Source organism: Musca autumnalis, unplaced genomic scaffold (assembly GCF_047663935.1).
Source record: "Musca autumnalis isolate F117 unplaced genomic scaffold, ASM4766393v1 scaffold_4, whole genome shotgun sequence".
Lineage (NCBI taxonomy): Eukaryota > Metazoa > Arthropoda > Insecta > Diptera > Muscidae > Musca > Musca autumnalis.
Genome location: NW_027411977.1, coordinates 153024533 through 153096621, shown reverse-complemented (window position 1 = coordinate 153096621; position 72089 = coordinate 153024533). Strand labels below are relative to the sequence as shown.

Sequence of the window (72089 nt, the reverse complement as noted above, 5' to 3'; positions counted from 1 at the left end):
GATGGGCACTCTTTGGCGAAATCCCTTACAGCAACGGAAAACAATAATTTAGTACATACCGTAAAATTCGGAAAACTGTGATTTATGGTATGGGGTTGTAAAAACAATGACAAGGAGGTTAATTAAGATGTTTTAAAAAGTGATTAACCAACAGCGTCAAGAAATTTGGGCCTGTTGACCCTGCAAATTCAAACAAATTGCAATATAAGTACTACCAAGTCAACGACCCTAGGCATAAATCTTATTTATGTAGGACTTGGTCGTTATACAACTGCACCAAAGTCATTGACACCCCAGTGCAAAGTCTAGATATTAAAACCATCGACAATTCATGAGTACACCTGAAGAAAAACGTCGGGAATAGGTCGCCCACTAACAGGAAGGACTAAATAAAATGCATTAAAGAAGAATGGAAAAAATAACATTTCGAAACTTATTTATTAAATACAGAGATGTTTACAAGCTCTTACTGATGCGTAAGGTGGGCATACGAAATATTAAAACCACCTTTTCGAAAAATTCCGTGAAAGACTGAAAAGGTATGAATTTTGCAATTCTTTAGTAGACAGTGCAAGCAATTTGTTGTTCTCCGTTTTGTTAATTTTAAGAAAATTTTTAGTTAAATTTAGCTACTTTGCACAATGGTCCCAAATCTAAATTTTCTGGCCAAAACTATTTCAACGTCCATTTTGTATTGAAATTAATTATTATTTATAATAAATGTGTACAAACAACAATTCTTACGTTTTATAGACCAAAACGACCAAAAACTGCCAAAATTTGTTGAACAGGGTGGTCCCGTTGTGTGGGGTCTAAACGAAAACATTGACCTATGTTAATAATTTTTGGTACGAAGGATTCATATCTTCCAAGAGGTCAAAATACCAAATTTCAGCCGAATCGGTCATAAAATGTCGCTAAAATCAACAAAATATCTAAAACCGGACGGTACTTTTATGTGGGGGCTATGACAAAAACTTGACCTATTTTTAAAAAAAATTATACGTACTTGTTTTCTACACTCTGAAACCCCTAAATAAGAATTTTAAGGAAAATCGGTTGATAGATGTGGGAATTACCGTTCTATTTCGATTGGATACTACGTACAATCACAACAGGTATTTACAAAAAATTCTTCCATCTTAAAATAGAAAAATCTACTTTATTTTAACTGTGGCAAATTTGAGCACGATTTGACTTCTGAATTTATTAGTACAGACCCCTTGCTATCTTTCAAATTCGATTTGGAAGTGGACATATTTGGACATTTTTTTTAAGTTTAAGTATATTTAAAAAATATTTGTAAAAAATAATTTTTAATATATATAAAAACATTGATTTTATTACGCTAATTTTACAAATTTCATCGTTCTTTTTGTAAATATTATGAAAGTACTCATTAACAGCTTCCCGATTCATAATAACTTTGGTCTCACTTCTGTATATTTATGCAGCGACGCAATACAACAAAAATTGTATATTTTACAGCACAAAGTATGTTTTATTTTTTCATAAAAAAGTGTCAACTTTGGTACTGCGCCAATCAACGAATACTAACGTTATTTACAAAAACTAATTACTTTCAGATGACTTTATATTTTTTATTATTCTGTGCAAAAAAAAATTAAAATTTCTAAACTTCAAAAATAGGGTTTTGGCCAAAAATTTCCTGATTGAAACCTATGTGCTTTGTTAAGAATTAAACTGTTCACAAAAATATTAATAATGATATTAATTTATACCAATAAAATTAAGTTTTATTTAAAATTTTGTAATAATTTTGGCTTTGCAACAGCGTTCGAAAACTTACACTAAGGTACCGTACAATAACGTTTTGTAGCGTACCTAGCATGAAAAGTTACACTACGATAAGGTACCGTACATGTACACAAACTTTTAAAAAAATTTTAGAGTTTGTGTACATGTACCCAACGAAAATCGTAGCGTACATGTTTGGTACGCAACCACCATTGTAAAGTAACAACCACGTACCCAACCGAAATGGTTGGGTACGTACGTTATAAATGTTGCGTGTACATTAAAAAACCACGTAGCGTACATCATTATGTACCCTAAAAAATAAATAGAGGTTGCGTACACCTGGGTGATGTTTATTAAGAGGTTGCGTACACCTGAGTGATGTTTATAAAGAAATATTAAATATGAATGGCATGAGGAAAATGCAACCATAAAAATAAGAGTGAATATCGTATAAATAAAATACAAAAGTAACTATATTTATATTTAACCAGTAAATATGAAAACATTTATTTATTTCATAAAAAATTAACGACTATAAAAAATATTAACATACTAAAGAAAATAGAATTTAACAGGAGAAAGCTCAACTTTAATAATTGAAATTCCCATTAACTTTTACCATTAATATATGTTCAAGATTTGTTGCTGACATGCGGTTACGCTTACTTGGGTTGACGGTATTGCCTGTACAATATTAGTAATCTCACTGATGATGGTTTTCTGAGAGTTCCAAAACGCTATTATATTTTCATTTAGTGGCAATCTTGATTGCCGCTCATAATTGGCAAAATCAGCTTCTAAATTGTGTAAATTAGATCAACTCGGAATTTCTGTGGTAGGATCTATAATTTGCAGATAATCGGAAAAAGATTTGGCTGCATCTGGTCTACTCGGTGATGGAGCTTCCTCTAATATTGGGTGACTTGTATTGTGTTCTGAAACATAAAAGATGAATGATATAAATAAATAGGCATTGCAAACTTACCTTCTGTTGTGTTCATGCGTTTATATAACGATAGTATGTAGTTCTTCGCCCTTTGTTTTTGTTCGCAGGTTAAGCATACTTTGATTCGTGGATCCAAGAACACAGTTGCGTTAAACAGTTCATTTTCTAAAAGTTTATCCTTTCTTATCTTCAAGGACTCTTTGAGAAGGGTTTTCATGTTGCTATCCGGTAAAGCGTCAATTTGAAATGTTATATCCATAACAATAATGTATAGTTCACTATAGCACAACTGTTCGCTTTGTAACTTAATGGTAGCATTGTAAATAGGTTTAAATAGTCCCAAGAATTCAGTTGCGAAAGACCATTCTTCAGATTCAAGAAATAAATCAGGATAATCCTTGCTTAGTGTATTTATAATTTCCTTCATTTCCAGGCATCTTTCAATCATTTTATATGTTGAATTCCAACGTGTTGCACAATCAATGATAGGTTTTTTGTAGAGTTCACTTCTTAGAAAATTTAAAATCGTTCGACATTGTCTTTTACTGCCGACTGTTTCAGAACATCGTTTACACACAGTTGGAGAGTGTGAGCACCACAACGAATGCTAGTAATTGTGTTCGATGAGATGTTAAAATCAATTGTGTCAATTGTGTCAATAGCTATTCGGCAATCGATATCATCTTCATCTTCTTCGAAATCCACGGCATCATTATTTATCGACAATTGCATTTCACAGTTCAGGATTCGTACAGTTTTGAGCATATTTGATCCGTTGTCGGTTGTAATAGTTAAAATATTACGTATATCAACATCATATTCCTTTAGAACATCCAGTATAACTGTTTTTAAATATTCAGAAGTGTGACTTGATCTAAGCTCCTTTATAGCCAACGTTTTAACAACGATCTTACCATGTTTAATGTACTGAACATTAATACCCAGCATACTTAAGTCCTTGTTGCGACATCCATCTTAAGGGAAAATAATATCCCTTTAAGATCGTTTGAGATTTCCGTTTAAATATTTTTTGAGAAAGCGATAATTCGTTCCATTACGTTATGTTCATTTACAGTTATCCCGAGTACACTTAAAACAGGTTCTATAAGAACTTTGAAGGCTTTATCTTCGGCCATATGTAAAGGACGTCCATTTTTTGTAAAAAGTTCCACCAATGCTGTTTCAATGTTTTTTGGATTCACACTTTTTTTAATAATATTTTGATGACTCTTTTTTCTTTTACGTTTTCCCGTTTTTGATCAATATAGTTCGCATACAAATCGGGATGCACAATTTTCAAATGTCGCTCAGGTACTTTATGGTGTTGGTGTGCGAGGAATAATATTTCCGCCTAGTTCTGACTTTCTAACTTATCAAAACCAACAACTCAGATAATTCTACCTGTAAACAAACTATAAAAATATAGCAGACCCAAAGACCGGATGTTGCCTTCACAGCTAGGTACCAGTCCTTGGGTACCTCAACGGCAATTCATAATTTGGAAAAACACAAAAAAAACAAAAAGTAATTCTTATTGTGTTGGTGTAGCATTTCTTTTTGTAAGATGATGTTGATACTGAAAACAACTTACTTGAAACTGTTCTTCGATGCTTTCTTGACTTTGCTAAAATATTGAAAATGAACCACCTGTTTTCACAATACAAATGATACGATTTTTAATAATAAAAAAACACCTCCATAACCTACAGCCCTATAGCAACCCTTTTGTAAATTGTCTAGATTTTAGATATTCGATGACAGCGTTTTGTTTAGGCATTACTAACTTCTTGCATATGTATTTATGACATTTAAATAATGATATTTATAGTCCTAATTAGTTGAAGATACATATTCATTTATATTTACTTGTATTTCATTTGTATATATTCCACAAAAATTAAACTTAATATTTTTAATACCTTATTAACCAAACAAATGTAAGTGTACCCTAGCAACACTTTCTTTTTAAAGGTACATTATGATGTACTCTACGTGGTTTTTTAATGTACGCGCTCATGTACGCAACCTTTTCGGTTGGGTACGTGGTTGTTACATTACGATGGAGGTTGCGTACCAAACATGTGTGTTTGACGAACTTTTCGAATCTCGTTGGGTACACTTACATAAACACTAAAATGGATTTTTAATGTTTGTGTACGCGTACATAAACTTTATAATTTTTTTTAGTGTTTGTGTACATGTACGGTACCTTATGATAAGGTACTGTTTGTTTCCGAACACTGCTTTGCAATAATTAATTTGACTAACTGTAATGACATTCGGAAAAAGTTGCATATCTCTTAAACCTGCGCGAACCTGCAGCTATTTTTTGGTTTGCCTGAAGAAAAATATTCTACCTCTCAGAATACGTGCGTTTTATTATGCCAGCTTTCGACAGGACTTTTTAAAACCTCCAAAGATTATAAAAAAATACTTTTGAACACTTTTAAAATAGCGCATTTTTGGGGAACGAGTAGCAAAAAACAACTAAATTAGATATTACAATTTTGCTGCCGCCGAAAACATCAAAATTTGTCAAAAATTACAAAAGCGACAAAAATTTAACTAATCTGGATTCTTAAGGAAAATAAATATTATAATTGCCCTTTTGTTTTATACGAGTATTAAGTGTATTTCTAGGGGTAAATCGCAAAACTGAGTATTTATGTATTTGTCGTGGGATACTTAGCAATGGAATTCCACAAGAATATCATAAGTTCTCTATACTTTAATTTTCGAGTGCCCATATTTCGCACTGTGCAATTTCATGGGCTGTCATAATTTGTTTTCATATTAGGCCATGTATATTGTTGCAAAAAGATTAATATACGTTATTTCATCAAATATCCGCGAATAAATTTAGCTTTCAATTATGGAATAAATTAAAAAGAAGTTTTTTGTTAAATCTTTCTTAAATATAATCATTCCCATCTAATGTTCAATATTTACATACATACATACAAAATCTCAAAATAATAACGTTTTTATTCATTTTTTGAAGGTTGTACGAATGACACAAAGCGATGTAGTAGTGTACATACATAGTTATTACTAACGTATACGTAACGCACAAACTTTGTCGCGTATACTTAAGAGCTTTCAGTAATTGGCGAAAAAGCTTCCATAGCTTTTTGTTGTCATCATTTTCATAGTGTCGGTGGTGGTAGTTTCATAAAGCTATATGCACACACATGTATGTGTGATTGTGTGCATTCTATTATTCACGTGCAGTTGGCCACTTTGTCCACGAAACAGGAAGATAAGACAAAGCAAAGAATAATTCGCCGATTTATTGATTTAACAACGACACCTTCATAACAGGATTTTTTCTTCTGTGCGAATAGTTCGTATTGTTCTAAAACGACGTTAAGTAATATCCGCAAAAGGAAGATAAAATGTTGCTGCCACAGCAAACTCAGCCAGGATGTTTGGAACGTTTGGTGAACATACTCAAGTCTCCGATACGGCCGAAACATATTCGTCTTTCCGCTGTGCTCATCTGTATTAATCAATTTGTAAGTGTTTAGATCCTTGAGATTTACTTGTATGCGGATTTTTGTAAGTTGACCCTCAATTTCAGTTCATTGCCATTATACTGCTGTTCATTGTCATTCTGGCCTACATCCACATTGAGGAAGCCAATTCGAGGGCTATTGCAGACATGGAAGATCAACGGGACAATGCATACTATAGCTTGTCTGATTTAATATTGAATCGTCTACGTTTCCATTTGGCCAGCGATGTCACAATGACGTCACGCGTTTTAGCCTCCATTCTCGTCTGCTGTTCCTCAGTGTATTTGTTAAGTGCAATCGGCCTTTTGATAGGTATCTATAAGAGTCGTGAGGAATTTGTATTGTTGTGGTTGGTGTTGCAATCCTTCTTCTTTGTGGCAGGATGTGTGTTTACGTTTTGGGTAGCAGGCTCAGATTTTGTCGAACACACCATTGGTAAACCCTGTTTCTGTAAGACAACATCACATCCTTGGAATGTCCTGAAAAAGCAATTAATACTCTTCCCTCTTTAAATTTACAGTTTTAATGGCCGCTGCGGTACTCCTTAGTGATGCCTCCATGTGGTATATAATCTATAATTATTATCACAGTATACGCCTAATGAATAAATTACGAGAGATAGCAACTGTGGCCATCCCATGTCCTCCACCGGGATCGGTAAGTGATTTTCCGTGACAACAGCCACCAAAAGTTGGTCTAACTAGAATATTTCCATTTACAGGTTCCGTTCCACTTCCGTCGTGAAAACATGTATTTAGGAAGTAATGGGTACAAGCACATACTCTCCGACGCCCCCGATGGCAACTATTGATTTGTGCAGGTGTGCCATAAAAACCCCCAAGCTGTAAAATACGACATGACTAAGATTAATTTCAATTAACATATAGGGCACAATGTTTGTTAATTTGAGAGGGTTGCCAACCTTATGAGACCTGATTTGACAATATTGAATGAACAATGCGCAATGAGTGTGTGTTTGTATGTATGTGTATAATAGATGTTGTCAAACGCCTTACAACTGAGGCAATTTCTCACAAATAGCAAATAGTATCCGGAAAATTGAAATATGGTGTGATATTTGAATTAAGTCAATATCTTTAGTTAGTTATAGTTGATACACACATACATATGTATGTAAACAAATATATACTACTATATTTAGACACAGTATCTTAAACTCCAAAACAGTTGTCTCACATAAGAAAACACTCACACGCACTATAACAATTGAAACTAGAAACGAAAATCCTTTGAACCTTCCATCCTTGCAATGATGATGATGATAATCCAGTTGATCTGTAGCCACAGCAATTGATAATACAACAATTATTTACATTAATATGCGAATGTATCGAAACAAATATCAAAATAATATACTTACTTACATATATCTAAATATACTATTAAAAATCTATATTCTAATGAAATATTGATTAAATACAAATGGATATTTGAAGTAAATCGAAATATTAGATCTAAACTGTCCGCATTTTACTTTTTTTACAATTTTAGAGAGGATCTATGCGAAACAATCCAGTTTGAACAGTGTTTTACATATCCTTTCCGAATCTCTGACAAATTTCCAATTTAAAGTTCACAATCGACTTTATTTACTAAGCACACAGATTAATTCTAGTAGAACATAGCTTTCCTTAACTTCTTTACTAATCGATGATTACAAGTCGCGATAGAATACATACTAACTGGCCGTTTCCCAATCCCCTGATGTGGATGTTTCTAGAGCATCTGGCAACATTTCGAAACACACAGGCCCACAACTCGCCTAATGGCTATATTACACCATATGTTTTTTCACATGTATTACATCAGCTGGTCTGTATATTAGTATACCCAAAGTGACAACATACATGTAAAAAAGCATATGGTGTAATATAACCATAAGCGAGCAACAATAACACGCACATATACTGGCGACCAACATAAGATAATCGAAAGGCAGCAGTACATCGTTATTAGACATCGGATTTTGCATATTTTTTATTAATAAAGATACGAAAATTCTGATTGGACCAAAATCCGTTTCGAAGAAAACTGAATGCAATGACAGGCTCACTTTTTATTTTTTTGTATATTTGCATAGTGAAGTAAACAAAAAATGTGCAAAATATGCAAGTATTTTTTTGACGAAAATCCAGAGTTCGAAAATAAACAGTACACTAACATAGTGTACCGCTCCGAGAACAGTATCACTAAAATATTTTTAGCGTTAGAGTTCCGGATCACAAACACAAAATAATATTTTAGTGATACTGTTCCGGAGCATAACGATAAACGTAGTGTTCCACATTTTGGTACACTAAAAACGTTGGGTACCGCAGTCGGAACACTAAAAATCGTAGTGCTCCGCAGTCGGAACACTAAAAATCGTAGTGCTCCGCAGTCGGAACACTAAAAATCGTAGTGTTCCGCAGTCGGAGCACTAAAAAATCGTTGTGTACCACATGTCGGAACACTAAAAAATAACGTAATGATAATGTACCACACACGAGTTTATTATGATTTGCGAGGAAAATTAAATATTTATAATTTTTGAAATAAGTACAAATTAACACATAAAAACTCAGATACACCTCTTAAATCCATGTATGTATTCGTATTAATTAATAACGTTGGGAACTTAAGTAGAAAATATGAAAAACATTGATTCGGTTGTTGTACAATGGCGCACTACAAATTGTAGTGTTCTGACTGTGGATACATGAGTTTATTATGATTTGTGAGGAAAATTAAATATTTTATAATTTTTTTAATAGATACAAAAATAAAAAATAAAATTTAATAGAACACGTGAAAAACGCCTGATTTGATTTTTGGATAATGGATCAATAAAAATCGTAGTGTTCGGTTGCGGAGTACTAAAAATCGTAGTGTTCAGACTGCCGGATCACTAAAAATCGTAGTGTTCCGGCAGTCGGAACACTAACATTTTTAGTGATCCATATAAACGATTTTTAGTGCTCCGGAACGACGATCTTTCTGCTTCATTCCACAAAAACTAAATATTGTTTTTTCATAATTTTGACCATATTTCGCAATGTGTTTAACTAATTTAAACATACATGGATCTAACAGTTTATCTTAATTTTTATTTGATCAAATTTAACCAAATATTTAATTTTCCTAAGAAAACTTTATTATTTTTTAGTGTTCCAACACGTGGTGCATTATGATTTTTAGTGATCCGGCAATCGGAACACTAAAATTTTAGTCCTCCGCAGTCGGAGCACTAAAAATTTTAGTGCTCCGCAGTCGGAACTCTACGATTTTTAGTGCTCCGGCATGCGGTACACTACGATTATCGTTGTGTTCCGGTACAGTATCACTAAAATATTTTTTAGTGTTTGTGTTCCGGAGCGGTACACTATCGTAGTGTACCTATCCACCTTGGTACGGTACGATACCATAGTGTTTATTTTCGAACACTGCGAAAATCTTCCAATTAAATTTGGAAAATCATCAAAAAGTGTTCTAAATTAAGCTCAAAGTATCCAAATATGTTGATAGTTTCTGCTCAGCCAAAATTGTCTGGCAGAAAAACAAATGATCTAGACATTAAAACTAAGAACAAATTGAATTTTACATAAAATCTTTCATATTTTACTAAAAACATATAACCATATTTTAATACCCCACACCACATTGTGATAAGGGTATTATGTCTTAGTGAATGAGTTTGCAAAAGGAAACGAAATAGACCCATAGTTCCTTTTGATGATCTGCATAGATTCACTTTCTGAGTTACTTTAGGTTTGTCCGTTTGGCCATATATTTTTGTATTTTGACCGAGTAGAAACTATCACCATATTTGGACTCGTTGATTTTGACATTTCTGATTGAGTTTTTTAACTTTTTAAATTTTACATTTGTATAGGAAGTTGCTTTCCTATACAAATGTAAAAATTAAAAAAAGTTCAAAAACTCAATCAGAAATGTCAAAATGTTGTAAGAGAAGGATGATTTAAGTCTTCCTAGTCCAGATTTATTGGTGTGGCGAAATATCTGGAGAGTCTCAATAACTTAATAATCTGCGAAAAACTAAGATTTTAAACATTTAATTGATTTTCGTCAAAAAAAGCTTTCGCAATTTCGTGAATAAAAAGCGCATGCACTTTGTGACAGTTATAAGAGTTATACAGTTTTTGCACGCTAAACTGCAGACGATGCTACATCTTATTTATCAAAATATAATTTTACTGGTTTCCCTATTTCCAAGGTATCTATATCCGCGGTTTTAGTGGATAGTTTCGATCGCGGAAGGGCTCATTAGATCCGTCGTGTAAAAAAACTAACTTCATGCGGGGTTCAAAGGAAATTTAATGACACTTGTAAATTTTAAACGCAATAATGGGCTTCAAATAGTCAGCATAAATTTTTGGTGGATGCAGTTGATATATCGGAAAGTCATACACTACTAGTATCATATTGCCCATGGGGTATTCTTTTTTGGGCATAGGTCTATTATTTGTAAGGTTAAGCCAGAAATCGGAAGGGAACATAAAAAAACTTGTTGGCTTCAAAGCATTTTTTCTAGATTGATGCCAGCACAGCTTCCACAAAAATTAATTGTAATGGTCGACATTATGGGATCCCTACTAAAACACTTCATTTTAAATAATTTCAGTCATACTATATAGAATATGTTAACAGTTCGCGATTTCTAAATGGGTGAAACTCGGATACATCGAGTGTAAAACATTTTTGATGTTTACCATATACTTTATAAGGTCTCCAACGAATATTTCGATGTGTTACAAACAAGGCTTCGGAGTCGAGCCATTTTTTGGCAGACTCCGACTCTGACTCCAGCCCAATTTTTTTCTCGACTCCGACTCCAACTCCGGAGTCGACTCCGAAAATAGATAAAATAAAATTCACAAATTACAGTTATTTCAGTTTGAACATTCAAGATACATTACATTGGGAGGATACCAAAACATAGTTGTTCGTTTTTTTTTCGTTGACAATACAGAATACAAAGTAACAAGCACTTCAGTATACTTCACACTTCAGAACATGTAGTAAACCCCTTCAAAGCAACTGCAATCGGACGGTATCGTTACAAGGTTTCTCTACCTAAACACCAACATACGAGTATATTTACAATTTTCCGAATTTGACGTATGTACCCAATGAGACTCGAAATATCAAATTATCATAATTACTGTCCGGTAACATTCTTTGTAATTTTTGAGTTATGGAAAATTAACGATATTTTAACACCGCATCGTGATAGAAGACCAAAATAGCCTATTTCCTCTTAACATACACTTTCGTGGTTAATGTTACTTGAAGTTCACATTTTTAGGGTTTTTTTATGTTTTCACGATTTTGCTTGAAACGGTAAGTCCTATCGAAATAGGGCTAAAGAAAATATTTATTCTGCAAAAATTCACTAGCGGATTGACCTTCACAATTTCGTAAGTTTTACCATTTTTGAGATATAGAAATTTAGGTCACATTTTTAGGTTTTTATTATTAGGTTTTCACCATTTTGCTTGGGAGCAGCAAGTCTTATCGAAATGGGACTGGAGAAAATCATATAGCTGTGGAAATTCTCTACAATACTGACTTTTGCAATAATTTCCTAGGTTCTACTATTTTTGAGATATATAAGTTTAAGTTGGTAAATTGTAGTCATGACATAGTTTTATAAAGAGGCGATACAGTCAGTGAAGAGAAAATTTTCACTGCTACAACATTTTCTTTACATAATTTCCATAGGACTTGCGGTTTTCAAGCAAAATCGTGAAAATTAAAAAAACCCCTATAAGCGTGAAGTTTGAACGCGATTTATTTAAAAGCCCTCCGGCTATTGCAGTTTCAGAATCCGCGAAAACTTCTCAAGTGTAAGCTCCTTCCATTTAAATTTGGTTAAGGGGCACCGTGGTAAGTCTTTCGTATGATTTCCCTTAAAGTACTACAAGGTCTTTCACAGAAGTCCAACAGGTTCTTTTACAGCAGACATAAATGACTTCTAATAAAAAACAAGAGAAGACCAGTGAGTCTTCCTTAAAATGACCTGTAAATCTTCTAAAAGATCTTACCCAAGTATATTTGGAGCATGCAAACATTATTCCAATCAATTGACCCAAAAATGCTTCCGATATGCATTTTGTAGCCAAAATAGAGATTAAGAGTTTTTTAAACTATGATAATTTAAATAAATTAAATTGATTTGACAAATTTTGATAAATGCAGAACAGATTGTTGCCCGGAGTCGGAGTCGAGCTTTTTTTCACGACTCCGGCTCCGACTTCGACTCCAGCAAAATTTGCTAGACTCCGACACCAACTCCGACTCCGAAGCACTGGTTACAAACGGAATGACAAATTAATTTAATAATAATTTAATTATTTAATTATACCCTCTATATTATTGTGAAGGATATGGTGCAAGAAAGAAGGTGATACAGTAATACCAAATAATGTTTTCATTTGCTGTCAAAACATATTTTTTAATCATAAAATAAACAACAAATACTTCGCTTCTATCAAGAATATACTATGTATGATAAAGCTGATGTCAGAGCCAAATATATAATCCAACAGGGACATCAACGAACGAGTAGTGGACTGTGTATTTTTATTAATTATTTCTCATAGCCAATGAGGAATAATTTGCGGTGAAATGAGAGATGAGAAAAAACACAGGAATTAGAATTTTTCAAATAACGCTATAAAACTTAAAAGTAAGAGGAATATCAATTTGTGTAATTATATGTAGTTTACATGGAGATGGGAATACATATACAAATATAATGCTAGGTTTACATTTGCGAAACTGTCACTTCCATTGCTTAAACGTCAAATGAAATCCAATGGATTTCAGATGAGATTTCATTTAACGTACACGCAAAGGAATTGACAGTTGAAATCCACTCTATTTCGTGAATGTAAACGTACTATAAGATATATTTTAGCACATTTAGCAATTGTTTCAACGAAGTTTAAACAAGATTCGCTAAGAATATTTTGTCGTTTCAAAAAAAATCGCTATAAAAGGGTGAAAATTGGAGTAAAACATATCTGGAATGAAATACCTGAAATTCAAGGATCTATTCCATATCGTTCACCACATGGTGAAATATAAATTGTGTATAAGGAAACGTAATTAAACGCAAAATGATCAAAAGTGGAACAATTGTAGAACCTTTTTAGTTAACAGAGGAACAGAGGAACAGAGGAACAGCTATGAAAAAAGGGAACATTTCAATGTTATTTAGGTAGGTGGTTGGGTGTCACCGTAGTGTAATGGTAAGTAAGTGCGCCTTGCACTCATGAGATCTGAGGTTTGATTCCCAGGTCGGGCAAAACATCACACTTTCCAATGGAAAATCGACTGTTGACTGTACTTAATGACATATATAATAATTAAAATTAACTAGTCAGAATGTACCGTTACATTTAAAATAGTTATTTTTACAATGTTTACGATGTCGTTTTTTAGATGTAAAATTGCACGGGACGTATGCGTTCTGTGAATATTTTATAGTGGTATCTCTTCTAATTATTTTTATTTATTTCAAATATTTATTATAATAAAAAATTACAATAAAATTATATAAAAATAGCACTACCATCTAAGGCTATCGGCTAAAAGGTGGTTAAATTGATGTTGGATAAGTGTACGATTATTGAATATATTTTAAAATTATATTTTATGGTGCAAATTCAAGAGTTTGAGAAAATTATAAACATTAATAACATTGTCTTGAGAAGGGGTTGTTAGTGTATTAAATGGACTGGCATGTGTTAAATTGCAGTGTGTAGGTCGTAATCTTGTGTAACATTTGTTTTGGTAGATGTTTGTAGTTGAAGGTAATGTCAATGGATTCTTTTCAGGATTAATGATTTTGTAAGTATGGTTGTATTCTTCCCAATTTCTTTCAGCTTCATTATTAGTTAAGTTATTGGCAGCTTTTATTACGTTCTTTTTTGTGGCTGGGGAATATCTTCTATTTTTGATATGTAGTAATGGTATTTAATACAATGAAACAGTTTTATTATTCATAAGCTATTTTAATTAAGACGTTTCAGGCTACATATATATAACGTCCATTTTTAATTTCTCCAATTAAAATAGGGCATAATATGGGAACCCGTCGAGTTCCGCTTCATTTTTTTTAATATTTATATATCTTGTCTAGAATACCGTCTTAAATTATTTCTGCTACTTTTTGCGATTTTTGATTTTTTGCCATTTGGATGTCAATTTGGAGCAGGATGCTTTTTAAAGTTTGGATGAAATAAAATCACGATTTTGGGAAAATGTTTGATATATGTGCATAGCAAATAATACAGAAATACAAACTGAAAAAGACCGTCCCACGCTTCCTGCAAAATGGGTGAAAGTATGAAAATAAATGTAGTGATGCGTTTCCAAACGAACTGCCAAATACAGGTTTTTATTACTAAAAAGTGCAGAGTGGGGTGATTTTGAACTCTTATTTTAACCTCTACCATAAACTATATTCAAATCAGATTTCAGCCATTTCGGTTGGATGATGTGGCTAATATCTAAACAAGTAAGAACGGCGTTAAGTTCGGCCGGGCCGAACTTGTTATACCCTCCACCACAAGTTGTATTGAAGTAAAATGGAATAATTAGAATAACTAGAATGGAATTATTAGAAGATTTAATACTAAATTTCAGCAATTTCGGTAAAACAATGGGGGCTATTCAAAACGTCGATCTATACCGACAAATTTCTGACGGAAAGTTTTTAGGCTCAAAGAAGACTAACCCCCTGTTTTTGTAAAAAAAATTATTGTTCTCACACGAATTGTCAAATTTTGTAAACCGATTTACTCGCCTTAGCGCAAATGTGGAACGCTGACTTTTGAATGAAGAATTCTTAACTATATATAGAACGCGTCTACGAAGAATTAGTTCTGTATGTCAGCTAGGGGCTGAACTATGGTTGCCCAAATTATTACGAATATAGACGAACGAACAAAAAATAGTTAAAAAACAGGGGGTAAATACCAAATTTCCTATATTTCGGTAAGAGAATGTGGCTAAAACTAAAAAATACCGAAAATCAAGAAGTAAGCTTCTATGGGGATATAGGAAGACGTGGACCTATACTGATAATACTCTTCTGGAATATTTTATAACTCTTGGAAGACGAAATAACGAATTTCAGCCATTTCGGTTGGATATTGACGTCACAATCTTCAGTATTACGAAAATCCGGAGGTACCGTTCTATGGGGGATATATCGAAACGTGGACCTATACCGACGAAATTTAGTCAGAAATGGGGCAATATGAAAGCGTGGACCTGTACAGACATATTTCTGGCGAACAGTTTTATATCACATTGAAGACTAAATACCAAATGTTAGCCATTTTGGTGGAATATTGAAGACACAACCTTCAAAATACGAAACATCGCGAGGTACTTTTCCATGGGGGCTATATGAAGGCCTGGACATATACCGACAAATTTAAAGTGGAAGTTTGAGTACCCCCATCGAAGTCTAAATACCAAATTTCAGCCATTTCGGTGGAATATTGAGGCCACAACGTTCAAAATACCGAAAATCGGGAGGTACCGTTCTATGGGGGCTATATGAAGGCATGGACTGACACCGACAAAGTTCTAGGGGAAAGTTTTATACCGCCAACGTAGACTAAGTACCAAACTTCAGCCATTTCGGTGTGATAATGAAGCAAAAACCTTCAAAATACCGAAAATCGGGAAGTACCGTTCTATGGGGGCTATATGAAGGTGTGGGCGGATACCGACAAAATTCTGGGGGACATTTTTATACCCCTAAAGAAGACTACATACCAAATTTCAGCCATTTTGGTAGGATAATGAAGCTAAAACCTTCAAAATACCGAAAATCGGGAGGTACCGTTATATGGGCGCTATATGAAGGTGTGGACCGATACCGACAAAATTCTGGGGGAAAGTTTTGTACCCCTAAAGAAGACTACGTACCAAATTTCAGCCATTTTGGTAGGATAATGAAGCTAAAACATTAAAAATCCGAAAATCGGGAGGTACCGTTCTATGGGTGCTATATGAAGGTGTGGACCGATACCGACAAAATTCTAGGGGAAATTTTGTACCCCTAAAGAAGACCACGTACCAAATTTCAGCCATTTTGGTAGGATAATGAAGCTAAAACCTTAAAAATACCGAAAATCGGGAGGTACCGTTCTATGGGGGCTATATGAAGGTGCGGACCGATACCGACAAAATTTTAGGGAAAAGTTTTATACCCCTAAAGAAGACTACGTACCAAATTTCAGCCATTTTGGTAGGATAATGAAGCTAAAACCTTAAAAATACCGAAAATCGGGAGGTACCGTTCTATGGGGGCTATATCAAAACGTGGACCGATATATCCCATTTTCAATACCAACCATCCTGCAAGTAATAAAAACTTCTGTACCAAATTTTGACTCTCTATCTTTAAAATTGCGAGCTGTATCTTGATTTCAACAGACAGACGGACGGACGGACGGACAGACGGACATGGTCAAATCGACATAGAATTTTATGCTGATCAATAATATATATACTTTATAGGGTCTCCGACGAATATTTCGATGTGTTACAAACGGAATGACAAATTTAATTATACCCTCCATATGGTGGAGGGTATAAAAATACCGAAAATCGCGCGGTACAATTCTATATCAAAACGTGGACATGTACCGACAATTCTCTGTTGAAATATTTTATAGCCCCTACAATAACTAAATGCCAAATTTCAGCTCTTTCAGTTGAATAATGTGGCTAAAACCTTTAAAATTACGAAAATCGAGTGGTAATGCCCTATGGGGGCTATATGAAAACGTGAACCTATACCCACAATTCGCTGTCGGAATATTTTATACCCCCAACGAAGACTAAATGTCAAATTTCAGAAATTTCATATATCGCTTGGATATAACGATGTAATTAATCATCGAGATTTTAATTCAAATATTCTCATTGATCCCTTATTAACTAACAGTATGCTCTCACTTGGCACGGTGCTCTTGAAGCAACTTTAAATGGAAGGTGCTTACACCTGGGAAGTTTTTGCGGATTCTGAAACTACAATGTTTATAGATCAGAAAAATCAAACAACAACAAAAATCGACGGAGCGCTTTTTTAATAAATCGCGATTCAAGAATTTTGTAGCTACGAAAATTCTCCATAATTGGCCTTTATAATAATTTCGTAGGTTTTACCGTTATTGAGATATACATAGAAGTTCAAATTGGGACAATGCATTCACTGTATCGCTACCTTATAAAACAAGTTCATACATGGTGCGCCTTAACTAACTTTAAGTGAAAACCGCTTACACCTAGGAAGTTATTGCGGCTTTTGAAACAGCAATGTTCATAGATGAGAAAAATCCAAAAACAAGAAAAAATCGCTGAAGGGATTTTTAAATAAACCGCGGTCAAAATTGACATTTTTAGGTTTATTTTAGGTTTTCGCGATTTTGCTTCGAAATGGGGCTAAAGAAAATGTTGTAGATGTGAACATTCTCTAGAGGATGGACCGATATGATTTGTTCATAGGTTTTAACATTTTTGAGATATATAGATGTTCAAGTCACATTTTTAGCTTTTCTGTTAGGTTTTCACGATTTACTTGAAAACGGTAAGTCTTATCGAAATGGGACTAGAGAAAATCTTTTATCTGTGAAAATTCTCTACAATATTGACTTTCGTAATTTTTTCCTATGTTGTACCATTTTCGAGATAAGGTTAAGTCGTGAAATTGTTGTCATGACATTGTTTTGTAAGGAGGCGATACAGTCAATGCGTTGTCCCAATTTGAACTTCTATATCTCAATAACGGTAAAACCTACGAAATTATCATTTAGGTCAATCATGTAGAGAATTTTCATAGTTACAACATTTTCTTAAGTACCATTACGAAGGACTTGCTGTTTCCAAGCGATGGCGATTTTTTTTTTTTTGTTTTTTGATTTTTCTCATCTATGAACATTGTAGTTCCAGAATCCGCAAAAACTTCTCCATTTAAAGTTGCTTCAAGAGCACCGTGTTGGTTTATTTCCCACTAATAATACACACCCTACTCACTTTTCCTCTTCCGCCAGCACACTACTCGATTTGTTTTTTGTTAATAACCATAATAATATCCTCCTATATGATCAGGTCTCTGCCCCTGCTTATCGAAACACGATTTGATATTTCTCACATATAACTTTAGTACGCCTGAAGAAAGCTACTGGTTTAGGGACTACAGAAACATTAATTATAGCGATTTGGAGCTCAAGTTCAATCAAATTAATGGTACTAAATTTGGCACAATTTATATTGGGTGAACGGAGACACGTGGAATGCAGAAATTTAGAATTAAGATTACTGTTGGATTGTAGGATAGAGGAAGTTTTGGATATTCGTACTTATGGGTAGGAAAAGTACTAAATTTGGTACAATTTGGATTTGGGTGAACGGAGACACGTGGAATGCAGTAATTTGGAAATAAGATTGCTGTTGGATTGAGGAAGTTTTAGATATTAGTACTTATGGGTACGAAAAGTACGAAATGGTACTAAATTTGGTACAATTTGGATTTGGATGAACGGGGCAGGTTGTATGCAGAAAGTTGGAATTAAGATTACTGTTGGATTGTAGGATAGAGGAAGTTTTGGATAATTGTACTTACGGGTACGAAAAATACTAAATGGGACTAAATTTTGACAACTTGGATTTGAGTGAAAGGATAGAGTAGGATCCCTGAAATTTGGGATCAGGTTACTGTTGGAGTGTAGGGTTAAAATATGGAGGTTTGGGCGAACGGATAGAGCTGGAATTCTGAAATTTGGAGTTAGGGTCATTGATGAAGAATAACAAAGAATTACCGTAGGGTTTTTGAAAATTCGAACTATAAGTGTACGAAAGGTACTAAATTTAGTACAATTTGGATTTGGGTGAACGAATAGCTGGAACCGTGAAATTTGTAATAAGGGTCACTCCTGAAGAGTAACAAGGATGGACCAAAGGTCGAAAAGTACTAAATGGTACTAAATTTAGTACAATTTGGATTTGGGTGAACGGATAGAGCTGGAGTCCAGAAATTTAAATGAGGGCCGCTGATGGAGAGAAACTACGATAGACCAAAAGTCGAAAGTACTAAATGGTACTAAATGTTGTACAATTTGGATTTGGGTGATCGGATAGAGGTGGAATCATGAAATTTGGAATGCGCTCAGTGATGAAAAGTAACAAAGATGGGCCAAAGGTCGAAAAGTACTAAATTGTACTAAATTTAGTACAATTTGGATTTGGGTTAACGGATAGAGCTGGAATCCTGACATTTGGAAAGAGGGTCTCTGATGAAGAGCAACAAATATGTTTTTGTACATTTAAAACATAAGTTTACGAAAAGTACTAAATTTAGGACATATTGAATTTGAGCTTGAATCCTGAAGTTTGGAATGAGGGATACTATCGGATGTGCAGTCTAGTTTTCGTGCGGGCTACAGCTGTATTACTGCCTTGATAGATGTTTCCGAGTCTATTAGGACAGAAATTGATGATAATAAGGTATGCTTTCTAGCTTTTCTTGACCATTCGAAAGCATTCGATACTGTGGATCACCAAAACTTGTGTTTTAAACTTCGGCGTTTTTTAATCATATCTTACCGGTCGGTCACAAACCGCATTCACAGGAATCTCGAAATCCCTACCTCTAGCAGTGGAAAAAGGAGTCCCTCAAGGTTCTATTATTGAACCCCTTTTATTTTCGATGTATGCGAATGACCTTCCTACTCAATTAGTTCACAGTCGTGTCCATATGTATGCAGACGATGCACAGTGCGAAATATGGGAACTTTTTGTGGAACATTACTCAAAAATTAAAGTACATAGAACTAATGAGGTTCTTGTTGGATTCTATTGCTAAGTATCCCATGACTAATGCCTCATATTCAGTTTTGCGATTTACCCCGCGAAATGCACTTAAAAGTTGCACTTATGTTTTACAATATTTATTTTCTTAAAAAATTGCTTCTAGCTTTGCTTAAGTAATATAGTGACACAAACAAATTGTACCTTAGTTGACTATAGTTTTTTGTCGCTGTTATAATTGTCGAAAATTTTTGGAGGTTTTTTAATGTGTTGTGGTGAGTTGCAGAATAAATCGCACATTTTCTGAGATGTAGGATATTTTTCTATGGACAAACCAAAAATTAGCTGCAGGTTCGCGCAGGTTTGAGAGATATGCGACTTTTTCAGAAAGTCATTGGAATATTCATATATCTATATTTTTGAAATTTTGATAGAAGAACCGGCATTATACGTCAATGGTGGTTTCGTTTATCCCAAAATGGGTTCACCAATACTAAGAAATGTTGCTTTTAATAGTTTTATGACTATTCTTGCGAATTTCATTCACATGTTATAGAAAAAAATGGTCAAATTTGAGCAGTTTTCTCAGGACATCGTTAAATACCTAAAACAAAGCATAGTTGCACCAGATGCTTTTAGGTGATATACTCATTTGCAGAACCGTGTTATAAGATAAACATATCGCTCATTTACTCAAAGAGTGACACATCTCAAAAAATCAAGTTTCGAGAAAAACGCGTTTTATGTTGGCTATTGAAATTTGACTTCCCAACTTAAAAAGATTATTACACAAAAACTAAAATAACTACTTGGACCATATTTAGCAAACAGCTAGCCAGATTTCAGTGTTAATTTCTTTTCAAGACCAAGCATGATTTGAAGTGTTTTCGAGTTTCATAAACTCAAAAAACTTTTGTGTTGACTTATGCGAAACTCGTAGTAAATGAGCTGTAACTCGTCGAGTTTTAGAGATATCAGCATGATAGTTTGACACAAGATAAAGTAGAAGTCGTAGAAAAAACAGAAATTGCTAACTCAGAAAACGCATTTTTTGAGTTATGGCATTCTTTGAGTAAATGGGCGATATCCTCAGTGGAAACGTTCAATTTGTAAAATTTGTGTCATATCAATGACACTTTACTAAAAATAAAAAATCTCAAACATTTATTTTTTTATTTTCATTTATGTGTATGTGTATGCTTGGGGGAGGGCCCAAAGCAAGAATCTATGCTCTGACTTGTTTTTACAGTGTTTTTACAGTGTTTTATTTAACTTGCCTTGGTGTGTGTTTAGTTCAAATCTGCCCTGTAGGAAGTGTGGGGTCATGTGTTGACATGTCGCCACTTTGTCTACTAATATGATGACAAAGTCAACACTTTGTCACCAGGTTGTCAACTATTGATACCTTTACCTTAATAAGAAGAAGCATTGTGTATATTGACAGATGATAGTCCAACGAAGCATCTTTTTTTAATTTTCTTAATTGTTTGGCGTAAAAAAATTTTGCGGTTGGTGAAAAATGTGTTTTTGTAAAAATCAATAAAATATCGTGAAAACTTAAAGCATATAATTTCAATAACAAGTATGAGCAAAAGAAAATATAAAAGACATGTGAAAAATAAACAATTATATAGCTAATTCTGAGGCGACTAACAACATTTGTGGTGAAATTTCGACAATTAGACATTATGTGGAACCTTTAGAGAATATTGTGGAGCCTGATGTATATATTGTCCCGTCTCGCTGGAAATGCTGAATGCAACTAAACATAATAATAAAATGCAATGTTCAAGAATTATTTGGCAGAAATCGATTGTGAGATTTTTCCAATGTTATACAGCTGTAATAGGCAAGCAAATTTAAGGACATATTTTTTATTTATGTTTATACATGTTTATTCTTTTCAATTCCTAGATGTTATATCAACATTCAGCGAATCGCCTGATAAAACGTTAAGTGCAACAGAAGAAGAACTATTTTAAGCAGACAAGTCATTGGTGCGACTTGGCCAAGAAAATAAAACGAAAACGTTTTTTATTATTTATATGTTAGAATGTTTAAGCAGCCTTGAAAACATTGTCTTTATTTACTAATTTTTACTTATGTGGAATCTTTGGCTTAGCCATTTAAAAATATAAAAATACTGTAATACAATTTGTACATTTTTAGCATTTTCAATATTATTTGTTTTATTCTTTAATGAAATATAGTATTTAAACAAATGTGTAGCTTCATCTTCTTATTAAACGTACTATATAGCTGATTTATCTATGAAAAGTTCCAAATAAGCTAAAAAATTAGTATTGAAAATCTGATACTACCTCCATTGTCTATACTGACTCACTACCTCCAATGTCAATACTGACTTACTACCTCCAATGTCTATACTGACTCACTACCTCCAATGTCAACACATGGTTTTTCATGAACTACTGACTTACTATTGACATACTAGTTCCATTGTCAGTACTGACTTTCGAATGACACGTTCATACAAAATGTCTATAGGAAATTACATTAGTTGTCTACAGTTTGTCAGTAGTACTGTTGACAATGTCAGTAGTAACTCAGTATAGATTCACTATTGACATTTCCTACAGGGTGGTAACTCATTTTTAACACGGTTGCAGTTGACCAATCTAACTAAAACTTTGCACACTTCTCAGATTTGGATGACAATACACGAATATGAAATCAAAACCAATATTGGTCCATTTTTACACTGTTTTACAGTGTTTTATCTAATTTGCTTTTCAAATCTGGTAACTCGTTTTTCACGCAGTTGCAGGTGACCAATCGTACTTAAACTTTGCACACTTTTCAGATTTGGATGACAATACATGAATATGAAATCAAAACTAATATTTGTCCATTCTTATAGTGTTTTTACGGTGTCTAACTTGACCCCCTTTTACAATCTGGTAACTGATTTTTAGCACGGTTGCAGTTGAGCAATCGAACTAACACTTTGCACATTTTTCAGATTTAGATGACAATACATGAATATTAAACCAAAACCAATATGGGTCCATTTTTTTTATAGCCTCCATATAACGGTACCACCCGACTTCTGGTATTTTGAGGATTTTGTCTTCATTTTTAGCCCGAATTTGCTGTAACTTGGCATTTGGAGTTCTCAATAGTCCAGGAACTTCCCCACTAAAAATTGTGGACGTAGGTCAAGGTTTAATATAGCATCCATATAACTGTACCACCCAATTTCAAGCATTTTAATCTACATTTTCTGCTCAAATGGACTGAGAGATTCTATCATGAGAAAGAATATATATTGAGGCTAAGCGACAAATTATTTTTTAGTTTTAAGTGAATTTCTAAATAAAACACTGAAACTTAATTTTTTTAAATTATTTTTTATTTAATATATTTTCTATTCAATGAAGACAATTTTTAAAGTAAACCAAACTCGGTTGGCAATAATTTCCTAACACCATTTAACCCCCTGTTTTTGTAACTATTTTTTGTTCGTTCGTCTATATTCGTAATAATTTAGGCATCTATAGCTCAGCCCCCAGATGACATACGGACCTAATTTTTCGTAGACGCGTTCCATATATGGTTAAGAAATCCTTTAAAAATCAGAGCTCTACATTTGCGCTGAGGCGAGTAAATCGATATACAAAATTTGACAGTTCGTGTGAGAAGAATAAAAACTTTTACAAAAACAGGGGGTAAATATCCCAAATCCCAACACGAGAAAATACGTTGCCAATATTTCGAAAAACCGTTTTCTACACGCAGAAAAATTTATGTTAGAAATATGAAATATCCAAACAAATATATGTTTGGGACCGGTTGCAAACAAATATATGTTTGGATCCAAACATAATACGTTTTTGTAACATATCTCAATTTGATATGTTTGGGTAAAACATATTTTTATGTTAGAACATCTTTTTCGTGGGTGGAGAGAGGATGTTTGTCAATGAGAGTAATAACAGTGCTCTCGCGGCTGCGGAATGCTGTTTTGTAATAAAGAGTTGTGTGTATTGTATAATAGAAGACGTAGAAGCGAAGAAGCGAAGAAGGGGGCTTTGGTGCTTTGATAGCGTGTATGCGTCAAACTCGTGTGTTTCTTGTTTTTGTTGTTGTTAACCAACGTAGCAGGCGAAGAGGATAAGAAGAAATGGTATGAATTATTTTGTTTTTTCTTTCTTCAGTGTTTTAGTTACCAGCGTAGCGTCAATAAATCAGTGTTTTGTGTTTTCTTAAAGAAATTGTGTTTTTAGTAAATTAAATGCCCAATACATTTTATAATTGAATCGAAAAGTTGAATGGAATTATTTTATTGGACAAGGAAGAAATCGCATTTAATATTGGTAATTACATACATATGAATATTTGGAATATGGTATATCCATATTTATTTATTACATAATCATTTGATTCCAGATGGCGATTCCCCACTGATGATGTCAACTTTGAGTAAAATTTGTTTTATTTCACAACTAAGGAGAAGCGTTCAACTACGTTTCTATATATTTTTCTTTTTAAAAGTGTGACTACAGTCGAAGTCGCTTATGACTTCGGTCAAGGGACCGACCAAAATCGGACGCTATAAGCGATAGTCGTTATAAACGATACTTATAAAAGGGATGAAATTGTATTATGTATAGTAACTTTTGGATATAAATACGTTGTTTTATTACTTTTTCATCTATATACATACGTATGAATGACGTAAAAACAAAATAATAAAAATAACGGTATTAAATACATTCCTCAGAATATATATTACGTAAATATAGGATATGGTAGTCAGTTCTATTAGTTAAAATAGTCTGTTCTTTTAGTTTGGGCTTTTGAATTCCTAAATAAGCTTTAAATTTAACTGAGATATGAGATACTTTTTCATCAATATCATCTACGTGCTGGGAACTGAGAATGAAGATAAATGTCTTCACAATCGTTTAAAGGACAATCGCGCATGATGAAAACAATTAGCAAATGTGACAAAAATTCAAGCTTACTTGACTTGAGAGCGCCTGCCTGCATGTGAGTCGTAATACAGTTGTCCAATCCCATTTTCGAACATGTTGGCCATATGTTTGGTATTTTGTTGTTGTTTGAGTTAGAAAAAATATACACACAACAAAATATTGAGAGAAAATTTTCTTCTTCGTGTAGTTCGACGTTATAACCGATAGCAAAATTCAAATAGTTCACAAAAAAACCGACGTTACAACCGATATGACGTTATAAGCGACGACGTTTTAAGCGATATTTATTTCTGTGTCGTTATAAGCGATATGACGTTATAAACCACGACGTTATAAGCGATTTCGACTGCATTTACAAATTATTTCAATCAGTTTTTCTTTTATTAAAGTGTGTTATGTATTTCTTTGGAATTTTGTATGTACCTACGTGTCTGTTGTTGTTGTGCTTTTCAATAAACAAAAACAACAACATTTGTGTGTATATTATAGAGATATCAAGTCAGCTCTTACTGAGAGCAAGAGAGCATACATTTCAAAGTGTTTTACATTGAAATTTACGCTCCATTGCTCTCAGTAATCGCCCACTGGTGCTTGGGTTTTTTTGTGGCTTTTGGGTTTGTATTTGTTTGTACCCAAACATTTAAATTGTTTGCACCCAAACATATAAATTGTTTGCACCCAAACATATTATATGTTTGCACCCAAACATATTTTTGTTTACACCCAAACATATTTTTGTTTGCACCCAAACATATATTATGTTTGGGACTGTTGCAAATATATGTATATATGTTGGCTGCAAAATATTTTTGGGACATATGTTAGAGAGGCCGTTTTTTGCGTGCACCTACGGAGAACATAAAATGCCAAAATGCAAAAAAATAGATTGGTAAATGTGCTTGGAATCTTTAAAACATGTTATATTGGACGGTACCGCTCAATGGGGCTATACCAATACAGATATAGACAATATTTTGTACATATGTTCTCCACTGAAACCCCAATATAACAATTTGCAGCAAAATCGGTTGAAAAATGAACCTAATACTTAAAAACGGTCACCACCGATATGTGGGGGCTATAGGAAACCACAGGTCTATGTAGCCCATATTTATCCACATACGACCCTAAACTATGAGAAACATTTTTGGAAAATTTTAGTAACCTCCGTTCTTCATATTAAAATTATGAGTAAAGTTCCACTAAAGTGCCCATATTTTGCACTGTGCGATGTGCATATCTACTTAAGTAGTCATCTAGATAATATCAATCAGTCCATACAGAAAGTTAACTATGATATACAGCGTGTAAGCGAATGGGCCAGGGCAAACGCTTTGTTATTAAACCCCAGCAAATCCAAATGCTTGATTATAGATAGAAATAAAAAATTCCATTTGCAAAACATTAATATATATGTTAACAATGAAAGGGTAGAAATAGTTTCCAGTGCAAAAAATTTAGGTGTGGGTTTCAACAAATCTCTTAGCTGGGAAAATCATGTCAATTTGGTCGTTGGGCAGACTTTTTCTAAATTGCGTGCACTTTGGTTAACACACCCTTATACACCACTCTTATACCCAGCAAAAATCCTCATTACAAACCTCCTTTCCCACCCATTATTTTAACAAGGGCATGTCGCGCGTAATATCTGGTTATTTTGTAACTACTGAAAAAGTTAGATGGTATCCACTGAAATAAGTAGATACTGAGTAGATTCTGACTACTTACACATGCCCTTGTTAAAATAATGGGTGGGAAAGGAGGTTTGTAATGAGGATTTTTGCTGGGTAGCCAAACCTTTCTGGTTCCTGGATTGGTTTTGTGGTAGCGAACTTTTTTCGCATTGTGATGCATTGAGTCTACGTAAATTTACAACATTGCAATGCCTACATAAAATTATCACTAAACAAAAGACCAAATATGTGTATCAACGAATTAAATTCGGTAGATTCATAAGAAGAAGGACTGCAAAACCACCGAGGCGACGGACAATAGGTTAATGCATGACTTTGAATGTGATGCTATGTAGATCATCAAAAGTAGACATGGGTCTATCTCGTTACCTAATACACAAAAGCATAATATCAACAAGTGAGCCAATGCTATAGTCGGGTCGGGGCCGACTATGTGATACCCTACACCACTACCATTGGTAAAATTCAAAATATTAAAATTGGGATAGCTTAGCGCCTTTGCTCTGAATGTCTTCATTAATACAGGTCAATTTTGTTGAAACGCATTTAGGTGCATCGTCAGTACGACTCAAATAAAAAAAATGGAAAAGTGGGATGTACGCCAACCATTAATAGGTTTCTTTCTCTGTGAGACCCCCATCAACCCACAACATTTCGTGAGGATGCTATCAAAATTCCGACCCGTAGTCTGATTGCACAAAAATGGAAAAAGGGATGCATTACCGACTATTGGGATATCTCTGTTGTTTGACCACCTATGACAACCTACTTCACATCGTTGTCAAGGTGATATTTTCCACTTTCCTTGCCAGGCTTTGCTTTCGATATACCTATTGCAGAAGATAGATATTCGCTTTGAAATAAAACGTTGGCCTTTTCTCCAAATATTTTTTTCACATTCCGACCCCTGAATAATATCCGACCATTACCAAAAATCAATAGGTTTTTTCCTCTGTGGGAATAAAAATTGCGACGTGTAGCGTGATTAAAAAAATTAAAAACTGGGATGTATTACCGACTATTGCGATATCTCCGTTATTTGACGACCTACTTTCATAGTCAGACTTTGCTTTTGGAAGGTCCCCAACCGAAGCTGTAATATTCGTCATTATTATTAAAATCGCAAAAATGAAAAGTAGAGTTCTATTAGCGGCTATTGCGATATCTTCGTTGTTTGACCACCTACGACAACCTACATTGTTGCAAAGGTGATATTTTCTACTTTCATTAGCAGGTTTTGCTTTTGATATACCCCATATAGAAGCGGAGATATTCGCTTTGAAATAAAACGTTGACTTTTTCTCCAAATAAGTTTTTTGCCCATTTCGACCCCTGAATATTATGCGACCATCACCAAAATCTTCATCCTCTCCGGGACCTTCATCAACACCCAAAATTTGGTGACGATCGGATTAAAATTGCGACCTGTAGCGTGATTACAAGGTTTAGATGGACAGACGGACGGACACACATAGCCAGATCAGCTCAGCTTTTCGAGACATTCATTTTGGTATATATATGTATGGCTTTATAACGAACTTCACTGTAACGAATTTTTTCTATAATGAATAAAATTGAAAACACAACTTTTTCATAACCATTTTTAATTATTTTAACTATCTATCTACTACATCTTTGTATATTGCGAACTCCCCCTACCAAATACTTCTCTATAATGAAGTTTTTTTAATGCATGAGTGGAAATTCTCACATTCTGGAGTCCTTGTGCGTTTGTTTGAGCTTTCCCATCTTTCAATTTGAACGCAGCCAACTTAATACTATTGATTCATTCTTGAGAACCATGGTCTAATATTCAAAGCTCTGAAGGTGTTTGCCGTCAAAGTACATGATCATGAGCAGCCTCCTTGCAGCCTTGTGGATTCCTGTCTGGCGTGGTGTTGGGATTTCAGTGCCCTTAGCGGAAAGCTGATGACACACCACTGATGTTTTGTGGAAATACAGCTTTGAGTTTATTACAAAGCCACTTGCAATGACTGTGGGGTTATGTTTCCTTCCGCTCGTTGATACTGCATAATCCTTCCAAGGACTATCAATCACGGATCGCTGAGCTGAAAGCGTGAACACAGTCGCTTCCATTGCCTTATTTCGGCCTTGCTCCAATTTGCAATTAGTTGTTGTTGTTTTCCTCTTTGCATATCAATTCGCCATTGGTAATATCGGACAGTTCCTTCAATGAATCAACGTTTTGCTTTTTCTGCACCGCTCGTACCCTTCCACAAGTTTTATTAGTCTTGCATAAATGTTTGCAATGTTCAATGTTTTGCTGTTTAAGCTTAAAATAGGACTTTAAATAATGACAGCTTTCTGTAAAAATGCATGCCTTACAGATAACCAACGGAATAACACACGTCAATTAAAAATTCACTTTTCATTCCTCAAACTGAATATAAGCGGAGTACATAACTACCACAAAAGAACCCGAAGAACAATTCAGCATAAATTTAGTAGAGTTTAGTAGTTCCCTACCACAGAATAAAATGACACATCCTGTAGTTTCTCGCAAATTTTCTTCAATTGTGAGAGTCATCGTCAACGCATGGTAGTGCCTTCTTAGTTGTTATTATATTTGCAAAAATTAAACTCTTTATAGCTCTAATTCACACAATTTGCAGATTTAAACTACAAACTGATTCCAGTGGCTCCGCCTACGACTGAAATCGATAAATGGATGAATATTGTGAAATGACTTGTTGTCGGGGGTCGAAAACGGCAAAGTGCGAAAATGGGTTTAAATAAATATTTTTCGGCTTATACTGTTGTATGAGACTATTTTAAGCATTAATTAGCGGTGGGCCGTGTATATTTATGGATTTTAAGCATTTTTAAAAGCCACGGAAATGACAGTTGTCCCACGGAAATTACAGTTTTCCTCTGAATTTCTAACAATTTGTTTGAGGTTACCATGTTGTATTTGGTGGCATCTTTAAAAATTAAAAAATTAATTTATTAAATAATTATCATAGATTGAATAATCTCAAATTTATATTGAAAATGTCATTCCCGTGTTCCTTTTGTCAAAAAGTACTCACCACGGGAATGACAAAATGTCACTTCAAAAATAAACACTTCAGCAGTTCTCAAACGGCGTACAGAAATTAGGCCCCAGGAAATAACACTCCAAACGGAAATGTGAATGGACCCAAATTTTTGGGGCGTTTTTTCAATTTGAAAAATGGCCCAAATACAAAAAGGCCCCAAACTAAGAAATTTGGCCCCAAAAAATTATACGTTTATGCCCCAAAATGTCATTGGGGTCAAAATGCATTTTTGAAGTTGAGGTGCATTTAATTTAGCAAATGCAATATCACCCCAAACACCAAAAATAAAAAAAATATTCACTTATATTTGGGGTGTAAATGAAGCGTATTTTCAAAAAAGATTTTTAAAGATATTCATTCAATAGGTTGTAATACATATGTAACTAATTGATGGTTATACTTTTATATAATTTTAAAATATTGAAACTTCTACTTTCCATTTTTTCTAATTCTGTTTGAATTAATTTTTTCAAAAATATTTTCACAATTTAAGGAAGTACAAAGTTTTTGTAAAAATATGCAAATATTTTTTAAATACGAAAAGCCCCGCAGGCGAAAATATTTTTGGAAAAAAATCGCGCTATTTTTTACAAAAATATTTTAACAGTTTTAGAAAATACAAAGTTGTTCTAAACAATTGCAAATTCCTTTGTAAAACCGAAAAGCGCCGCAGTCGAAAATATTTTTGAAAAAATCGCGCGATTTTTTACAAGAATATTTTCACTATTTTAGAAAATACAAAGTTTTTCTAACAAATTGCAAATACTTTTGTAAAACCGAAAAGCGCCGCAGCCAAAATATTTTTGAAAAAATCGCGCGATTTTTACGAAAATATTTTTTACAATTTTGGAATTACATAGTTTTTCTAATAAATTGCAAATACTCTTATAAAACCAAAAAAGGCGTGGTCGAAATTGTTTTTGAAAAAATCGCGCGATTTTTTACAAAAATATTTTCACAATTTTAGAAAATACAGAATTTTTCTAACAAATTGCAAATACTTGTATAAAACCGAAAATAACCGAACTATTTTCGAAAAAAATCGCGCGATTTTTTACAAAAATATTTTTACTATTGAAAAAATACAGAGTTTTTGTAAAAAAAGCAAATACTTAAAAATTTCCCAATTTAATTTTTTTCAAATTAAATAATTAATATACTCGTATATACAACTGTGTCTTCGCCGAATACCGTAGTCTGGTAAAATTTCTTCGAAGTGCTGACTGACAAATTCAGATATAATTTCATTTTTGTATAATATTATGAAATCTTAAGCCTTCCCAAATGTACAATTCCGTTTATATTCCACCCTATTCTCTAAAATTTATAACAGTTCTTTGATCAGTAAAACATAATGAAAAATTTCGAAAAGCAAAAAAAAAAATAACTTCGAAATTAAGAACAAAATCGTTGGGAGTTATGTCCGCGTTTTTTTGTAGTTATGTTCGCTTTACTTCACGGACAAAACTCCCAACGAGTTTTTTATTGTTTGATCTTAACAAAATTTATAAAATTACACCCTAATTTTTCTTCGTTTTCTTAATAATAACTTTCGAAAATTCACCCCAATTTGTTTTTTTTCAGCTAAACACTGGATTGTATTTGGTCCCTAAACATGTGTAAAAAGGCCCCAATGAAAAGTGCAATAAGACCCCAGTATTATTTAGACCCCAAATTGATTTTAATTTTTTGATTTACTTGTTGTGAAGACAAATTGGCTCCAACAGCTGAATGAAAAAAGGTCCCAGAAAGACGAAAATAGGCCCCAAAAGCTTTGTTGCTGTTTTCCATATACCTGTTTGGGACCTACTTTCATTTTCAATTTGGGGTGTTATTTCATGGGGCCTTATTTCTGTACGCCTTCTCAAACAACTGACTACATTTTTCACTTCTGTCGATTATCTTTAAAACTAACGGGAATTGTCGTTACATTGACAGATTACATATAAACAAAAAACCGGTTTAAGACATTTATTCTTAATAAACACATTGGGAATGATAAAAAATGGGACACGACTAAAATGTCTCAAAACCATAATTTAAAAAATAAAATTATATTTATGAAATTAAAATAGACTTTGTTCATTCTTCTGGAATAACTCGGCGTTCTTCATTTATATTATATATTTTGAAATATTAATGAATATCAGTGTTTTTTGGGCACAAAACGACTGGGGACACGCCACGTTAATGAGTATTTGCACCTTGTGACCATTTTTTTCATATAAATATGTATGTAGAATGTTTTATTTTAATTTTCGAGCCTCGTTAAAGGACATTTTGTTTTACTTATTCAGTTTCTAAGAATTTAATTTTTCCTTTTCAATATTTTTAACCATAAATGCGTCGGCACACAAAAACAAATCTTTTCGCAATATTCACCTAAATAGGCAAGTCTGGTTACAAAAAAATGTTTAACAATTTGAACAAATTTTTACAGAATGTTGTCTGTTAACATGATTTTTTGACAGTTCTTCACTGAGAACTTGCATGTTTTTGCAGGCGAAATTTCTTTTTGCAACCGTTTGTAAGTAACCAGACACACATATGTATGCTCTGTTCCAAACCAGCACGAAGCTACAATTTTTTACTACAATAACACTTTTATCGAACAAAATAGTAAAAATTAGTAGATTCTTGCAGTACTGGAACAGACCAATAATCTTTATTGAATTTTTACAACAGCCTAAAATTGTTTAACAATGTTTACATATGTAACAAAGATAGATTATTCTACGTTTGCGACTTTATCCTTTACGACCCCTTGCCCCAGTAGATGATATTTTTGTTGTTCTTGGCAACATTGTTGTTGTGGTCGTAATTTCGTTGCTTTCTCCACTATAATCGCTGTCTGTTATCATCATTGTGATGGCTTCGATTAATGTCATATTTGAATTGGTGCCCTGAATAACATTCGGGATACTGATTTGGAACTGCAACAACACCACTAGATATGTAACCATTGTTGTCAAGAGCTGTAATCAGATAAAATATACAATTATGTAGAAATTAAAAATATATGTACATATCGTCACCATAAATGCTCGAAGACGTAACCCACAAAATAAAAACTTTACAGGAGAAGCAAAAAACGTTATAAAATGAAAAACTGTTTTATGGAATATAATTCTTATGAGGGCGAGTATTCGGGATATTATCAACCCTATACGAATGGGAGTAATAAATGAAACCAAAACAGCGGAAACGCTTGGTTTTGGGATCCGTCATTACAACAAAATCTGCAATATTACCCCATTTTCCGAAATGCCATTTCTTGAATAGGATCGTTGTTTTTGAACGAAGAAGCTTGAAATTTTGCCAGAGCATGTATTTTAACTTTATGTATGAGATCCCAACAAAAACGAATTTCAATTTGCGTGTGGGTTTCGTCTTCGGGCATTTTTGGTGAGGATATGTATACAGTCAACCAAAAAAGTCTACATACACCCTATAAATCTCGAGTTTTAGGGGTAAGGAAGCATTTTTATGATAATCCAAGTACATAGTTCTATTTCACATCCCTAATAAACAATATTAAATACAACAAAAATATATTCCATAACACGAATAAAGGTAAATTCTATAAAAATTAAAACATTAATAGGGAAAAAGTGTACATACACTCTAATGAAATATTGAGATTACCGTAAAATTTATGGAATAAGCAATTCAAATTTTACATTTACATTTACATTGCTTTATCGAACGTCTTTGGTTGTCCATGATATCTTTTTGACCAAATAGGAACATATTTGTGGGTTAATTACCGTTATTTCAGGTCAGATTTCGCGTATTGCTCATTAAAGTAGACCTTTGCAGATTTCTTTGAGTTTATGAGTTTGTTACTTTATAAAACCCCAGAAAATACAGTGGGACTAATAATTTTGAGATCCTAGAGCGCTTTGAAGTTGTTCTTATGGAAATATATGCTTCTGAGCTTCGCTAAATGTGCGAATTCCTGAGTTTCACCGACGTAGCCAGAGGCTGTTTGAGCAATTTTCTGCATAGTTGTTGTTACCCAGCAAATCCTCATTACAAACCTCCTTTCCCACCCATTATTTTAACAAGGGCATGTCGCTCGAAATATCTTGTTATTTTGTAACCACTGAAATAGGTATATAGTAACCACTGAAATAAGCAGATACTGAGTAGATTCTGACTACTTATTTCAGTGGTTACAAAATAACCAGATATTTCGCGCGACATGCCCTTGTTAAAATAATGGGTGGGAAAGGAGGTTTGTAATGAGGATTTTTGCAGGTAAGTTTTAAAGTGTTGTTTAAGCGTTTAATGGTAATTTTAGGCTGATTGTAAGTGTTACTGAGTTCAGAACAAGACGTTTATTTGTATTTATTGAACGTTTGTGGCATATTGCCTCCAATACTTTGGCTTATAAACAACATCTAGAAAAAAAGATTCTTGCGATCTTTTGTTTTTGACATTTTTGATAAGAGCATAAGTATATAGTCTCTAAAACGATTTTGTGATAAACTATTTTGAACATCATAACAATTAAAAATTCCATTGCGAACCGAAATTTTGAGGCTGAGATAATTCCTTTTGGGGTGAACCCCCTTGGTGAGTATATTAAGAATCCCGAAGGACAGATCCGCGGTGAGTCGAATTTTCGCTCAGAAAATTTTAGGTGCGAATCTCATTGACAAACTAACCGATTTTGTCGCGTTTTCATTGTCATTTTTGACATATACCCTGTTTTGGCTCAGAAACTATGTTTTGGGTTTTTGTATATTCTGTATATTCGAACAACCAATAAATAACGATTATACAGAAAACAAAATATAGTCTTTTTCTGAACAAAACCGGGTAAATGTCAAAAATGACCATGAAGACGCGACAAAATCGTACCTAACATTTTCTGAGCGACATTTTAGCAGAACATTTCGAAGCTGAAAAACGTCATCTTGTGATACTTTTATAGCAGTTCTTACAATAAGGGACGAGAAGGACATCGAAGGAAACGAGTTAGAAGGTCGAAATGCTCTACGGAAATAATCCTCATTCGATTTGACTGAAGACATGCCATCTCATAAGTAAGCTAAAACTATAGTTAATAAAGATATAACGCTAATTTCAGATGTCTTACAAGGTCTTCAGCAGAAACTTCGTCACGCCATAACTCGGAAGTTCGATTCGCGGCGGATCTGTCCCTCCTTTCATCCCCAAAAAGAATTATCTCTGTCCCAGATTTTCACCTCCATTTTGTGCCACAGTGTTCTTTATTATGTTTGAAATTTGAAAAAAAAACTATCTCAACCATTTTTTATGATATAATTTCTATTTCACCGCAGTGTCGTCCGTTGAGATTATTTGAAACTAATCTCTTCCTACAAATTAGTAAATGTCTATGTACAAAAAAGGATTTTTCTGTCGTATTTTTATGTTTTGTTCGACCTTTCGAATGTTAATAAAATCAAGATTATTGAGATGGAAGTCAATGTTTATATTTTATTTATTGCATATTATTTCCAATATTTGGAAATTACATTGAATTTCATCTTCAGAGATTTTTCTGTCGATTACTCTTTGAATTGTCTTTTGGGAAGTACTTTCAATGGATGCACATTTCTAGAATTGTTCCTTTTTCCTTCTTTGGCAGAGGACCATATAACGACAAGCGAAATCAAAAAAGAAAAAACAAACTGATCGGAAACAGATTCAGATTCGTCAAGATCTCAACAAGTATCAGTCCGCTTTCCGGACAGGAATATACCCTGAGCCTGTGTGAACTCAAACTTTAATCTATGGACAGATCGAATAGCGGCTACACAACCAAAATCCTTTAACCCAAAGCTATATATTAGGAGATTTTCAGAATTGTGTAGCCATTTTGGTTGTATGAACTCACCAACAAAATGTGGATTTTATCATTGATCACAAATGTTACGGAAGAGGTACCTGAAGAAATGGACCGGACCGAAATAGTTCATTTTGGAAGTAGATCTTATTTTGAGAGTCATTCCTTTTAAACGATATTGGGCCCACCAGTTATTTCAGTGCGTCACAGTATAATTTTCAGTTTTTTCAGGAAATATGGATTTGCTCACCAAAAACAAGTCCAGTAGACCGAAAATCACCATCTACAAACTTTATATAAGGCTCGCAGAAATATTGCTATAATCAATGTTTGGACCAAAGCCATATCCGGTTCGAAAGTTGTCGTGCGCACCAGCCACTACACATGATGGCCTCACAGCTTTCGGGCCATTTTCTCTAGAAGTATGGACTTCTCCCTGACAAAAATTTGTATTGTAGTAATAGGGGCACCGAGAACAATTATTGCAAAAAAGCAAAGCGTTTCCAGAGAGGTCTTTTTATTTATTAATTTATTTATTTCATATTTTTACTTATAACTAAATTCTTAGCATAAAGGAAGTGAAGCCATGACTACTGACACTAAAGTGCACTTCTCAGAAAATTTTTGAAATACTCTGTGGAAGGTTATTAAAAGAGTGGATCGATAGTTGCACAAAATATCACGGAGACCAAATTTTGAACCAAATCGGTTGATCTTTTCGAGAATTATCGTGTTCTCCCGGCAGCTATCCAGACGGACGAACATAGCTATGTCGACTTCCAATTTCCTGAAACAGATTTCTTCCAAACACACTTTGGCACTAAAACCATTATTTCGATGAGAATATAAAAAATGTAGATTGGGGAAAATTGTGTTTATGGATTTTTGCTAAAATTTTGGGCGCCAATTCAAGACTGACAAGACAAGAGTTTTCTTAGTTCCTGATCAATTTACGAGAAAAACCACGATTCGAATCCAGAATTTCTATAAGAGAAGTCCGACGATTAGACGCCAAAATAGTCTATTGACAGATGCACGATTGGGCGACATATATCTGCATAAATCAATTCTCTACTAATTCCATTTCTCTTCCATAAATTACTCAATAAAATTGGAGTGGAAAATTGTGATTTTGAACTTTTGTGAAGAAGTAAACAAAGGAAAGGTCCTCAACATTCCATGTAAACAACAAAATTAAATGTTAAGATATTTCTAAGGTTGTCCGATTGTATACTCTTTCTTTTGGTCTTACCGAAGTGATATCACTGAATTACATAACATTCACTGTAGTTGTGAGATACTTGCTAAATGATACACCCAAAAGTATATGTGATTATTAATATATCCATTGTTTTGAACATATATTAACTCTGATATATTGTCAAAAAAGTTCTGAAAACAAGGGGAAATTGTCCAAGAAGTCTTACGTCATTTTAATTAAAAAATAGTAATGAAAATTATTTAATCAGTAATATAAGTATAAAATAAGGTTTACATCATTGCTATATAAGGAATTTTCGCTAACATGAACTTTCAAAATTTTGGTCAGGTGGGCCCCCCGAAATGAAATCCTGGCTACGTCCCTGCTGAGTTTTTCATAAACTGTATAGTTTTCACAGCATTCCAAGGGCCAAATTGGAATTACGTTGTAATAAGGTCTGATATAATTTTTGGACATTAACTCAATCAGAAATGTACAACATTTTTCTACAAATCCGCTCCTAAAGCCTCCAAAGCATCAAAATAAAAGCACCACCAAAGAATGCATGAAATTTGTATGAAATTTACACTGTTAACTACTATGCTCTCGTTTTATGATCGTTAGGGTTACTTAAAGCGCTATAAATGTCGGATACTTTTACATTGCTGATTCAGTGGATGCTCGAGGATTGTACCAGACCTTATTAGAAGGCTATTCCAAGCCTTCTGCATGTAATTTTCCCCTTGGAATGCTGTGAAACCTATAACCTTTATGAGAAAAGTCGTACATTTTGCGAAGTTCAGGAGCATATAATGTTTACAAGGACAACTTCAAAGCGCTCTAGGATCTCAAAATTATCAGTCCCACTGTATTTTCTTGGGTTTTATAAAGTAACAAACTCAAAGAAATCTGCAAGGGTCCGCTTTAACAGGCTATACGCGAAGTCTGACCTTAAATAACGGCAATTAATCCACAAATATGTTCCTATTTTGCCTAAAAGATATCATGGGCAACCAGAGGCATTCGCTAAAGCAAGAAAATGTAACATTTGTATTACTTATTCCCTAAATTTTACGGTAATATCCATATTTCATTGGGGTGTATGTACACTTATTATTTTTTTTAATTTTTTGTAGAATTTACCGTTATTCGTGTTATGAAATATATTTTTGTTGTATTTAATATTGTTTATTAGGGATATGAAATAGAACTATGTACTTGGATTTTCATAAAAATGCTTCCTTGCCCTTAAAACCCGAGATTTATTGGGTGTATGTAGATTTTTTTGGTTGACTGTATTTATACAGACTTACCCCTTTGAAGAGATTACGATTAACGTCGAAAAATCCACCACAATTGATGTTCGATGGATTCATTTCGGTAGCCCGTAAAAACATATTGATCTCGGTCTGAGCATCCGAGTTCATCCAGTTTAATTCCACCATCAGCAATTTCTTTTGGAAATTCGTTCGAACGTATAGCGAGGCATTGTGGGCCTGGTCGCAGATGAAGAACAAAAGACAAATATTCCAAAGTGCTGTTATTGCCAGCCCAATATCCTTAATGCCGAACCCCTCCGATAGCTGAGACATTAGACCATAGATGGACAATGTAATAATGAAGAACAGATACAGATTGAGAAAGGTAAATGTATAACATGTAGCAGTGCCAGTATCTCGCGTCAATTTACTAAGGCGTAGCCATAGTGCTCTATGATCTGCTACCATTGCAGCAGGACCGATATGTCTTAAGGCCTGTTGAAAAATAACGAAAAATACGATTACAAATTGTTTGAATGTTTTAAATTGGGTTAGTTCATTACAATGCAGATGGAATTTTTCCAATTTGAATTGTTCAATTTGAAATTCGAATAATTCCATTTGTTATCAAGTTGTTTTATAATAAGCAAATATTTGCAAGAAATATGTAAAAGAAATTAATTGTAAGTAATAACTTAACTAAACTCAAAATAAGGTTTGGAAAAGGTTTGGTTTTCAATAAAGGCTCCTGAAGAAATTGCAATCGACCCTACGAAACGTTGAGTACAAAATGAAATAAATTAGTTTTATTTACTTCATAAACACTTGACTTAATTAGGCTGGTATAAAAATACACAAAGTATAAACATATGGAATAATTCGGATTTAAAATGGTATAATACGATTTTCAAATGGAATAATCCGGTTGTCGAATGGAATAATTCGAATTATAAATATACGATTTCGAATTACAAATGGAATTTTCATATTACAATTGAAATGTTTCGAATTACAAATGGGAGGTACCGTTCTATGGGGGCTATATGAAGGTGTGGACCTATACCGACAAAATTCTGGAGAAATGTTTAATACCCTCAACGAAGACTAAAGGTAGGGTCACATTAGGCAAATATTTGCCGAAAAATGATAAATATTTGTTTGCTTCAATCTGACCAGCAAATATTTTTCAAGGGCAAACAAGAAAACAGCTGATTTTGGGGAAACAAAACCATTTGCCAGCAAACAAAAAATTTTCCAGTTTGCCCATAATGTGAACACTCTTGAGAAAATATTTTTCACTCTTTTGTGCAAATATTTATTTGGTCTTACGAAAGTTTTGTAAGAGCAAACAAGGGCAAATATCTGCTGAAACACATTGTTGTCACCTATTAAAAAAAGATATTATGAATATAAAAAAGTTAACATTACTTGTAAATATATTATACAAAGCGAATATTTAATGAATAAACAAATAAACAATTGAAAGGTGAGGGATTTATATATGGTAAATTTCAAATTTCCTTTACAATTACATAGAAAAAAAATTAAAAACTTTTTTGGCGAGCACATCTGCCTTTTTTGGTACATGGGTTACGAAAAAAATCGTGGTTTCAAATCTGTTGGCGTTCACAAAATTGGATGCTGCACTCAAAAGTTATATGCGGTTTTACTCTCTTGTAAAGAAAAAATATTTAAAAATTCCTATTGTGTTGTAATAAGAACATGTATATATGAATCGTTAGCAGCATTTGATATCTATCCGTAGATGCTAAAATAGTTGCTAAATTTATTTTTATTTTCGCGGAAAATCAAAAAATATTGAAGAAATCTTGGAATAAATTTTATTTATTCTAAATCAGAGTCCAAAAAATCTCTAAAAAATAATTTAAAAATACGTACAGAATCTATACAACGCGTAGAAAAATGTGAGACCAAAATTATAAAGATCGCGTTTATAACTTGCATATTACAGCAACAACAAAGAACGGAAACTTATTGTTGAAAATTATTTCAAAAATATATTTTTGGTTAAATACGAAAAATTTGAAAAATAAATGTTGGGAGTTATTCTATTATTTCGCTAAATTTCGATCCAAATCCTGAAGTATTTTGCTAAAACTTCTACGAGAAAAGTAATCAGTCATCGTGAAAGTATATTTGCTTTCTGTGATAAGCAATAGAAATAAGAAGTAGAGAGTAATATTGAAATTACAATCAAAGAAAAAACATAGAAGTTAAAAACCGTATAATTCGCGAATTGGTTTAAATCGGTTGAGGTGCATGTGCTTTTCGGATACAGGGAGTCCATGTCTATCAATATGCGTGGATTTTCCCATGTTTCATTCAGCGGCCAAAATGTGCCATCAGTTGCATCTAACTATTCAAAAAACCTTCAAGTGGGCAAAAATTACGCAATGTGCATATGATTATAAGATGCATCCGATTTCAATGGCCCCCTATTAAAAATACGTCAATATAAATTATTTTAGACAGATTCGTCAAGAACTGCGGATGTGCCACCGCATTTTATTTTGGGATAAATAGGGATATTACTCCTGAATCTTTAGAGCTCATAAGATCCGGCACGTAAAAAAACTAAAATCACGCGGGGTTCAGGGGTACCTGTACGACAGTTGTAAATTTTAAAGCCAAAAAATAGGGTTTTTCAGAAAATTTACGCACCAAATTTTCGCCTTTGGACTCCTATTCTAGGAGGCTGTACGGAGCACACTCATGAGATATACATTGAGCGACGTGGAATCGCGAGTTCTACAATCCTATAAACTAGTTTGGATTATTATCTAGTTGCACCCTATAATTATAAGAAAAATTCGAAAAACACAGTTTTCAAAACTTCAAAATGTCAGCATCAATTTTAGGGGGATGCAGTGTATATATCGAAAAGTCATACATTAGAACCATGTTGCCCAAGGGGTATTCTTCAATTCTTTCCTTGAGCTTATGTCTGAATTTTCCGTGGTTTGACCAGAAATCAAGAAAGAACACAAAAAAACTTGTAAACTTCAACACATTTTTCCCATTTTTTTATATTACCACCAACGCAGCTTCCACGAAAATTATTTGTTATGGTCCATATTATGAGATCGTGGCTAAAACACTTCAATTAATATAAATATATTCATATTTTATAAAATATATTAACAGTTCGCGACTTATTAAATGGTGAACCTCAACTTCAACGATTGAAAAACTTTTTTGAATATTACCATATGTATGTAGGTGTGTGTGTATTCTCTGATACTGAATGATGCCCAAAATCAATTTTTCCGAATTCTCTGGACCAAATTTGATAACATTTTAGGTGTAGATTTGTTAGGTTTTTATAACGGAAAATAGAAGAGGCAAAACGCGAAATTTTATTGTGGAATCTATCGTTGATGGATGTCTTGGAAGTAGAATACCGCTATCCAAACCTATTTTGGAAAACCTCATAATTAGAGAAAATATTTCTAAATTTAGTCAGTGGGACTGCAAAAATCCCATGAACATTGATTTCAATGCTTGCATTACAATTAAATAATTATTTTGGTTATTATTGTACTACTTCGTGGATTTATTTTTTAGTGTCTTTTGTCTTCAAGAAGTCGGCCAATTTTTACAAAAAAAAACTACATCTTTATCACGGTGCGCCTCAACCAAATTTAAATGGTAGGTGCTTACACCTGGGAAGTTTCGTGGATTCTGAAACGCGTTGCCGTTTAAAGTTCATATTTTTTGGGGTATTTTATGTTTTTCATTTTGCTTGGAAACAGCAAGTCCTATCGAAATGGGACTAAAGAAAACGTTGAATGGAAATTCTCTTCTCTTTTGCTTGAAGTCTTAAGAAATTGGACTAGAGATAATCTTATAGCTGTAAATATTCTCTACAACTTTTCTAATTTTTTCCTAAATTGTAATATTTCTTGAGATATATAAATTGTGACATTGCAGTCACATGCAGTTATAAGCAATAGATGGAGTCAGTGCATTGTCCCAATTTGAACTTCTACATATATCTCAAACATTATAAACAATAGTAAAAAGTCATAATGGTCAATCGTGTATAGAATTTTCAATGCTACATTTTAACTTGCGGTTTCCAAGCCAAATCTTAAACGCCTATAAAGACCCTAAAAATGTGAACTTTGACCGCGACATATTTAAATATCGCTTAGGTGATTTTTTTGTTTTTTTGATTTCATTGAACATTGTAGTTTCAAAATCCGAAAAAACTTCCCAGGTGTAAGCACTTTCCATTCCGAATTGATTCAGGCGCACCGTGTTATCTGTCAATTTTAATAAATTAACACAAAAAATCCTTTTTTGGTTTTGAGAACATTACATTGCAAACTACAAATTAAAAGCTGTTAATAAAAATAATTTTCCAAAGCACAATGTCAATGTGCCATCATATACATACATATGTATGTACATACATTCGCAACAATACGCAAATAAACTCATTCCGACAAGGCACTCATTTCATTCCCATTCTCCACAACAAACAATAAACGAAACGCCATATTTTTTATTTCTCTCTTTCTATTTTTCTAGTCCAAATAAATTTATGTTTGTCGACAGTTTGCTCAAACAGTTTTTGGGTGAAAATATTTTTTCAAATGTGAACACATGGCAAACATGTTTGCCCGTTGCGTTATTTGTCACTGTTTGAGCAAACAAAATAGGCCAAATATTTGCCTCTAATGTGAACGCAAACAAAAATTTGCATGAAATTCACATTTGTTTGGGCAAATATGAGGAAACAAATTTAAAGCAAATATTTGCCTAATGTGACCTTACCTTAAGTACCACATTTCAATGCTATTGAAGCTAAAACCTTCAAAATACCGAAAATCGGGTGGTACCGTTGTATGGGGGCTATATGTAGCCCATTTGTAATACCAAACATCCTAGAAGTAATAGAAACTTTTATACCAATTTATAAAGCTCTACACAGAGGGGAAACATAGGCCAAAAGTTGGATCTAGGCGTTTTAAGGTCAATTTTTCGATATTTGGGGTCATTTCAAAAATATGCAAAAAATATGCCAAAAAATATGCTAAATATGCCAAAAAAATATGCAGAATATGCAAAATATGCAAACAGTATTTGGGCGAAAATCATCATAAAAGTCGTAAAATTTACAATTAAAGTTGGAAAAAAATCATCAACAAAAACTTTAAAGTGTCCTAAATTAAGACTGTTGGCCATTTAACGTCGATTTTTAGCAGATTATTATGTTATTGATACCTCTTACGACGGTGTGGTGTAGGGTATATGGTATTGTAATACTATTTTTTATTGTTAAACTATGCAAAAATATGAAATTTGATAAAATATCAATCATTTTATGTAAATTCAATATTTTCTTTGTCTTAATTTGTAGCTTTAGGCTGGTTTTAACTCAAAGGGAAGAAATCGATGTCGGATTTTTTTAGGCAAGGGGTGCCGCCTAAACTGTTTACTTAGATTAGATTTTAGATAGATTTAAGATTAAGATTGCCAATTGAGCACCAATGGAATAAGTTAACACGTGCTACTGGAGCCTCGAAGTTATGAAAATCTCGTTTCTCTCGGCGACCCATATCTGTGGAACGTTTAAAGCCATTTGCCCGTATTATGCATTAAATTAAAGGTCATTCTGTTTATTTTATATTCAAAAACAAAATGCGTAAGTATTACTGAATTCGAGATAGAAAGCCAGTGTCCCGATTAACGTGACTACGTATGCCTTAGGGCGAAAATGGAGCCTATCTGGGTATAGCCGACTACTTGGAGAACGCATTGTTTTAGTTGTTCGTCCTTTGTAATTAATTGGTTGTAATCTGTGGTGAGCTCGACTCGGAGTTAAGTGACTTTTTTATGAATTTCGTTGTTGTTCTTTTGTAAGTTGGGGTCGAATATTTCCGGAGAAGTTTCCATCTTCGCTTTGTTAAGATTTTTGTCGCCATTTTACTCTATACGGTGTTTTACACTGTCGGATCAAACAATGCCAATCCAACAAGTTCAGGGCTAAGATACCACAGGTGATTTATCATTTTTTATTTCCTTTTTCTGTCTATGTTTTATCTTCTTTTGATGCTAAACGCTTCGTAGAATCTGAAGAACCATCTGTCCCGAAAATAATCAAGCGCGGCTTCAACAAAAACTCCTAACCATGAAATTGTCATTGCTGCTGGATCCCTGTAAAGTGTCCTATAGGAACGGTAGTCGTATCATTTGATCTACAGTAGAAGCTCTCGGAGAGGACCCCAACAAATATAAGATCTTTAGAAGCTTTATCCGTTTATTCCGGAGAATAAACAGTGAAAAATACTCGCAACAACTTCAAGTAAGATACCCCAAAATAAGGCTATTTGTGTGCACTGTCATGGAAAACTATTACCAGGTATTCCCAAAACAGTGCAGAAAGAACAGGTTGCTGTTCAGGTATCATCTGGTATGGGGGTAAAGAACAACTCCTGGGCGTTCCTGAAACTGACAGTAGCTCAGGGGAGAAACAAGACTTAGCAGTGTACGAATGCCTAGAATAAGGGGGTCTTACCAGCTTGAGCAGATGTTAAGTCGAGAGCTTCTGTACCTGCGTGCAGACTTATAAGAAGTATTGTTGAGAGGGATTTTTGACTGCAAGTTTGGCAGCACATCCGGACATCAACCAAACATATTCACGCGATTTCTATAAGAATAGTCTGCGATTGAAAAACCCAATCCAATACTCAATATGTTGAATAGGATTAGAGACAATACATTGAGTTTAATACAACAAATAGTGAAAACGAAATTCAGAAATATTTTTTATATTTTTTAGGTCCAAAAAAAGACCTAAACCGCATTGAAGATTTATTGAAATACGAAACAAATATCAGATAAAGGAAATAACAAAATGATAAATCATCTGTGGTATCTTAGTCCTGAACTTGTTGGCCTGATCTGATAGATCAAACCACCGTAAAGAGCCAAATGCGACAAAAATCTTAACAAAGCAAGCAAAAGAAGATGGATAAAACCAAACTAACAAAAGAACAACTGCCGAAATTTCCAGAAAAGGTCTACCAGGCGTAATTACAGGGTATACTTACTCGTTGTTCAAGAGATTAAGCATTAATTCACTTTTTCGTGAAAAAGTTCCTGAAACTTGACCGCAGAACGTCAATTACCAGGAAAGGTTAAGGGATATTAAACAACTTGAAAGTTGGTAAAGACATAGCAGAGCAAGGAGTCGAGTTCATCACCAAGTAGTCATCTTTACCCAGATGTCTACAAAATCACATTATGTCAGTCAGTCCCTTAAACAAATTTGAATATGAACAAAATGTAAAAGACATTTGTTTTCATTCCCAAAAATTTATAATATGGGAAGAAATAAAAAATAATTAAAAAAATTAAGTTACAATGTTTTATTTATAAAAGCACTTAATACTAGAACATAATTTTTAATGATGGATTCTCTCAAATAAAACGCTTGCCGTTTAATATTGCCACAATTTTTAATTAAAATGCAAGCGTTTTAATTGAGAGATTTAATCATTAAAAATTATTTTCTAGTTTTAAGTGCATTTATAAAAAAAACACTGTAACTTATTTTTTAACTATTTTTTATTTTTAACTTTTCCGCATTTAATTTTTTTGACCACTGGGAACCTCATAACAAAATTATAGCCAATTTTGGCCAAAAATGTAGATAAAAACTTTAAAATACCTGAAATCGTGTTGTACCGTTATATAGGGGCTATACCAAAACCTTGAGCTGAGTCCAACATTTTTAGTGAGGAAGTTTCTGTACCATTGGGAACCCCAAATTCCAAGTTATAGCCAATTCGGCCTAAAAATTTAAACAGAATCCTTAAAATACTTTAAATCGGGTGGTACCGCTATATGGGGGCTCTAAGAAAAAATGGACCCATATTGGTTTTGGTTTCATATTCATGTATTGTCATCCAAGTCTAAAAAGTGTGCAAAGTTTTAGTTCGATTGGTCAACTACAACAGTGTGGAAAATAAGTTACTAGATTTGAACTAAACAGACACCAAAGCAAGTTAAATAAAAGTCTGTAAAAAGGGCTTTTTCACAATAGGCTCCATTTTCACCCTAAGGCGTTTTCGGGACATTGGCTTTATTATCTTGAATTCAGTACTACTTACGTATTTTGTTGTTCGGCAAGAAATATTAAGAATTGTATGGCATTTAATTTAATGCATAACACGGCAAATATTGGTAGCTGAAGACATCAAATACCCAAAAAATCGAGATTTTCATAACTATGAGGCCCCAGTGGCATGTGTTAACATATTCCAACTGTTCTCAAACTTTAACAATCTTAAAATCTAACCAAACTAAACACTTTAGGGGAGTGCCGCATAAAACATCCGACATCGATGTTTTCCCTTTGAGTTAAAACCAGACTAATGCAACAAATTGAATTTTAAATAAAATATTTGACAATTTAACAAATTTTATATTTTTTAATAGGTTAATAATAAAAAAATGGTATTACAACATACATATATCCATATTTTTATATCCACACTGTGTTAAGGGGTCTAAATAGCATAATAATCTGCTAAAAAAGCGACGTTAAACGGCCAACAATTTTAATTAAGGACACTTTGATGATTTTTTCCAACTTTAATTGTCAATTCAATCGTCATAAAGATTTTCGGTCAAAAACTGTTGGCATATTTTTTGCATATTCTGCATATTTTTTGAATATTTTGCATATTTTTGCGTATTTGTGCATGTGCAAAATAAATACAAAATATGACCTTGCCATTGAATTTAGATTTCTTTGAAACGAATTTCGGTCCAATCAGAATCTTCGTATCTTTATTATTAAAAAAATATGTAAATATGCAAAATCCGATGTCTAATAATCAGTAACCTGAATAATGAAAGCAAAAAAGTACATGTTCTTATACTAAGAAATTAGGTGAACATTAAAATGATGTTTTGTTCGCGAAAATGTATTTTTTCAAAATTTATTGTTTTTATAAAGTCTCGGAACAAGATAACCTTCTAAAATATTCAAATTGCTTTTGCATCTTTACTCTTTAATAATGGTGGTACATCTCCTTTTCATGCATATTTTTTATGATAATTTTTAAGATAACTCAAATTTCAAAATTGATAAAGTCTATTTCCCCGTCGTTTCCGGACCATAGTTCTTTCTGATGTTTTTGCGCTTCAAAAATCAATTTTTTTTTTCAAATTAGGTCCCAAATATAAAAATTTTAAGGTAAGGTATTTTTCAAAATATAAATAGATTTTTTCAGCGTTCACCAAAACTTTTTATTTGTGTTCTGGCGTATTCGTCATAAAAATCTACATTTTTAATATATGTTTGCGCCATTCAGCAAAATGGTTTTCTCAAGAAGAATATGAATAATGAAACCAGTGGGAATTTCAAAATGTTTTGGAAACGTTTTACATGAAAGAGTAAACTTGAGCTCCAATGTAAAAGTAAATACCTATTTGCATATACTCAGAAAAAAAATCAATTTTACTCAGATAAAATAATGGCGTGTTTAAGGAAATAAATGTTCTTACGAAAAACTGTTGTTCGTGGCATCCGATATCCACGACTGTACATAAGATATTAATTAACGCTCCTGCAGTATTATCAACAAGGCCAGGTCAGTCATTGATATGTATGTATTTACAGAACAATCATAATAAATTTGCCTTAATTTTAAATTTATCGTATATGTACCAATTATTGTCAGCATTATGATGAGTAAACTATGAAATGGAATGAATCATATATGTATGCATATTGTAATATATCTTAACTAAAACGGTTTGAACAAACTTTGCCTCAGGAAAAAAATCATTGGGATAAAATAAATATATATATATATATATATATATATATATATATATATATATATATATAAGCAATAACTACATCTGAACCGATTTGAACTAAATCCTACCGAAACAGACTTAGCAGAAAATTAGGATACATTTTATCATATATATTTGTGATCTGAGGTAAGTATATTGTGACTTTTGTGGAACGTTAACTTTCCGCTTCTATCAAAAGTTTATAAAGCTTTTTGTGTATGATTTATCTTAACTCGGATGTCAATATATATATGTGCGCTGTATCTAAATCTTGACCAATTCTCACTATTCTCACAATTCTGTAGAGTCTTTAGACCGAAAATATGATTTGTGCCAAATATTACGTCAATTGGACTACAAATGAGCTTGTTAGGAGTTTTAATAAACTTTTAACATACATTTCCCCTCTGTGTTCTATCTTAAAAATTGCGAGATGTATCATGATTTCAACAGACGGACGGACAGACATGGTTATATCGACTTACAACTTTACCCTGATCAAGAATATATACTTTATAGGATCTCCGATGAATATTGCGATGTGTTAAAAACGGAATGACCAATTTAATTATACCCTCCATATTATGGTGGAGGGTATAAAAAGGTGTAGAATAAGTAGAGTATAAAAAACCAAAATGCTTGTCCCCGTACGGAAAACCTTTTAAATTTATAAAGAAAAAATTGCAAAAATGTTAGATTCGTGCGGGTTCTGGAACAGATCAAAAATTATAAAATAAAATAAGCGATAACTTGCTATACCTTTTGAAAACGTTCCGCTAAAATGTAAGCTGTTGTACTTAATGCCTCACAAATAAGATACCACCAAGCGCCCAACATTGCCGTTAAATTATCCAAAATGCAATAGGGAATAACCTAAAGAGAAAAGAGAATAAAAGAATAAAGCCATAAACACATCCAACTTTTAAGTAAAGTTTGGCATCATTTCTGATAAAAGAATAACGAAAAAGTCGATCTATGTTGCCCTTGCTCTTTGTTGAAGTGACTGAATTCAACAACTAGTTTAAGATAGTTATCTAAAGGTGTGTTTACACTATCTATGAATGTAATATGAGATGTCAAATTTGCTACCTGTGAATGTTGTACACATAGTGTGACCACTATGAAAATCTTCATCTATCAAAATGATGTTGCAACTCATATGTACATTTTTCATTTAGGAAGTGCTCTATTCGGCCATGTATTTTCGTATGCAGTTGATAAATTAATTGTTAGAAGAAAATAATTTTACCAAAAAATTAAGGAAATAGATAAAAAAGGAAAATGTGCGTCCGATTAAAGTTTTTAGCAATATAAATAGTGTTATTTGCGTGATTTATATTTTGTGGTCATATGAAATTGTATGCTAGTGTGAACGTAAAAACTAAAAGTGGTATGGACTTTGACAAACATAAAGGATGTCGAATGGATAAAAGGAGTGACAGCTCATATGACATTGATAGATAGTGTAAACACCCCTTAAGGGGTAGTTTACACTATATGTAAATGTCGTATGACATGAAATTTTATTGAAGATTTTCCTTACCCCATTTACTCTGTGCGTCCACACCAGCAAAAAAACTACGTCTCCACATTACCTCCGTGGGTAAATGTGCAATGCTTTTATTTCGTGTCATATGACATTGATAGATAGTGTAAACTACCTCTAAGAAATATAAACATGAATTTCCGTTACAAATTTTAATCTAAATCTTGCCACCGCTAAACATCACTTCTGTTACAGTCCACTTAGGCCAGCTCCCTCAAAATTGTACACTCTTTTAATCTTTTATCAGAAATTACGCGCAGCTTTAGTGAAAAGTTGGATGTGCTTTCGGCTTAATTTCGCAAACATACATACATATGTACATTAGGGCTATCACTTTTGTGGGGCCATGAAAAAAATATAAAAATATTTCTCAATTGTGAAAAAAGTTTCGATCAACATATTTTACGATATTTTGGTGGGGGAACTTCTCGGCCTAAAATATTTTTTTTTTTTTTTTGCATTAGAATATTAGAATATTCTCCACATTGTACTGTCGCCCCCATTTTTGGCGATAGCCCTAATGTACATACACATATTAAATACTCGTATAAAACATACCTGAACAAAACTAAAATCCGCCATTGTAATGTGTGTCACTATTACGGAAAGTATTGAAAGTATTGGTAAAACTAAAGCAATATTCTGAGCTCGCCGTCGCAAATTCAAAGGAACACTATGTCCAGATATTTGATAATAGAGAATCTATGTTATTCAAAAATTATTGTAATAATAAGAGACATTAGACATATGTTAAAAATTGTAAAACACATAAATTACCTCAAAGTCATCCCAGTCGTTGAAGAGAGTACAAACTTTGCGTGTTTCCCACCACATGATTGGCACAATGAAGATAGGCAAAATATTTACAAGAAAAAGATATGCAATCACCGCCTCCTCGAAGGGTCCACTTAACGAAGTGACGATCATTATGCGTTGATTTGTAACGTAAGCAACATAGACCTGTAAATTGTAAAGATAAGTAAAGATAGGGGTAGATAACAACAACCCTCCACAATGAAATGTTCCGAAGTTAATATGATAATTAGTTTTCTTTCTGTTATGAAAGTATAAATGCCCACAAATTCCTAATTTAACCTAACTCCGTCTGCTAATAACTTGAAAATACCTGAGATCGGGTGAGGTGGGTCAATGACCATAATTTTTTATGGAGAAGTTTATAATGAATTCTTTACTGCCGACTTGAATTCTTTTCTTCAAATTCTAACCAAAACTAAATTGCAACGCAAAGACTACATAGTAATAAATAAAAAAAACGAGTTAAGTTCGCCCGAGTCAAACTTTTTATACTCTCCACAACGATATTGAATTGTTTTAATCATTTTTCGAATAAAACTTTTGCAGTGGTAAGCACCAGAACATCAAAACTTTCGGCGATGGCAAATTGCCTCAGTGTAATACTAGCTTACATTTCTTGAGTATTTCAACCACGTTCAACGCTCCCATCGTAGATAAATACGAAATTTCATCCATTTCGGTCTGATAACGAGCTAAAAACCTTGAAAATACAGAAAATCGGAAGGCAAAATTCTATGGGGGCTATATCAAAAAGTGGGCATATAGCTAAAAATGTATGGGGGAAGTTTAACGCTCCTAACGAAGACTAAATACGAAATTTCAGCCATTTCGGTGTGATAATGATGAAAAAACCTTAAAAATGTGGAAAAACTGAAGGTATCATTCTATTGGGGCTATATCAAAACGTGGACCTATAACAACAAATTAAATTTCCCGTGGTCAACACGACTTTTGTCAAATTGTCGAGTTATTTTCAAAACCGGAAGCAGAAGACCCATGTCGGACTTTGTAAAAATTGCGTATTTTGAGTACTTTAAACCATAATTACATACATACATATATGTATACGTCATCAAGACATGCCATAGGCATATCATATTGTACGTCAAAATGCGTGGGACTTTCGCGGCTATCTTCAGGTGAAAAGAAAGATGTCGAAAGGTGCGTAACATCTCAGATTTTGGCGAGGGTCTTGAAAATTTCATGATAAATTCTAGACCTGGGGCTGGATTCATGTTCTATGAAAATTTGAAATGAAAAATATTTTCTTTATAATTTTTTCATTTGACAGTTTTTTCCTTTATAACAGCTATACCTAATTTAAGTCGTGACGTACAAAAAATATTCACCTACCTACCACAACAACGCTCTCTGAGCGTCCGTATTACCCAAATACGTTGAATCCGAAATCCCATTTAAAACGCGAAAACCGCGACTGAAACTTTATTAAATGTTTTCTTTCGTAAAACAAACATTTTTCTTTTGTAATAAATTGTATTTCATGTTTTGTTGGGCTTTTGTTTTCAAAATACAAAACACACACATACATATATACAAAAACATATCGTACGTTCTGTCAAAGTTGAAAATGTTCAACTTACAAAAAGTATACGCTCGACGTATTTCGGTAGTTCTCATAAGAATACATGTGTTCTACTTTTTTCACCACACACGCCCTGGGAATACGGTCGTATTTAGGCATAGCAGTAAAATTTTTCATTTCATATCAAAGACATAAATACAACAAGATAAGACATTTTTTTGCTATCATTCTTCAGTGAATGGCTTTTGAATTTAACATAAAGTTATATCACGATATGGTGATATAACATTTTTTTCTTTTATACATTTTTACGTATTTAACCGAATTTACCGATCCAATTGACATAGAATTATTCTTGAATAGATCCTTGAATTCATAAATTTCGTTTCTGATACCATTACATGAAATGTTCCTTCTTGGTTGCGATTTTGAATTAACTGCAACCTGTTAAAGGTAATGTTTCCATACAAAGTTTCGTAAACATTTTTTTGTTGCATGCATTTTGTCAAGTCTTAGTTGTATTTATGTCTTTGTTCATATTTTCATAGAAACAGAATATCAAAATTTTCATATGATTTCATATATGTATGTATGTGTGTAGACGTCAATGAAAATTTGGAAGAAAATGCAAAACGTTTTCAATGAAAATTTTCATAGTCTGGCATAAGACTAAAGTACACATTGTCAGTTTTGAATGTCGATTTTTCGCAATTATCGATAACTGTCCAACCGTCCAGCAACCACAAAAAAATTGCGGTTGCATGATGAATGACAAAAATGAACGGCCACACTAGCAAGCACCAACAAAGCGTTAAGTTCGGCCGGGAACAAATAGTTTCCTTTCGTTTATGAAGAAGACTAAATACAGCAATAGGAAGGCATGGACCTATACTGATAATTCTCTTTTGGAAAATGTTATAACCCCATGGAAGTCTAAAAAAAAAATCAGTCATTTCGGTGGCATATTGACGCATTACGAAAATCGGGAGATTCCGTTTTATGGGGGCTATATCGAAACGTGTACCCAGCCATTTTAGTGGGTTGTTGGGGCCACAAACTTCAAAATACCGAAAATCGTGAGGTACCGTTCTATGGGCTACCCGAAGGCGTGGACCTGTACCGACAAATTTCTAGGGGAAAGTTGTATACCCACAATGAAGACTAAATACCAAATTTGAGCCTTTTTGGTGGAATATTGAGGCCAAAACCTTGAAAATACCAAAATTCGGGAGGTACCTTTTTAGGGGGTACATGGTCAAGACATTGCTAACAATATTTCTAAAAACCATTTTCAATGAAAAGTGCAAACAATTTTCTTCTATAACCTGATTTTTACCTCTATCCTGGCAACGCCGTTAAAGACTAGTCTAATATAGGGCAAGCCTGGCTAATACGGGACTTTCCATTTCATTTCATTTTCAGTGACAGTCAATGTACTCGTATGTATGTTATGACTTCTTATTCTCCATAATATGATTCAAATCCGGGGATTGGGGGGGTCTTCGAATCACCTTTGAACAGTTGTGTAGCATCCATTCTCGATCAAGGTGTGATTTGTGCTTGGGGTCAATAGATTGATAAAATTGGAGTGTTGTCCCAGTCCCATTTTTCAGCGCTACATTTCAAATTATCATTCCGAATGTTTAAATAACACATCTTATCCATAACTCCTTTGAAAAACTTCCCTACACCGGAAGCACGTATAAAACCCCATACCATAACGGACCATCCTCCTTGCTTTACGGTTGAAATTGTGTGTTTAGGGTCCAAGTCCGTATTTGCCGTATGGTCCATCCGAACCAAACAGATTTCTGCAATGTACAAATAAATTGTACATATTTTTGGGTCAGTTTTGGGCACTGGGAAAAATCACAGAATTAAAAATAAATATTCCAAATATAAGTTTCCCAGTGCCATAAAAACCCAAATTGCGCGCTAGCACAGACGATAAGTGTTTAATGCATTTGTAATGTATGGAAAATTATGAGCGGTCGTAAAATCAATTTGTGTGTGCACTAATAATAAATAATAAGATAAAGTCCACACACGGAGAGATCGATACACTCAGTAGGCAAGATGCACATTTAAGTGTAGGGACAAACAACCCTCCATGTGCTCTGTTAAACTGAGTGGCTAAGATTACGCTAGGTTAGATTAGTTTATGTAGCTCTTAAGTAAAATATTTTAAAATAAATTTAGAATCGAAATAGCATTCGAACCGTTAGGTTGGTGTCTTTTCTTTTCTCATATTCATTTTGATCTTTGTATTGTAGGTTTGTGATCGAACTAGCCACTAAATAAAAATGATTCAAGAACTGAGTTTTCCCCCACCAGTGGTAAGAGACTCAGTAGAATCCTTATAAAAATATTAAAATCAGCTCTTCTCTAGAAAAGAAGGGAATTGCTGAATAAAAAAAGCCATAGGGGCAATCAAAACAAAAATATAAATATTGTAAAGAGTCATAGGGGCAGAAACAATATTTTAGAAAAAGCCATAGGGGCAAAAATGAAAAGAAAAAAGAAAAAACTATAAAAAGCCATAGGGGCAAAATAAAAAGATTGAGAAAAGCCAGAGGGGCAAAATCTTAAAAAAATACAAATTAAGAGAAAAGAGGACACATACAAGTCCCAATTAAAAAAAAATAATAATGGGTTTCGAAAAAAATATTATGGAACTGGCAGATTATTTCTGCACGAAATTGGCTTCACCAACCAATTTTAAAAATATCAAGAATGTAAATACGTATAAAACACTGGTGGAAAATACGTACTACGTTCTCCAGCAAGCATTTCGATATGCAGACAGTCCAGAAGAGAACGAGAATCTGTCTAGGAAAGTGGATGAAAGTCTCGTCGTAGCCTATAAGCTATTGGCGACGAGGAGACGAGCGTGGGAAAGCAAGAGCGATCAAAAAATTGAGATTGAGGAGCTGATAAAACCACCATCGTATTGGAGTCTGGTAAACGCGTACTCTTTTTTGAGCCCGGAGGAGGAAGCGAGAGAAATTGAAGAGTGCGCCAAAATTGTATTCCCAAGGTACCCCGAATTGGAGCAAAAAACTGATCCTGAGTCTGTGCGCTTTACAAAATGTGGTAAAGTTGTGGAAGGAGACATAACATGTCCCATAAATACAGAAAGAGAGGACATGTTTAGGGAATGTGATGGAGAAATGGTCGAGAAGGCCAGAATATATTGGCTATTTTATTTCCACGACTGCGAATGCGATAGGTGCATTAGCGAGGCCAGCCGGAAATATGATTTATGGAAACTGTTCCCGCCGGCAAGTCCTCAGAATGAGGAAGAAATTACTAAAGTAAAGGCCAAATACAATGCTGCAATCGTTGACCGCAACAAAGCCATGGAGGGCCTTGAGGAAGTGAAAAAAGAAATGGCGATTCTACGCGAACAATTGGAAAATGAAATACTGACCCGTAGTAATTTAGAAAACGACATGCTGAGTCTACGGGAAGAACTTACGTCCAAGGATAAAATCCATTCACAGGAAATCAATGAAGAATTAGTTGCTGCTCGTAAATGTATTGATAGCTTAAATAATCAAATTACCGAACTGGGATCTGCAAATACTACACTGAATTCCCGTATATGGGATTTGGAGAATTTGCTAGACATTGAGCGTACACGTCATGTTTCGGATATAGCCAATTTGGAAGCTGGAGTGCAACGATTACGAAAGGAAATGACCAGCAACAGTTTCTACTTTGGAAAACGACAGATGAAAGAAGAATCGTTGCAACAGCAGTTCATTGGAGCACATAGCCCAGACATATGTGCAAACGAATCCTTTCACGAAGATTTAATGGACGCAGTAGATATCGATGAAGCTGAATTTAATGAAGTTGAGGATTACGTGGAAAATCCTGAAGTGTTAAAAGGTGATGTTCACCCCAACGATAATGCTGGAATAGACACGGGAAGCGGTGATGAAGAAAGAAATGAGGATCATGACCTTGTACATGGCACAAATGCAATCAATCAAGACGTTTCCGAAGAAGATGACCTGGGCGAGGAAGAAGAAACCCATGCCGAGAATGAAGAAGGTAGTACTGACTACAGCGGCGAAGAAATGCCCGATAGAGCAGACGGCAATGAAGAAAAGAGACAAACTAACGTGGCCCAAATTGAACTAACTAGGATAAAAAGACTGGAGGAAAGTGCCGCGAATAATGGCAACATGGGAGCTCGTTTCGACAGCGAAGATCCCAACAACAAAAAGCGGAACAGAACATTGGAAACCAATACAAGAGATTGCGTTGGAAGATGATGAACTTGGGAAGATATGACGAGCAAGCCAACCTGCCACGATCGAAGGAAGTTCTGCTACGTTGGAGGAAGAGGGCGAAGAAAAACATGCTGATGACGTGGAGAATGAAGCCAGGGGACAAAGGTGGAGGAACTGACAAGAGATATAGGTTAGAGAGATGGTTGATGTCATTCGTTGGGGCCGTGACCTAGACGGCGATGCGAATACTGCGATGCACACGTAATACAGTCCACATCAAATATTTATATATAAGCCGCCCGGGAGAATGTACAAATAAATTGTACATATTTTTGGGTCAGTTTTGGGCACTGGGAAAAATCACAGAATTAAAAATAAATATTCCAAATATAAGTTTCCCAGTGCCATAAAAACCCAAATTGCGCGCTAGCACAGACGATAAGTGTTTAATGCATTTGTAATGTATGGAAAACTAGCAAAATGCCCGCTACTTCGTATGCGGAAAGGATATAAAAAAAACAAATAAACAATATATAATATGGAAATGACAAACACTGAAAATTTGGTCGCACTAATACCAATTTTAATCAATATTTATTTTTATCTTAGTACTGTACGTACCCCTTAAGTTCGTTTTTAAAAAAGATCAGCCGTATCTCACCCTTACACATTAACAGCGAGATCAACGTTGCACACCAATACACACCCTAACTCCAAAAAATAAAAATTCCAGCACTGTCCCTACACCCAAAAACAAATTGAGTACCATTAAGTAATTTTCGTATACTTATGGTACGTATTTCGACGACATATCTCAGCCATACACGGACATTAATACAAAATAATTACAGTAAATTCCATAATAATTACAGTAATTCCAAATCTCAAGATTCCAGCTGTATCCGTTCGTCCAATTCCAAATTGTACCAAACTTAGTATCACGTCGAACTCTTCGTACCCATAAGAAAGATTTTCCAAAACTACCTCAATCCTTCACTTTAGTAGTAATCTTACTTCCAAATTTCAGGATTCAAACTCTATCCGTTAAACCAAATTAAAATTGTACTAAATTTAGAACAATTTAGAATTTTCGTACCAATTTTCAAAACTTCCTCAACGCAACAGGGCTACAATAATCATACTTTCAAATTGCAGGATTCCACCGCTATCCGTTCACCTACATACAAATTGTACTAAATTTAGTACCATTTAGTGCTTTTCGTAACCATAAGTTTGCTTTTTCAAAACAACCTGAATCCTACTCTTCGACTGTAATCGTAATTCCAAATTTCAGGATTCCAGCTCTATTAATTCACCCGAATCCAAATTGTATCAAATTTAGTACCATTTCTTTCCCAAACAAAAATTTCAGGATTCCAGCTCTACCCGTTCACCCAAATCCACATTGTACCATATTTAGTACCATTTAGTACTTCTCGTACGCACACGTACGACTTTTCAAAATTTCCTCAATACTACACTCCTACAGTAATCTTAATTCCTAATTCCAACACTATCCGTTTACTAAAATTCAAATTGTACCGAATTTAGTGCTTTCTGTACCCATAAGTACGAATTTCCAAAACTACCTCAATTCTACTGTCCGACAGTAATCTTAGTTCCAAATTTCAGAATTCCAGCTTTATCCGTTCATCCAAATCCAAATTGTACCAAATTTAGTACCATTTAGTACTTTTCGTACTCAAAGGTACGAATTTCTAAAACTATCTCAATCCTACACCCCTACAGTAATCTTAATTCTAAACTTTAGAATTCCAGCTCTATCCGTTCACCCAAATCCAAATTTAGTACTGCTCGTAATCATAAATACGAACTTCCAAAACCATTTCCTTATTTCAACGCCATTTCCCAACCTTGATACTTAAAATTCAGGATTCCAGTTCTATCCGTTCACCCAAATCCAAATTGTAATAAATTTAGTACCATTTAGTACTTTTCGTACACATAAATACGAATTTCCAAAATTTCCCCAATCCTATGATCCAACAGTAATCTCAATTTCAGGATTCCAGCTCTGTCCGTTCACTCGAATCCCTATTGTACCAAATTTAGTACTTTTCGAACACATAAGTACGAATTTTCAAAACCACCCTCATATCTCAGTCCTACACTTCACAGTAATCTTAATTCCAAATTTCAGGTTTCCAGCTACATACATATGTTCACCCAAATCCAAATTGTACTAAATTTAGTACCATTTAGTACTTTTCGTACCCATAAGTACGAATTTTCAAAACTACCTCAATTCTACACCCCACCAGTAATCTCAATTCCAAATTTCGAGATTCCAACTATATCCGTTCACCCAAATCCCCATTGTCCCAAATTTAGTACCATTTAGTACTTTTCATTCACATAAGTAAGAATTTCCAAAACTTCCCCAGTCCTACACTCCAACAGTAATATCAATTCCAAATTTCAGGAATCCAGCTCTATCCGTTCACTCAAATCCAAATTGTACTAAATTTAGTACCAATTATTACTTTTCGTACACTCAAGTTTCCAAAAACCCTTTGGTGCATCTTTCTTACTCTTCATCAGTGATCCTCAGTCCAAATTTGAGGAATCAAGCCCTATCCGTTCACCCAAATCGAAACTGTACCAAATTTAGTGCTATTTAGTATTTTTCGTACCCTATGTACGAATTTCCAAAACTTCCACAATATTAAACTCCACCAGTAATCTCAGTTCCAAATTTAGAGATTCCAGCGCTATCCGTTCACCCAAATCCCCATTATACAAAATTTAGTTCCATTTAGTACTTTCCGTACACATAAGTACTAATTTCCAAAACCACCTTCATATCTCAATCCTACACTTCAACAGTAATATTAATTCCAAATTTCAGGTTTCCAGCTCTATCCGTTCATTCAAATCCAAATTGTACTAAATTTAGCACCATTTAGTACTTTTCGTACCCATAAGTACGAATTTTCAAAACTACCTCAATCCTACACCCCACCAGTAATCTCAATTCCAAATTTCGAGATTCCAGCTATTATCCGTTCACCCAAATCCCCATTGTATCAAATTTAGTACCATTTAGTACTTTTCGTACACATAAGCACGAATTTCCAAAACTACCCTCATATCTCAATCCTACACTACAACAGTAACCTTAATTCCAAATTTCAGGTTTCCAGCTCTTTACGTTCACCCAAATCTAAATTGTACTAAATTTAGTACTTTTCGTACACATGATTGGTAATTTTCCAAACCATTTCCTTTTAGAAGCACCACTTCCCAACCTTGATTTCCATACCAAATTCCTATATTCCTATATTCCTGGGGCCTATTATTGATTTCATTAATTATTTAGCGATTTCATCAAATTACAGATTTTGAAATTGAAAATTGAATAGTTATGACTGTACATCTCCATATACGATAAAATTCTTAATTGCAAATAAATCGTGGTAATATGCACAATTCTATTGCACTTTCATTGATTTGCAAACATTTAGTTATTACCAAAAAGTCAGGTCCATACAGTTTTTAGTTGTTGTTATTTCTGGCCGATTTCTGAATTTATTCCCCTAATGTTGTCTTCAACAGCAACTCATTTGTTCATTTGCGTAATTGATGTTTATACACCATTATCACCAACTGCGACATCTGTTGCAATGGAAGATGATAACAAATGTCTTGTCTTTCTATTATTTAGTGGTTTACGATAAAATAAGTGCGCCTAGAAGTAAACTACAAAATTTGAAATTATGTGTGATCTCTTACGATATCAAGAAGTTATGGCATTGTTAATTTTACACATGTCTTGCGGAGGGCCAACTAAGTGAATAAGTACGTAATAGTAATGAAAAATAAGGATTTTTGTTGTTATTATTTTTTGTGGTTCCAGGACGAATTTTCTAAAACCCGGCCTTATCTCGCACATTTGCATCAACAGTGACCCACTGGTAAAATTTCAAGCTCCTAGCTTTAGCCGTTTTGGCTGGGCGTTGATGATGAGTCAGTCAGTCAGTCAATCACTTATCACCAAGCTCATTTATATATATAGAAGATTATGAGCGGTCGTAAAATCAATTTGTGTGTGCACTAATAATAAATAATAAGATAAAGTCCACACACGGAGAGATCGATACACTCAGTAGGCAAGATGCACATTTAAGTGTAGGGACAAACAACCCTCCATGTGCTCTGTTAAACTGAGTGGCTAAGATTACGCTAGGTTAGATTAGTTTATGTAGCTCTTAAGTAAAATATTTTAAAATAAATTTAGAATCGAAATAGCATTCGACCCGTAAAGTTGGTGTGTTTCCATTCTCATATTCAGCAATATTGAGTATTTCTGATATTTTCCTTTGGCATCTTCCCAGTTCAGCATGATGAATCACTAATTTTCTTTCGGTAATCGTTATATGGGGTCTCATGGTGTAATTCGAAGAAAAATGATCTCTCAACTGGCAAACTTATTCGGAATGTGTAAAAAAACAACTGTTGCAATATGTGTGTTCGTTTACTCAAGATTTGTACAAATTGTTACTGGATGTTGTTCGCTTACTCTACAGTAGAATGCAAAAGACCTTAGCCGATTACAAGAAGTTGCTGAACTTGTACAAATTGTTGAGTAAACGAACACACCTAATATTAGTTGTGTCTTTTTTACTTTTTCAGTAATAATTATTCAGTAACTTCTTTTCAGAAAGTAAGAGAGATTTTACTCTTTGATACGAAAATTGAGAAAAAAGTAAAAGGACAGCATTTAGTAAACTTTAGCAAGGTAACAGTTGATTACCAAAACAAAGACATTGGCGCCAATGTATGAAAGAAACACTAACTCCAGTACAATGAAAAATTTCTTCAATTTTAAGCAAAATAAATAAAAAATAATTATTAATATATTAATAAAAGAATCAATAATTATATCTGAACTTTTGTGTAAAAAGACAGCATTAAGTCCGTGTTTAGACACACGGGAAAGTAAATTCAGTTTTTAGGCAATAGGGGGTAGGAAAGAGTATTGAGGAGCTCTTTCTTCTCCGCTCTCTCCCAAATACTCAATTTACTTTCCCGAGAAATTTGTGTGTCTAAACACAGACTAAGTAACTTTTTGTAATAATTATTAAAAATTGTCACGTAAAAAGACACAGCTATTAACACAAGAATAACGCTTAACCGTTATAAAATTGTAAGTATTGCCAGGTGGATACTTTTCACTGTAAGGTAAATATGTTGTTGTTTGCCAATTATTTTTTATCTGAATTTACCAGAATATTTCCAATTTTATTTTATTAATATTATACCCCGATTACACTTAACCCAGTGGGTTTGGATTTCAAATGTCAATTCCATAGCGCAAACGTCAAATAAATCCTCTCGAAGTGGGTTCACCCGGCAAAAAACTCTAGTGTAACCGTACTATTAAAATCACTTTCATTAATTAACTCTTTGCAATCGCAGTTTTAATTAAAAACCCAAGTGGATACTTTTACTGTGACTCACTGTATATGGCCCGTAACTTCGATTTATAGCGTAAGTTATGCAAAATTGTTAAACGGTGGCCTAGAATTTATGATTAATTGTTCAAGACCCTCGCCAAAACCTGAGATTATGCGCCCCATTTGACATATGTATCTATTGTCACTGGAAAGCCGTGGACGTCCCACACATTTTGATGTACAATATGATATACCCATGGCCTGTCTTGATGACGTAATTATGGTTTAATGTACTCAAAATACGCAATTTTTATCAAGTTCGATGTGAGTCTTCTATATTTTTCCATGGATAATATAGCAAAAACAGTTGAGATCGATCACACGACATCGTCTTAACACATTCATGTTTTAAAAACTCCGAAAAAAATATTTTTGTTGACCAAGGGTAACGAAAATATGGATAAAAATTGTAAAATAGAGACCTTAGCTATATCTCGAAAACAAGGGCTGATACAAAACATTTTACATGTAATCCTGTGTCACATTTCCGGTATCTAATTAAGATTTTTTGATGTTGACGGGGTTTGAACCCGTCCTAAGAAACCGCACATGACCAACCGTATGTGATACGACACAAAACATTTTACATGTAATCCTGTGTCACATTTCCGGTATCTACTTAAGATTTTTTGATGTCAGGCTGCTGTAAAATTTTTCTGAAAAATTACCCAATGGCCCAGCGATCACAACATAATTCGCTATTTAAACTAAGCGATGGATGGACCCCTTTAGTGTATCGGAACATTTTTGATTCCAACAAGTATTAGCGATATTTCTTCTAAAAGACAGTTGATCTTTAATCCCCAGGCCGACTGTGAAAAATTTGTTTCTATTTTTTATTAGATAGCTGATAACGAAACAAACAATACAAAAAAAAACTATTTTGACCAATATTAAAGAAGTTATGAGTATTTCTTTGCATATAGATTTTACAGAATTCGACCTTTTCAAGGCACGATATCTCTGAAACCGTTAGCCAAAAAAATTGAAAATATACTGAAATGGTTTGCTGAGGAAATCAAATACCAATTTTTGAAAAAGTGTCAGATTTCACTCAAAATTCCCCATATGTTTTTTGGTTCCTTTTTCCAATCAAACTGACTGTTTTTCTAGTTTCTAGTGGGTGAAACCGGAAATCGTATCTTTATACTTTCTCGAATTACAGGTATTCATTATTCTAATTCACCTACCCGAAATTTTGAGACAAAAAATTATTTTAACATATTTCTTACCGACAAACAGATAAAAATCACGATGCAGTAGACAAAAGGGAGCGATCGAGCAACAAATCTGGTTGTGCCTGGCCCCGAACGTATCATTGGTAATACACCAAGCACAGAGAGGAACCACTTGATTGGGGCTACATTCTGATAAAACACATTCTGTTAAGTAATGACAGTAGAAAATGACACTTTAAGTAGGCAAAGGGCAGTCCATTGGTTTATAATAAAAAACATACGGGAATGAATTGCTGATTCGTCGAACTTATTGTCGCCAGAGACGGACGAATGTTAGCCCTTTCATACACTTGTTTCCTAAATCCATTGTGCATTTGATCCATGATACCATTGGAATATTTCCGAACAGCAATTACGCCATTCATAGATGGTTTAACGTTCAGGAACACGGCATCCTTTTTCTTTTTGCGAGTATAATTGCTCACCATATTCCTCTTAACGATATTTAAACTTCACGGGCAAAAGGTCACAAACCAACTGTGATTCGCTCTATCATAGGACCTAACAGGTCAACTACGTATTGGACATTTGTAAAGGTATCTAATTCAAATGAAATTAAATATGGATAGTGTTGACTTGAAGTCTTCTGTTCAGCCAGTGTCAACACACATAAATGATTCATTCGTTGTTTACACCACGACGACGGGGTGGTGGCGGTAAAGGAGGAAGCAAACTTTAAGTCTTACACAATAAGATATACCCTTTAACGATGAGACATGTATTTGAATACAGGCATGCGACCATTGATTGCACCAACCATTTAACCAACCCCTATGTTTGTTGAACTTGAGAATATTTTAAGGTAACTTCCTAACATTCATTTCATTCAAATGTTGTGATGCACTTTTTGTAGTGACCTTAGCATATAATGTATTTATTGCCACGTAATTAGGTCGGGGACATTGAACTAATTTAATTGGATCGACCTATAAAACCATGCTTACACTGAATCGGATTCTATACACAGTATGCAATTTCACATTCGTACACCCCACTATAGGTAATTTGGCCTGTTTTTGAGGCAAAAATGAATACCGGTGGACTTATGGGCTTTTTATATATCTTTAATGCTTTATATGCAAAAGTAAGCTAAAACAAGGAATTGCACAGTATAATTCAGATAAAGCGAACATCGGTTATAAGAAACTACGTTTATAACGAACAATGTTTTGTATTCCCAAAGAATTTTTCTTAATATTTGTACACACATTACTTACTTACTTAGCTGGCCCATTACAGAACATTTGTTCCATAGGCCGAACTAAGAAAAGATCTCCATTCCTCTCTATATGTTGCTTCGCACTCTGGAATACCGCGTCTTTTCATCTCTTTATCCACTTGTTTACGCCTTCTATTCCTTGGCCTGCCAATTCTGCATGCACCGCCAAGCGGTTCGTATTTATATGCCTTTTTAGCGGGTTCGCTCACTCTCATGATATGACCTAGCCAACGCAATCGCTGCATCTCGATACGTTTAACTATATTGATGTCGTTGTATAGCAGATACAGCTCGTGGTTCATACAACGTCGATATTCACCGTCAACGCAGATTGGTCCGTAGATCTTTCGAAGAATTTTTCTCTCAAACACACCAAGCACTGCCATGACTGCTTGCGCAAGTACCCAGGCTTCGGAGCCATAAATTAGCACGGGTAGTATGTCTAACTTTCGTGTTGTGTCTGTTCGTACTTTGTTTGCTACGTTTAACCGGGTGCGTACCTTTGCTGCAACAAGGTAGTGGTCCGAGTCTATGTTTGCTCCTCGGAACGAACGCACATCCAACACGCTTGATGAATGCCTTCCATCTATCACCACGTGATCAATTTGATTTCTTGTTTTCTGATCTGGAGACAGCCAAATGCCCTTATGAATGTCGAGATATTGAAATCTGGTGCTGCTAACTACCATGTTTTTTTGCCGCTGCGAAGTCTATCAGCCTCATACCATTGTCAGATGTTTCACTGTGGAGACTGAATTTTCCGACTGTTGGGCCAAAGATATTTTCCTTTCCAATTTCGGCATTAAAATCTCCTCGAATAATTTTAATGTCATGGGCAGGACAACGGTCATATGTTTCTTCTAAGCGCTCATAAAATATATCTTTGGTCAATTCGTCCTTGTCGTCAGTGGGAGCATGAGCGCAAAAAAAGCTGATGTTGAAGAATTTTGCTTTTATTCGAATTGTAGCAAGTCTTTCATTCACTGGTGTGAAGCTGAAGACCAGGTGTTTAACCTCCGACCAAATACAAATCCGCAACCAAACTAATGCTTTATGTCATGGCAGCTATAATACAGTGCGTCACCTTTAGGTGTTGTTGTGACGCCTTTCGCATTCCATCGTATTTCCTGTATGGCAGTAATGTCGGCCTTGTACTTTTCAAGTACATCTGCCAATGCGTAAACTTCACCTTCTCTATAAATAGTGCGAACATTCCAGGCGCAGATTCGCAGATCATGGTCCTTAAAACGTTTGCGGGGGTCGTCAACTTTAGAAGGATTTGTTTTTCTTTTGTTTTTTCATAGTAGGCTTCTTTTTCTAGGGGAGGGTTACTAACCTTGCCAAACCCAAGTTTTTAACGTTCTTACGGGTGAACACGCGGCACATTTTAGCTCACTACCTTTAACGGGTGTTAAAGGCAGCTACCCCAGGTGACGCCACGGGAAGGTCGGTGTCCACTTGAGATGAAAGAGGCACCAAGATAAATCCTCGACTTTGCCATGTTAAAGCCGGTCAGGACCGTTCCTTGGTATCTTTCATCCCCTCCCTTTTGTACACACATTAAACTTCTTAAAACGACCACGATTATAACCCCGCGAGTAGAATTTCTTACGATTTGTTAGGATTTACAGGCCTGCTTTTAAGCACAGGCCGATAGCGTCGAATTTAAGCACTGTTTCAGGTATTTTGATATATAATATTAAAAAGTAAGCTTTAATAAGGATTTTACATACGAACACGTTTATAACGAGTGCAGGATATTACGGACAAATTGTGATGTTCCTACCTATATTCCTATTTTATCTATTTTGTTCATTCCAACCCATGAACGCGGTTAAAACACAAAAAACGATTATAATGAACTAAAATATTGATCCGCCAAAAGATTTTTATAAACATTAATATGTTTAAAATATTCATTCGCGAAGAGATATTTATAAATATTTTTTAAAGTACCAAATAAATCGCGCAATCATGATCCATAGTTAGAACCACAGTTTATACAGTTGGCCATTCAGCCCAAACTAGTTAGCCCTGACTATTTAGTTTGCTGTCAAATACATAAAATACAAAGGAAATCAAATCACAATAATGAACAATCTATTATGTTTGTTGTCAAATGTTGTTAACAGAACTCTGAATGGCCAACTGTATAAACTGTGGTTAGAACGTATTACAGCTATATTTAATAAAAATGTCCAGGAAAATTCTTTCAGCCTGAGTTCCCCCACCTACTGTAGACAAAGAACTCTTGCTGACAAAGAACTCTTGATGTTAATATTACAGAACCCCAACCTCACTACATCGGGTTGTACTGTTATCAGTCTAGCACCTTGTAACGAGGACGGTGGGATTGTTGCAAGAGTGGCGGTCGACCCCCCTGGGGAGGTGTATCTTAGAGAATGTGAAGGAAACTGAACTTTGGTTCAGGATGGGTTCGGTTTCAACTGAGTCCACCCCACAAAACTCAGTAAGAGTGGGGAAGCGCCAAAGTCTGCGCATCTTGCAGATTAATCTGCATCACTGCTAAGATGCCGCCGCTGAACTACTCTTGTCCCTCACGACCTCTGAAGTAGACATTGCCTTGGTCCAGCAGACTTATATCTATATGAATATGGTTTCTGGACTAAGCAATGCAAATTTCGACATCTTCGCCGCGTCCGAGGGGGACAAGGTGAGGACTGGTACAGTTGGTAAAAAGAGCTTAAATCTAATCTTTCTATCTAATTACAGCAACGGTGACATGGTCAGGCTGGGGCATGGTACGGGGATGGCCACAATACTATCATCCGTATACCCGTACCCACCAAACCTGGATGCCCGAAGGATGCTCGATGAGATGATGGGTACCTGCGACGCAAACGCTCACCATTTCCAATGGGACAGGAAGGACACCAACAAAAGGGGTGAGTCTATATTCGATTTTATTTTATCATATAATCTGCGAATATGTAATAGGGGTAACGATCCAACCAAGGCCTACACAAGGTCGGCCATTCAGAATTCTGTTAACAACTTTTGACAATAAACATAATAGATTTTACATTATTGTGATTTGAGTTTCTTTGTAATTTAAATCACAATAATGTTTTTGACAACAAACATCATAATCAGGTGGGCTTATTGGCCGACTTTGTATAGGCCTTGGATCCAACCTTTAAAATTAGGGATAGAAAGGATGTCATCGACCTAACCTTCTCCGTCATCAATAACTGGAGGGAATCTAAAGAATGCTCCTTCTCGGATCATATGAAGATATTCTTCGGGGTCTTTTCTGACGGAGGTCGCCAAGCTCCTCATAGAAACCCGAGAAGAACAAACTGGGATAAATACACGGAACTAACGAGTTCTCAACTGACTCTTAATACTAACATAAAAACAGCTGAGGAACTTAATGGGACCGCAAATAATCTCACAGACGTTCTTCTCCCCTTCCATAAGGAATCCTGTCCACTACCCTGGGAAGAAATCTCAGCCGGTGTGGTGGAACAAGGAACTTGGCGAACTTAGAAAACCCACTAAGCGACTGTACAACAGGGTGCATGAGACTAAACTCGACATTGATTGGGACTCTTATAAAATGAGTTTCAATAAATACAAGAGTGAAATCACGCGAGCAAAGAAAAAAGTCTTGGGTAAATTTCTGTGAGTCAATAGGAGTCAACGACGCATCTAGGATTCGAAGATTACTCTCCAAGAACCCTAAATCCATCGGGAGCATCAAGATGGTGCGTGGACGGACTCTGGTACAGAGACTCTTGACCTCTTGGAAGGAACCCACTTCCCAGGCTGTAAGGATGCGGACACCGTCAACAGTGAGTGTGACGACTTCCAAATTCGAGAGGCCGTAGATTCGGATCCATTGGCAAGGTGGTTAGAAGAAATAAAATTAAGCGGACTGTCAACACTTTCAAGCCATATAAATCACCTGGACCGGACAGTATAACAACGACGATGCTTCAATTTCATCGTCACGTTTATATCAGATCCCGGAGGAGATCTATAGGGCGTGTTTGACTCCCCCGTGTGTACCGGGTCTGTGGAAAGAGGTAAAAGTTACTTACATTCCCAAAGTCTATCATCCTTTCTCCTTAAGACTTTCGAAAGATTGATCGATCTGGAGATTAGGAGTCATGTAGACAACGCCACTCTAAGCAACTCGCAGCACTCCTATATCAAAGGCAAATCTGTGGAGTCTGCTTTGCATGTGGTGGTAGGTTATATTGAGAGGAACATGGACAACTCAAACTTTACTTTGGCCGCCTTTCTAGACATAGAAGGAGCTTTCAACAGTGTAGAATTTGAATCCATCAACCTCTCATTTAAAAAAGTTAACACACCTAAAACCCTAACATGTTGGATAAATAATATGCTAAAAAGCAGGATTATAAATTCCAATATCGGGGAGAAAAAAATTAGGAAAACAGTAACTAGAGGCACCCGCAGGGTGAGTGCTCTCACCATTGCTGTGGCTACTCGTTATAAATAATATATTGACGGAGCTGGATAATCAAGATATCAAAGTTGTTGCTTATGGGGACGACGTAGTGTTATTGATCTCCAGTAAGTTCCCGTCCACCATTCCGAGTGCAGCTTCAGCTCTCGCCCGTGGCAAAGTACCTTGGTACAATACTGGACTGAACTCAATGCTGAACTTAAAGCCTCTGAGCCTCAGCATTAAGTGTCAGGCAACTCGTAGTGCCCTAAGGCTGCATGAACAGAATCTCTGGCGCGATTGTGCCTATGAGCATGGATGTATCCTGATTATCAATGTGAACTATGCGACCAGTCCTGAGATTTGACAATATAGATGTCGTTATCCCTAGTAGAGACGACTGGAACCGCAGTAACCCCTTCTGGACGGTCTGACTTTTTATACAGACGGCTCCAAGATGGAAGAAGGTACTGGGGCTAGGTCTTGAGTACACTTACAGGTCACATAGCAACTGTAGTGTTTTCCAGGCTGAAATCTTCGCAATTTGGAAGGCAGCGAAATAGATAAACCGGTGACTATCTTTGTGGATAGTCAAGCGGCTCTTAAAGCCATCAAATCCTGTAGCATCAAGTCTGATGTCGTTCTTAAGTGTAGAACAGCCTTGGGAACGCTAACTAACAGCTATCGACTATGCTGAGTACCAGGACACTGCGATTCTATGGTCAATGAAAAAGCAGACGAATTTGCTAGACGAGGATCGCAGTCTACAGATCTAGCAATCGCTGACTCCATCAAACCACCTATTTGTCACTTTTTCCAAAGTATTGAGACTATCTCTGACGAAAGAGACAGTGAATTATGGCATAATGAACCTAGGTGCATTGTGTCAAGATCCATCTGGCCAACTCTGTCAGTCAAAAGAACGAATTCTCTGTTGAACCTGAGTAAAGCTGAAGTTAGAGTAATGACGGGAATTATCACTGGACACTGCTATATCACCATACCATCAAATGGCTTTTATGGATTCAGGGATATGAAAACAACATCAATATCAGCGGATTACACCAAAACACTCGTTGATTTATTATTTGAAGGCTCGAATGTAATAAAAAGAAATTAAAAATACATATATCCCTTCATTTGGTTATAGAAATAAAAAAAATCGTACGTTTGGCAAAAATGTAAACTTTATTTTGACACACTAAATGTTTCGTTATTTTGGTAATCTTCATTTATTCCCTAATGAAACGTTGGAAGGATCAAATATTTTTTTTGGATTTTAATTCATCACTAAATACTTAAAAAAGTTACTTTTATATCTTATACGTATATCTCTATGTCGATGTAACAATGCAGTCAAAACAAGTGAGCAAAGACTATACCCGGGACGGGGCAGACTATGTGATACCCTACACCACTACCCCTGTGCGCATAAGCTTTTCCCTGATAAACATTTCTTTTAGGAAGATAAAAAAAAGTTTTCAAATATCTGGTTTTTATACCAAATGACTTAGGGCGAACTGAACTAAATTAATTAGTTTTATTTTGAAGCCGCGTAGAAGCCCCATAAGTAATGCGACCATTATTTCTATGTGTAACAAGCTTTTAGGCCAAAACCAACTTATAATACCCTTCCAACAGTGGTGTATGGTATAAAAACTTTGAGAGGTGTAAACTTTATTTTCTCGCTCACTGTATTCAAAAGAAAGTTTACACCTTACAAAAAGTTGTTAATAGCATAATTACACCGGTATAGGGATATAATAAATATAAAATATAAATGCAGGTGTTTTAAGTTTTTAGTGGTGAATTAAAATCTAGAAAATATTAGGCCTTGCATAAGCTTAATTATGAATTAAATGAAGATTGATAAAATAACCAAAAATTTGAAGAGTCAAAAGAAAGTTTACACTCTTGCCAAAAGTAGGACAGTTTTTTAATTCATTAGGTTGACATGCCTTTACTTAGGCTTTTTAACTTATGAAGCATTGTGGCGTTTTTTTATTGGGATAGCGTTTGCAATTTTGTTTTTTTTCAAAATAGTCTGGCTTAATCCCATTGTTGTTGTTTTAATATTTTAAATTTTATTAGTTTATTAGTGGAAAAGATTTGGCATTGTTCGTCAAGGGGTAAGGCAGGGAATACTATAGTTTCGATCCACGCCACTGGATCTCATCAGTTCCCTTGTTTCTTGTTTGTGGATATTCTCCACCGAAGTTATTTTTCAATAACTTCTTCAACAAGAAACTTTTTATACCCAAACATCAATCGTCAGCTCGAAGTATAAAGGTAAGCAAAGAAAAAAGTTCAATGAGAAGTTTTTCCTTGGCAACCTCATACAACTCCGACGAAAGTGTCTGCGAAAACAATTAATTCTTTTCCACTAATAAAATAGTTGTTTAAATCTTTTCCACTAATAAAATAGTTGTTTTAAAATATTAAAACAACAACAATGGGATTAAGCCAGACTATTTTGAAAAAAAAAAACTTTTTAACTTATTTTGATCCTACTCGAGGGTCTAAATAGAAAATCCACCAGTATTTCGGGGTAATCCGGTGATAATACCCCATTGGACCCGTATTACAGTTTTCGGGCAATTTTGGCACAAAATACGGGTTTATTTAACTTTCTTTCGAATTTTTTCGGTAAGCACTCAATGGATTTGAGGTCTAGAGACTACAATGAGTGATCCTTGATGCACGGGAGTAAAATATAGCAACATGTTATTCATAAATATGGGCGAAGCCTTCATATCCCTGCCCAAATGTCAGATCCCTCTTTGGTATAGACCTCATATCAGTTCACTAGGCTCATTAATCTCGTGTCAATACGAGTATCTGATATTGTTCTTGTATCCTTGAACCCTTACAAACTATTTCTTTGAACCCCGCTTCTGTCAGGCACCCGATGAACATACATATATGTATAAGACACTCCATCAAGTTTGATTCTGTATACAAAATTTTCACCTTTAATTGTGTGTTGTAAATGCTTAAGGTGAGAACACAGTCGGCTCTTAGCTTAATTTTCCTGCTTAGCTTATGTCTTCACTAGGCCGCTTATTTCTTGGTATCATCACACATCGAAGCGTAAAATTCATGGGCGCTATAACCATAATTATTTCAATATATCAAATAAAATTAATTTTTTAATATGAATTGTTCATGTGGTATCCGATGGAATTGCAATTTTCGAATTTCGAAAAAAGATGAGTTGTGCTGAATTGTGCTAGGTTTGTGCCCATTTGTGCCGAAAAAATTTTTTCGAAATTCGAAAAAATGGCTGAGATATTCGACAAAACATTTTTTTCGAAAAAATGTTGCCAGAATTGCAATTTTCGAATTTCGAAAAAATTTAAGTTGTGCTGAATTGTGCTCAGTTTGTGCCCATTTGTGCCGCAAAAATTTTTTCGATATCTCGTACCATTTTCGAAAAAACCGATATTTTCGAATACATCACAGAATTGCAATTTTCGAATTTCGAAAAAACAAAAGTTGTGCTGAATTGTGCTCAGATTGTGCTCATTTGTGCCGCAAAAATTTTTTCGATATCTCCTACCATTTTCGAAAAAAACCGATATTTTCGAAAATACGATAGAATTGCAATTTTAGAATTTCGAAAAAACAAAAGTTGTGCTGAATTCTACTCAATTTGAGCCAACTTGTGCCGTT

At 34.4% G+C, this 72089-nt stretch overlaps 3 protein-coding genes across 3 annotated transcripts; 1 reads left to right on the top strand and 2 right to left on the bottom strand.

Annotated features, from left to right (window-relative positions):
- Positions 1-2423: 2423 nt before the first annotated feature.
- LOC141402802 (uncharacterized) lies at positions 2424-3549 on the bottom strand. Its single transcript, XM_073984756.1, has 2 exons — positions 2747-3549; positions 2424-2696 (listed from the first exon to the last, which is right to left on the bottom strand). The coding sequence occupies exons 1-2, from the start codon at positions 3153-3155 to the stop codon at positions 2578-2580; spliced, it is 528 nt and encodes a 175-aa protein (XP_073840857.1). The 5' UTR covers positions 3156-3549; the 3' UTR covers positions 2424-2577.
- Positions 3550-5907: 2358 nt separating this feature from the next.
- On the top strand, positions 5908-7702 carry Fie (Fire exit). The gene is made up of 4 exons (XM_073984755.1): positions 5908-6222; positions 6288-6672; positions 6743-6879; positions 6944-7702. The coding sequence occupies exons 1-4, from the start codon at positions 6103-6105 to the stop codon at positions 7031-7033; spliced, it is 732 nt and encodes a 243-aa protein (XP_073840856.1). The 5' UTR covers positions 5908-6102; the 3' UTR covers positions 7034-7702.
- Positions 7703-32311: 24609 nt separating this feature from the next.
- Gr63a (Gustatory receptor 63a) lies at positions 32312-63244 on the bottom strand. Its single transcript, XM_073984754.1, has 7 exons — positions 62985-63244; positions 62758-62907; positions 50226-50408; positions 50007-50150; positions 48662-48775; positions 38117-38557; positions 32312-32762 (listed from the first exon to the last, which is right to left on the bottom strand). The coding sequence occupies exons 1-7, from the start codon at positions 63189-63191 to the stop codon at positions 32535-32537; spliced, it is 1467 nt and encodes a 488-aa protein (XP_073840855.1). The 5' UTR covers positions 63192-63244; the 3' UTR covers positions 32312-32534.
- Between the last annotated feature and the right edge of the window lie 8845 nt (positions 63245-72089).

Coding starts and splice junctions, on each gene's coding strand:
- Gr63a (XM_073984754.1), bottom strand. CDS start 63,191: ATGGTGAGCAATTATACTCGCAAAAAGAAAAAGGATGCCGTGTTCCTG. Junction 62,908..62,984: donor CGAATCAGCAATTCATTCCC/GTATGTTTTTTA, acceptor ATTACTTAACAG/AATGTGTTTTATCAGAATGT. Junction 38,558..48,661: donor TAGCGGAACGTTTTCAAAAG/GTATAGCAAGTT, acceptor ATTTTTCAACAG/GCCTTAAGACATATCGGTCC.
- LOC141402802 (XM_073984756.1), bottom strand. CDS start 3,155: ATGATTGAAAGATGCCTGGAAATGAAGGAAATTATAAATACACTAAGC. Junction 2,697..2,746: donor ACGCATGAACACAACAGAAG/GTAAGTTTGCAA, acceptor TTTATGTTTCAG/AACACAATACAAGTCACCCA.
- Fie (XM_073984755.1), top strand. CDS start 6,103: ATGTTGCTGCCACAGCAAACTCAGCCAGGATGTTTGGAACGTTTGGTG. Junction 6,223..6,287: donor TCATCTGTATTAATCAATTT/GTAAGTGTTTAG, acceptor CCTCAATTTCAG/TTCATTGCCATTATACTGCT. Junction 6,673..6,742: donor CATTGGTAAACCCTGTTTCT/GTAAGACAACAT, acceptor TTAAATTTACAG/TTTTAATGGCCGCTGCGGTA.